Source organism: Chanodichthys erythropterus, chromosome 20 (assembly GCF_024489055.1).
Source record: "Chanodichthys erythropterus isolate Z2021 chromosome 20, ASM2448905v1, whole genome shotgun sequence".
Taxonomy (NCBI): Eukaryota; Metazoa; Chordata; class Actinopteri; order Cypriniformes; family Xenocyprididae; genus Chanodichthys; species Chanodichthys erythropterus.
The window spans coordinates 39,068,682-39,139,313 of record NC_090240.1 but is presented as its reverse complement, the minus strand read 5'-3'; the positions used below and the strand labels follow the sequence as shown (position 1 = coordinate 39,139,313).

General features: G+C 42.2%; 4 protein-coding genes across 4 annotated transcripts in view; all 4 read left to right on the top strand.

Moving 5' to 3' along the window:
* Window positions 1-21,604: 21,604 nt before the first annotated feature.
* si:ch211-149b19.4 (uncharacterized protein LOC100149596 homolog) lies at window positions 21,605-23,361 on the top strand. The gene is made up of 7 exons (XM_067370557.1): window positions 21,605-21,967; window positions 22,044-22,187; window positions 22,273-22,428; window positions 22,521-22,556; window positions 22,725-22,754; window positions 22,844-22,882; window positions 23,137-23,361. The coding sequence occupies exons 1-7, from the start codon at window positions 21,824-21,826 to the stop codon at window positions 23,359-23,361; spliced, it is 774 nt and encodes a 257-aa protein (XP_067226658.1). The 5' UTR covers window positions 21,605-21,823.
* Window positions 23,362-31,525: 8,164 nt separating this feature from the next.
* On the top strand, window positions 31,526-42,527 carry LOC137008840 (cyclic nucleotide-gated channel alpha-1-like). The gene is made up of 7 exons (XM_067370556.1): window positions 31,526-31,611; window positions 32,728-32,790; window positions 33,117-33,254; window positions 34,494-34,598; window positions 35,096-35,202; window positions 35,278-36,428; window positions 42,300-42,527. Exons 1-7 carry the CDS (start codon window positions 31,526-31,528, stop codon window positions 42,525-42,527), a joined length of 1,878 nt encoding a protein of 625 aa, XP_067226657.1.
* A 2,424-nt stretch (window positions 42,528-44,951) lies between these two features.
* cnga1b (cyclic nucleotide gated channel subunit alpha 1b) lies at window positions 44,952-54,763 on the top strand. Its single transcript, XM_067370555.1, has 8 exons — window positions 44,952-45,037; window positions 45,155-45,217; window positions 45,595-45,639; window positions 45,723-45,845; window positions 49,322-49,426; window positions 50,120-50,226; window positions 50,302-51,452; window positions 54,536-54,763. The coding sequence occupies exons 1-8, from the start codon at window positions 44,952-44,954 to the stop codon at window positions 54,761-54,763; spliced, it is 1,908 nt and encodes a 635-aa protein (XP_067226656.1).
* A 974-nt stretch (window positions 54,764-55,737) lies between these two features.
* The window catches only part of nfxl1 (nuclear transcription factor, X-box binding-like 1), a 20,842-nt gene continuing 5,947 nt past the window's right edge, over window positions 55,738-70,632 (top strand). The window contains exons 1-14 of the mRNA XM_067370935.1: window positions 55,738-55,799; window positions 56,102-56,227; window positions 56,301-56,474; window positions 56,566-56,678; window positions 56,822-56,952; window positions 57,035-57,213; window positions 57,352-57,513; window positions 57,582-57,682; window positions 57,759-57,873; window positions 59,026-59,150; window positions 59,984-60,106; window positions 60,251-60,341; window positions 70,150-70,270; window positions 70,364-70,523. Coding sequence (XP_067227036.1) covers window positions 56,110-56,227; window positions 56,301-56,474; window positions 56,566-56,678; window positions 56,822-56,952; window positions 57,035-57,213; window positions 57,352-57,513; window positions 57,582-57,682; window positions 57,759-57,873; window positions 59,026-59,150; window positions 59,984-60,106; window positions 60,251-60,341; window positions 70,150-70,270; window positions 70,364-70,523 — 1,713 coding nt within the window. The 5' untranslated portion in view covers window positions 55,738-55,799; window positions 56,102-56,109. The remainder of the gene's footprint in view (window positions 55,800-56,101; window positions 56,228-56,300; window positions 56,475-56,565; window positions 56,679-56,821; window positions 56,953-57,034; window positions 57,214-57,351; window positions 57,514-57,581; window positions 57,683-57,758; window positions 57,874-59,025; window positions 59,151-59,983; window positions 60,107-60,250; window positions 60,342-70,149; window positions 70,271-70,363; window positions 70,524-70,632) is intronic.

The window sequence follows — 70,632 nt, the reverse complement described above, 5'->3', positions numbered from 1 at the left end:
AGATTTACAGCTGTTAGACAGGTTGCTGACGTCATCAAGCTTAGTGTGAGTCTGCGCGTCAGAAAAGGAAGTGCTAAAAATCGCTAAAAATGGGCTTCACTTGACTCAATTGAGTTCCAATGGGGTCGCTGTGTCCATTTCTTTTACTGTCTATGGTCCTCTCCAGCTGAGGTGAAATTAGTCTGTGGAAACTAGGATTTTATTTTTTATGAATTTCTGAAAATTTGAGCAAAACAGCAGAAACATGAGTTTTGGGGGGCTCTTATTTTGGAATGCAACATCAGAATGTCCTGAAACGGTGCAGTTGACACTGTGAGAATGTGTCCTCTCCACCTGAGGTGAAATTGGTCTGTGGAAACTAGGATTTTATTTTTTATGAATTTCTGAAAATATGAGCAAAACTGCAGAAACATGAGTTTTGGGGGGCTATTATTTTGGAATTCCACATCAGAATGTCCTGAAACGGTGCAGTTGACACTATGAGAATGTGTCCTCTCCAGCTGAGGTGAAATTAGTCTGTGGAAACTAGGATTTTATTTTTTATGAATTTCTGAAAATATGAGCAAAACTGTAGAAACATGAGTTTTGGGGGGCTCTTATTTTGGAATTACACATCAGAATGTCCTGAAACGGTGCAGTTGACACTGTGAGAATGTGTCCTCTCCAGCTGAAGTGAAATTGGTCTGTGGAAACTAGGATTTTATTTTTTATGAATTTCTGAAAATTTGAGCAAAACTGCAGAAACATGAGTTTTGGGGGGCTCTTATTTTGGAATGCAACATCAGAATGTCCTGAAACGGTGCAGTTGACACTGTGAGAATGTGTCCTCTCCACCTGACGTGAAATTGGTCTGTGGAAACTAGGATTTTATTTTTTATGAATTTCTGAAAATATGAGCAAAACTGCAGAAACATGAGTTTTGGGGGGCTCTTATTTTGGAATTCCACATCAGAATGTCCTGAAACGGTGCAGTTGACACTGTGAGAATGTGTCCTCTCCAGCTGAGGTGAAATTAGTCTGTGGAAACTATGTTTTTATATTTTATGAATTTCTGAAACTTTGAGCAATACATCAGAAACATGAGATTTGGGTGGCTCTTATTTTGGAATGCAACATCAGAATGTCTTGAAACGGTGCAGTTGACACTGTGAGAATGTGTCCTCTCCACCTGAGGTGAAATTAGTCTGTGGAAACTAGGATTTTATTTTTTATGAATTTCTGAAAATATGAGCAAAACTGCAGAAACAAGAGTTTTGGGGTCTCTTATTTTGGAATTACACATCAGAATGTCCTGAAACGGTGCAGTTGACACTGTGAGAATGTGTCCTCTCCAGCTGAGGTGAAATTAGTCTGTGGAAACTAGGATTTTATTTTTTATGAATTTCTGAAAATTTGAGCAAAACAGCAGAAACATGAGTTTTGGGGGGCTCTTATTTTGGAATGCAACATCAGAATGTCCTGAAACGGTGCAGTTGACACTGTGAGAATGTGTCCTCTCCACCTGAGGTGAAATTGGTCTGTGGAAACTAGGATTTTATTTTTTATGAATTTCTGAAAATATTTGCAAAACTGCAGAAACATGAGTTTTGGGGGGCTCTTATTTTGGAATGCAACATCAGAATGTCTTGAAACGGTGCAGTTGACACTGTGAGAAGGTTTCCTCTCCAGCTGAGTTGAAATTGGTCTGTGGAAACTAGGATTTTATTTTTTATGAATTTCTGAAAATATGAAAATATAAGCAAAACAGCAGAAACATGAGTTTTGAGGGGCTCTTATTTTGGAATGCAAAATCAGAATGTCTTGAAACGGTGCAGTTGACACTGTGACAAGGTGAACTGTCCATCTGAGGTGAAATTAGTCTGTGGAAACTAGGATTTTATTTTTTATGAATTTCTGAAAATATGAGCAAAACAGCAGAAACATGAGTTTTGGGGGGCTCTTATTTTAGAATGCCACATCAGAATGTCCTGAAACGGTGCAGTTGACACTGTGAGGATGTGTCCTCTCCAGCTGAGGTGAAATTAGTCTGTGGAAACTAGGATTTTATTTTTTATGAATTTCTGAAAATATGAGCAAAACAGCAGAAACATGAGTTTTGAGGGGCTCTTACTTTGGAATGCAAAATCAGAATGTCTTGAAACGGTGCAGTTGACACTATGACAAGGTGAACTGTCCATCTGAGGTGAAATTAGTCTGTGGAATCTAGGATTTTATTTTTTATGAATTTCTGAAAATATGAGCAAAACAGCAGAAACATGAGTTTTGGGGGGCTCTTATTTTGGAATGCAACATCAGAATGTCTTGAAACGGTGCAGTTGATACTGTGAGAAGGTGTCCTCTCCAGCTGAGGTGAAATTGGTCTGTGGAAACTAGGATTTTATTTTTTATGAACTTCTGAAAATATTAGCAAAACAGCAGAAACATGAGTTTTGGGGGCTCTTATTTTGGAATGCCACATCAGAATTTCCTGAAACGGTGCAGTTGACACTGTGAGAATGTGTCCTCTCCAGCTGAGGTGAAATTAGTCTGTGGAAACTAGGATTTTATTTTTTATGAATTTCTGAAAATATGAACAAAACTGCAGAAACATGAGTTTTGGGGGCTCTTATTTTGGAATTCCACATCAGAATGTCCTGAATCGGTGCAGTTGACACTGTGAGAAGGTGTCCTCTCCAGCTGAGGTGAAATTAGTCTGTGGAAACTAGGATTTTATTTTTTATGAATTTCTGAAAATTTGAGCAAAACTGCAGAAACATGAGTTTTGGGGGGCTCTTATTTTGGAATGCAACATCAGAATGTCTTGGAACGGTGCAGTTGACACTGTGAGAATGTTTCCTCTCCAGCTGAGTTGAAATTGGTCTGTGGAAACTAGGATTTTATTTTTTTATGAATTTCTGAAAATATGAAAATATGAGCAAACCAGCAGAAACATGAGTTTTGAGGGGCTCTTATTTTGGAATGCAACATCAGAATGTCTTGAAACGGTGCAGGTGACACTGTGACAAGGTGAACTGTCCATCTGAGGTGAAATTAGTCTGTGGAATCTAGGATTTTATTTTTTATGAATTTCTGAAAATATGAGCAAAACAGCAGAAACATGAGTTTTGGGGGCTCTTATTTTGGAATGCAACATCAGAATGTCTTGAAACGGTGCAGTTGATACTGTGAGAAGGTGTCCTCTCCAGCTGAGGTGAAATTGGTCTGTGGAAACTAGGATTTTATTTTTTATGAATTTCTGAAAATATGAGCAAAACTGCAGAAACATGAGTTTTGGGAGGCTCTTATTTTGGAATGCAACATCAGAATGTCCTGAAACGGTGCAGTTGACACTGTGAGAATGTGTCCTCTCCACCTAAGGTGAAATTGGTCTGTGGAAACTAGGATTTTATTTTTTATGAATTTCTGAAAATATGAGCAAAACTGCAGAAACATGAGTTTTGGGGGCTCTTATTTTGGAATTCCACATCAGAATGTCCTGAAACGGTGCAGTTGACACTGTGAGAATGTGTCCTCTCCAGTGCCCAAGGAAGTCGACCGGAAGTTGAAGTCGGCCGGGTGCCGCCATCTTGTAGCAGAACTTCACTTGCGTTAGCATCCCCATTGACTCCCATTCATTTTGGCGTCACTTTGACAGTGAATAACTTTACATCTGAGGCATTTAAAGACTCCATTTGTCCATTATTTATTTCCAAAGATACACGACAATGTATAAAGGGCTCCATTACCTTCTATGTTACATTATGGCCCCGTAGAAACAGTTTTTGTAAAAATAAGCTAACGATTGCGTCATAACCACTCGACTCTCTGTCGCACATTAGAGAAATTACCGTACAGACAGGAGGAGAAGCTCGCAGGCAATCGGGGAGATTATCTTAATATGGCGTACTGGCGTTACATTTTAAAATACTATACAAAATAATTAATCAGAATACTTACTCCTGCTCACTCACGCCAAAGAACTCCCCGCTCAAGCTCGCCGTCTCTGCAAGATTAACGATGGCAGTTTGCACGCACAGCTACTAGAAGATTTACAGCTGTTAGACAGGTTGCTGACGTCATCAAGCTTAGTGTGAGTCTGCGCGTCAGAAAAGGAAGTGCTAAAAATCGCTAAAAATGGGCTTCACTTGACTCAATTGAGTTCCAATGGGGTCGCTGTGTCCATTTCTTTTACTGTCTATGGTCCTCTCCAGCTGAGGTGAAATTAGTCTGTGGAAACTAGGATTTTATTTTTTATGAATTTCTGAAAATTTGAGCAAAACAGCAGAAACATGAGTTTTGGGGGGCTCTTATTTTGGAATGCAACATCAGAATGTCCTGAAACGGTGCAGTTGACACTGTGAGAATGTGTCCTCTCCACCTGAGGTGAAATTGGTCTGTGGAAACTAGGATTTTATTTTTTATGAATTTCTGAAAATATGAGCAAAACTGCAGAAACATGAGTTTTGGGGGGCTATTATTTTGGAATTCCACATCAGAATGTCCTGAAACGGTGCAGTTGACACTATGAGAATGTGTCCTCTCCAGCTGAGGTGAAATTAGTCTGTGGAAACTAGGATTTTATTTTTTATGAATTTCTGAAAATATGAGCAAAACTGTAGAAACATGAGTTTTGGGGGGCTCTTATTTTGGAATTACACATCAGAATGTCCTGAAACGGTGCAGTTGACACTGTGAGAATGTGTCCTCTCCAGCTGAAGTGAAATTGGTCTGTGGAAACTAGGATTTTATTTTTTATGAATTTCTGAAAATTTGAGCAAAACTGCAGAAACATGAGTTTTGGGGGCTCTTATTTTGGAATGCAACATCAGAATGTCCTGAAACGGTGCAGTTGACACTGTGAGAATGTGTCCTCTCCACCTGACGTGAAATTGGTCTGTGGAAACTAGGATTTTATTTTTTATGAATTTCTGAAAATATGAGCAAAACTGCAGAAACATGAGTTTTGGGGGGCTCTTATTTTGGAATTCCACATCAGAATGTCCTGAAACGGTGCAGTTGACACTGTGAGAATGTGTCCTCTCCAGCTGAGGTGAAATTAGTCTGTGGAAACTATGTTTTTATATTTTATGAATTTCTGAAACTTTGAGCAAAACAGCAGAAACATGAGATTTGGGGGGCTCTTATTTTGGAATGCAACATCAGAATGTCTTGAAACGGTGCAGTTGACACTGTGAGAATGTGTCCTCTCCACCTGAGGTGAAATTAGTCTGTGGAAACTAGGATTTTATTTTTTATGAATTTCTGAAAATATGAGCAAAACTGCAGAAACAAGAGTTTTGGGGGGCTCTTATTTTGGAATTACACATCAGAATGTCCTGAAACGGTGCAGTTGACACTGTGAGAATGTGTCCTCTCCAGCTGAGGTGAAATTAGTCTGTGGAAACTAGGATTTTATTTTTTATGAATTTCTGAAAATTTGAGCAAAACAGCAGAAACATGAGTTTTGGGGGGCTCTTATTTTGGAATGCAACATCAGAATGTCCTGAAACGGTGCAGTTGACACTGTGAGAATGTGTCCTCTCCACCTGAGGTGAAATTGGTCTGTGGAAACTAGGATTTTATTTTTTATGAATTTCTGAAAATATTTGCAAAACTGCAGAAACATGAGTTTTGGGGGGCTCTTATTTTGGAATGCAACATCAGAATGTCTTGAAACGGTGCAGTTGACACTGTGAGAAGGTTTCCTCTCCAGCTGAGTTGAAATTGGTCTGTGGAAACTAGGATTTTATTTTTTATGAATTTCTGAAAATATGAAAATATAAGCAAAACAGCAGAAACATGAGTTTTGAGGGGCTCTTATTTTGGAATGCAAAATCAGAATGTCTTGAAACGGTGCAGTTGACACTGTGACAAGGTGAACTGTCCATCTGAGGTGAAATTAGTCTGTGGAAACTAGGATTTTATTTTTTATGAATTTCTGAAAATATGAGCAAAACAGCAGAAACATGAGTTTTGGGGGGCTCTTATTTTAGAATGCCACATCAGAATGTCCTGAAACGGTGCAGTTGACACTGTGAGGATGTGTCCTCTCCAGCTGAGGTGAAATTAGTCTGTGGAAACTAGGATTTTATTTTTTATGAATTTCTGAAAATATGAGCAAAACAGCAGAAACATGAGTTTTGAGGGGCTCTTACTTTGGAATGCAAAATCAGAATGTCTTGAAACGGTGCAGTTGACACTATGACAAGGTGAACTGTCCATCTGAGGTGAAATTAGTCTGTGGAATCTAGGATTTTATTTTTTATGAATTTCTGAAAATATGAGCAAAACAGCAGAAACATGAGTTTTGGGGGGCTCTTATTTTGGAATGCAACATCAGAATGTCTTGAAACGGTGCAGTTGATACTGTGAGAAGGTGTCCTCTCCAGCTGAGGTGAAATTGGTCTGTGGAAACTAGGATTTTATTTTTTATGAACTTCTGAAAATATTAGCAAAACAGCAGAAACATGAGTTTTGGGGGGCTCTTATTTTGGAATGCCACATCAGAATTTCCTGAAACGGTGCAGTTGACACTGTGAGAATGTGTCCTCTCCAGCTGAGGTGAAATTAGTCTGTGGAAACTAGGATTTTATTTTTTATGAATTTCTGAAAATTTGAGCAAAACTGCAGAAACATGAGTTTTGGGGGGCTCTTATTTTGGAATTCCACATCAGAATGTCCGGAAACGGTGCAGTTGACACTGTGAGAATGTTTCTTCTCCAGCTGAGGTGAAATTAGTCTGTGGAAACTAGGATTTTATTTTTTATGAATTTCTGAAAATATGAACAAAACTGCAGAAACATGAGTTTTGGGGGGCTCTTATTTTGGAATTCCACATCAGAATGTCCTGAATCGGTGCAGTTGACACTGTGAGAAGGTGTCCTCTCCAGCTGAGGTGAAATTAGTCTGTGGAAACTAGGATTTTATTTTTTATGAATTTCTGAAAATTTGAGCAAAACTGCAGAAACATGAGTTTTGGGGGGCTCTTATTTTGGAATGCAACATCAGAATGTCTTGGAACGGTGCAGTTGACACTGTGAGAATGTTTCCTCTCCAGCTGAGTTGAAATTGGTCTGTGGAAACTAGGATTTTATTTTTTTATGAATTTCTGAAAATATGAAAATATGAGCAAACCAGCAGAAACATGAGTTTTGAGGGGCTCTTATTTTGGAATGCAACATCAGAATGTCTTGAAACGGTGCAGGTGACACTGTGACAAGGTGAACTGTCCATCTGAGGTGAAATTAGTCTGTGGAATCTAGGATTTTATTTTTTATGAATTTCTGAAAATATGAGCAAAACAGCAGAAACATGAGTTTTGGGGGGCTCTTATTTTGGAATGCAACATCAGAATGTCTTGAAACGGTGCAGTTGATACTGTGAGAAGGTGTCCTCTCCAGCTGAGGTGAAATTGGTCTGTGGAAACTAGGATTTTATTTTTTATGAATTTCTGAAAATATGAGCAAAACTGCAGAAACATGAGTTTTGGGAGGCTCTTATTTTGGAATGCAACATCAGAATGTCCTGAAACGGTGCAATTGACACTGTGAGAATGTGTCCTCTCCACCTAAGGTGAAATTGGTCTGTGGAAACTAGGATTTTATTTTTTATGAATTTCTGAAAATATGAGCAAAACTGCAGAAACATGAGTTTTGGGGGGCTCTTATTTTGGAATTCCACATCAGAATGTCCTGAAACGGTGCAGTTGACACTGTGAGAATGTGTCCTCTCCAGTGCCCAAGGAAGTCGACCGGAAGTTGAAGTCGGCCGGGTGCCGCCATCTTGTAGCAGAACTTCACTTGCGTTAGCATCCCCATTGACTCCCATTCATTTTGGCGTCACTTTGACAGTGAATAACTTTACATCTGAGGCATTTAAAGACTCCATTTGTCCATTATTTATTTCCAAAGATACACGACAATGTATAAAGGGCTCCATTACCTTCTATGTTACATTATGGCCCCGTAGAAACAGTTTTTGTAAAAATAAGCTAACGATTGCGTCATAACCACTCGACTCTCTGTCGCACATTAGAGAAATTACCGTACAGACAGGAGGAGAAGCTCGCAGGCAATCGGGGAGATTATCTTAATATGGCGTACTGGCGTTACATTTTAAAATACTATACAAAATAATTAATCAGAATACTTACTCCTGCTCACTCACGCCAAAGAACTCCCCGCTCAAGCTCGCCGTCTCTGCAAGATTAACGATGGCAGTTTGCACGCACAGCTACTAGAAGATTTACAGCTGTTAGACAGGTTGCTGACGTCATCAAGCTTAGTGTGAGTCTGCGCGTCAGAAAAGGAAGTGCTAAAAATCGCTAAAAATGGGCTTCACTTGACTCAATTGAGTTCCAATGGGGTCGCTGTGTCCATTTCTTTTACTGTCTATGGTCCTCTCCAGCTGAGGTGAAATTAGTCTGTGGAAACTAGGATTTTATTTTTTATGAATTTCTGAAAATTTGAGCAAAACAGCAGAAACATGAGTTTTGGGGGGCTCTTATTTTGGAATGCAACATCAGAATGTCCTGAAACGGTGCAGTTGACACTGTGAGAATGTGTCCTCTCCACCTGAGGTGAAATTGGTCTGTGGAAACTAGGATTTTATTTTTTATGAATTTCTGAAAATATGAGCAAAACTGCAGAAACATGAGTTTTGGGGGGCTATTATTTTGGAATTCCACATCAGAATGTCCTGAAACGGTGCAGTTGACACTATGAGAATGTGTCCTCTCCAGCTGAGGTGAAATTAGTCTGTGGAAACTAGGATTTTATTTTTTATGAATTTCTGAAAATATGAGCAAAACTGTAGAAACATGAGTTTTGGGGGGCTCTTATTTTGGAATTACACATCAGAATGTCCTGAAACGGTGCAGTTGACACTGTGAGAATGTGTCCTCTCCAGCTGAAGTGAAATTGGTCTGTGGAAACTAGGATTTTATTTTTTATGAATTTCTGAAAATTTGAGCAAAACTGCAGAAACATGAGTTTTGGGGGGCTCTTATTTTGGAATGCAACATCAGAATGTCCTGAAACGGTGCAGTTGACACTGTGAGAATGTGTCCTCTCCACCTGACGTGAAATTGGTCTGTGGAAACTAGGATTTTATTTTTTATGAATTTCTGAAAATATGAGCAAAACTGCAGAAACATGAGTTTTGGGGGGCTCTTATTTTGGAATTCCACATCAGAATGTCCTGAAACGGTGCAGTTGACACTGTGAGAATGTGTCCTCTCCAGCTGAGGTGAAATTAGTCTGTGGAAACTATGTTTTTATATTTTATGAATTTCTGAAACTTTGAGCAAAACAGCAGAAACATGAGATTTGGGGGGCTCTTATTTTGGAATGCAACATCAGAATGTCTTGAAACGGTGCAGTTGACACTGTGAGAATGTGTCCTCTCCACCTGAGGTGAAACTAGTCTGTGGAAACTAGGATTTTATTTTTTATGAATTTCTGAAAATATGAGCAAAACTGCAGAAACAAGAGTTTTGGGGGGCTCTTATTTTGGAATTACACATCAGAATGTCCTGAAACGGTGCAGTTGACACTGTGAGAATGTGTCCTCTCCAGCTGAGGTGAAATTAGTCTGTGGAAACTAGGATTTTATTTTTTATGAATTTCTGAAAATTTGAGCAAAACAGCAGAAACATGAGTTTTGGGGGGCTCTTATTTTGGAATGCAACATCAGAATGTCTTGAAACGGTGCAGTTGACACTGTGAGAATGTGTCCTCTCCACCTGAGGTGAAATTGGTCTGTGGAAACTAGGATTTTATTTTTTATGAATTTCTGAAAATATGAGCAAAACAGCAGAAACATGAGTTTTGGGGGGCTCTTATTTTGGAATGCAACATCAGAATGTCTTGAAACGGTGCAGTTGATACTGTGAGAAGGTGTCCTCTCCAGCTGAGGTGAAATTGGTCTGTGGAAACTAGGATTTTATTTTTTATGAATTTCTGAAAATATGAGCAAAACTGCAGAAACATGAGTTTTGGGAGGCTCTTATTTTGGAATGCAACATCAGAATGTCCTGAAACGGTGCAATTGACACTGTGAGAATGTGTCCTCTCCACCTAAGGTGAAATTGGTCTGTGGAAACTAGGATTTTATTTTTTATGAATTTCTGAAAATATGAGCAAAACTGCAGAAACATGAGTTTTGGGGGGCTCTTATTTTGGAATTCCACATCAGAATGTCCTGAAACGGTGCAGTTGACACTGTGAGAATGTGTCCTCTCCAGTGCCCAAGGAAGTCGACCGGAAGTTGAAGTCGGCCGGGTGCCGCCATCTTGTAGCAGAACTTCACTTGCGTTAGCATCCCCATTGACTCCCATTCATTTTGGCGTCACTTTGACAGTGAATAACTTTACATCTGAGGCATTTAAAGACTCCATTTGTCCATTATTTATTTCCAAAGATACACGACAATGTATAAAGGGCTCCATTACCTTCTATGTTACATTATGGCCCCGTAGAAACAGTTTTTGTAAAAATAAGCTAACGATTGCGTCATAACCACTCGACTCTCTGTCGCACATTAGAGAAATTACCGTACAGACAGGAGGAGAAGCTCGCAGGCAATCGGGGAGATTATCTTAATATGGCGTACTGGCGTTACATTTTAAAATACTATACAAAATAATTAATCAGAATACTTACTCCTGCTCACTCACGCCAAAGAACTCCCCGCTCAAGCTCGCCGTCTCTGCAAGATTAACGATGGCAGTTTGCACGCACAGCTACTAGAAGATTTACAGCTGTTAGACAGGTTGCTGACGTCATCAAGCTTAGTGTGAGTCTGCGCGTCAGAAAAGGAAGTGCTAAAAATCGCTAAAAATGGGCTTCACTTGACTCAATTGAGTTCCAATGGGGTCGCTGTGTCCATTTCTTTTACTGTCTATGGTCCTCTCCAGCTGAGGTGAAATTAGTCTGTGGAAACTAGGATTTTATTTTTTATGAATTTCTGAAAATTTGAGCAAAACAGCAGAAACATGAGTTTTGGGGGCGCTTATTTTGTAATGCAACATCAGAATGTCCTGAAACGGTGCAGTTGACACTGTGAGAATGTGTCCTCTCCACCTGAGGTGAAATTGGTCTGTGGAAACTAGGATTTTATTTTTTATGAATTTCTGAAAATATGAGCAAAACTGCAGAAACATGAGTTTTGGGGGGCTATTATTTTGGAATTCCACATCAGAATGTCCTGAAACGGTGCAGTTGACACTATGAGAATGTGTCCTCTCCAGCTGAGGTGAAATTAGTCTGTGGAAACTAGGATTTTATTTTTTATGAATTTCTGAAAATATGAGCAAAACTGTAGAAACATGAGTTTTGGGGGGCTCTTATTTTGGAATTACACATCAGAATGTCCTGAAACGGTGCAGTTGACACTGTGAGAATGTGTCCTCTCCAGCTGAAGTGAAATTGGTCTGTGGAAACTAGGATTTTATTTTTTATGAATTTCTGAAAATTTGAGCAAAACTGCAGAAACATGAGTTTTGGGGGGCTCTTATTTTGGAATGCAACATCAGAATGTCCTGAAACGGTGCAGTTGACACTGTGAGAATGTGTCCTCTCCACCTGACGTGAAATTGGTCTGTGGAAACTAGGATTTTATTTTTTATGAATTTCTGAAAATATGAGCAAAACTGCAGAAACATGAGTTTTGGGGGGCTCTTATTTTGGAATTCCACATCAGAATGTCCTGAAACGGTGCAGTTGACACTGTGAGAATGTGTCCTCTCCAGCTGAGGTGAAATTAGTCTGTGGAAACTATGTTTTTATATTTTATGAATTTCTGAAACTTTGAGCAAAACAGCAGAAACATGAGATTTGGGGGGCTCTTATTTTGGAATGCAACATCAGAATGTCTTGAAACGGTGCAGTTGACACTGTGAGAATGTGTCCTCTCCACCTGAGGTGAAACTAGTCTGTGGAAACTAGGATTTTATTTTTTATGAATTTCTGAAAATATGAGCAAAACTGCAGAAACAAGAGTTTTGGGGGGCTCTTATTTTGGAATTACACATCAGAATGTCCTGAAACGGTGCAGTTGACACTGTGAGAATGTGTCCTCTCCAGCTGAGGTGAAATTAGTCTGTGGAAACTAGGATTTTATTTTTTATGAATTTCTGAAAATTTGAGCAAAACAGCAGAAACATGAGTTTTGGGGGGCTCTTATTTTGGAATGCAACATCAGAATGTCTTGAAACGGTGCAGTTGACACTGTGAGAATGTGTCCTCTCCACCTGAGGTGAAATTAGTCTGTGGAAACTAGGATTTTATTTTTTATGAATTTCTGAAAATATGAGCAAAACTGCAGAAACATGAGTTTTGGGGGGCTCTTATTTTGGAATGCAACATCAGAATGTCTTGAAACGGTGCAGTTGACACTGTGAGAAGGTGTCCTCTCCAGCTGAGTTGAAATTGGTCTGTGGAAACTAGGATTTTATTTTTTATGAATTTCTGAAAATATGAACAAAACAGAACAAACATGAGTTTTGGGGGGGCTCTTATTTTGGAATCCAACATCAGAATATCCTGCTGAAACGGTGCCATTAACACTGTGATAAGGTGTCCTCTCCACACGAGGTAAAATAGTTCTGTGAAATGTATTCAGTTTCACAATGTATGGACAAAACAGCGTATGAGTGTTGGAGGGTTTTAATTTTGGAATTCAGCAGCATACAATGTCAGGCTTTGAGGTTTACTATCATTTTCAGGTGAACTTGAGCTGTGAAATATTTTTTTTTAGTTATTTTTATTGACTGACTGACTGAATAAATGAATGAATGTGAAATCATGTTCAGATTGGTTCACAGACAGTCTTACCGTAATACCAAGTGTATGCGCGGACCGCGAAATATAGGGGTGGCTAGATTGACCGCTCATTTCTGGGTGGCGGCTGGCTTGACCGCAGTAAAATATTCTGGTGGCTTTATAATATTAATATTGAACCACTGTACTCACATGAACTGATTTAAATATGTTTTTAATACATTAATGGATCTTGAGAGCGGAAGTGTACATTGCTCCTTATGGAGGCGTCACGGAGCTATCAGATTTCAACTAAAATATCTTAATTTGTGTTCTGAAGATGAACGAAGGTCTTACAAGTGTGAGGGTGAGTAATTACAGAATTTTCATTTTTGGGTGAACTAACCCTTTAACGTTTAAAGGCCTGAAGGCGGCGCTGTTGTGCGTAAGACATGCTCGATCAATGACGCACATATATGCCGAGCAATTGCTTATGAACTAATGCTGATCAATTATGATCACGCCACAGTGTTTATATTGTAATATGTTGTATACGGTAGTAAGAAACTAAAAATGCATATTATCTCCCTCTGAATTTGATTGAGCAGCCTGTAGTAATAAAGCATAAATATTTCAAAATAAGAGTCCCGATGTATTTCGTGCTTGTTTATAAATAAAAGTAAGGCAGTTTGTCCAGTTTCCACGCGGTTATTATGTGGAACAAAATGAGGGTGAGTAATTAATGACATAATTTTCATTTTTGTGTGAAAAATAACGATGTACCAAATGTAACCTGATATAACCTGAGTTCTCACCATAAAACATGGTGCAGGTTTGTATTTATTACGTTACTTGCTAGAAATTTTCAGTGGTGATTATTTTTTAGTATTGTGAAGATTTTTTCCCACCCTGAACTAGACATGGAATCTGCCTCTCCTTCATCTGTTGACTCCACTGGTTCACAGGACACAGTGATTATTGAAGAAAGATTGAGAAGGAGGCTAGATCAAGCTAAAAAGGTGAGTATCAAATTATTTTTTATTCAGGAATAAAAGACTTAAATTATCAATCTTAATTTTTTTTTTTTTAAAGGTAATGCTTTGTTCTTAAAATTAACGCATTCATGCTTTGTTTTGTTTATTTATTTATTTTTAAATTATGAATTTGATGTCCAGAAACCTGGTGTCGAGCGTGTAATAAATGAATACAACCGAACTAAAAGTTTAGGGGATGAAACGAGAAGGAAAATGGTGAACATCCTGGCAGCTGGCATGACAGAAAAGAATGGGTAATCTGCATATCATTAACTGGTGTATATATGATCTCTCACTGTCATCTTTTGTTTTTTGAACCTGGGCTAAAGATGGGTGGATTATTATTTAATTTTTAATTATACAGTACATCACCACCACGGCAGGTTAAAGAAAAATACACCAAAGCAATTGTGGCTTTCTTCCCTTACCTCAGTGACCCCTTCTCCAAAAATGGCTATGTACGCATCACACTGTTTTTGAATTTTATTTCTGTGTTGACATGTCTGAAATGCTCATCACACACCCTTAATACAGGTGATGAATTTTATTGATTTGACCTTTTTTTTTGTCTTTCTAAGGAGCATTACTATGATGGTGAGAGTGGCACTGGGTACTTGGCATGGAGAATCAAAACTGATTTAGGCTTGGCTAAAGAACGACCAGTAAATAAATGCTTCATCTGAAAGCCAGAGGGCGCTCTTGTGCAGAAACTCAAAATATGCCCTGCAGCAGCAGAAGATAACATGCATCATATTGCTGTACCTGAATAAACAGGAGATTGAAACGCTTTGATTAGTTAAACATGACTAATAAACACACGACTGCCTTATTCTGTGTAAGAAGCCACACCATCCCACAGAAGGACGCTCAACTGTCGTTACGAAGTGAGTTTGGAGTAAAAACATGTTATTAAATCTTGTCTTTTGTTGGACAAGATGTTAATAAATGCTTCTCGTGTCTGAAAAGAAGTTTGACGCGTGATGCTTTTTCAAATGTACATTATAAGCGACTCAAACTCGCAGTGCTTTCAGGTGGATTAGCATTTTGGAGCCATACTGCATTGACAAGCCGTGCATAAAAAAAAAAAAATAAATAATAATAATCGCAGCCTTTGCGATTTCATAATCGCACTAAGCATCACTTTTAAGATATAATCGCGTTTCAGTGTTTTTCGTATCGTGCGATATATCGCGCAGCTCTACCGCATATGGCATTTTGAAGCTAGTAAGATGCTTTATTCATCAGGTCAAGCATCATCTTCTGAGGGGATGTCTGGTGGACCAGCGGTAAGACAGGGGTCAGAGTTTACTCCAGAGGTTGTCTTGAGTGAGGATGAATGCAAGGAAGCAATTGCATTCATGAAACATTCTGCTGAGGAGAACACAGTCAAGAAGAAGATGAAACTGACATTTGACTATCGCCCTAAATTGGTTCTGGACCCTATGCAGTCAAGCGACATATTGACAGACTTTCCACGTTTCAAAGACGTTAAACGCTTGGTAAAGTGTTTATGATCTTATGATTTTTTTAAAAAATGCATTGCTGTTGTCTAAAATAAGTTTGTTCAATGCTTGCATTGCTAATTCCTTTTCTTCGATTGAGCGAGACTTTGTTCTGATGTGTCAGGCAAGCTACTGGAGAAGTGGACGACTGCATTCAAGAAAAAAGTGATTCAGCAGTCCAGAAAGCTTCCAACCACCAGTGATGTAGAAGAACTCCTGCCAGCAGCTCAATTTCACGAGGACTCAGAAGAGTTAATTTAGGTAAAAAGTTTCAGATTAATTTAATATTACTAATTTTAATAATGTTTGTGTAATATAAGGGGAAATATTTAGTTCCCATTAATTTTTTCATATTAGTTTCAGTTTTCATTATTGATGTTTTCCTAACACATACTGTCTAAACAGTTTGACCTCTCTTCTGTACTATTGCTGTTGCATCTGATCCCACCTTCTGCCCAAGGCCGAAGGAGTCCAGGAAAGTGCCCAAGAAAGTATTCAGCAGCTCTGAAAGTCACTTCATCAGCATTTCGTTTGAGAAAACTACCATCATGAACACAGAGAAACTCAAACCATCAAAATAAAAGTTTGATTTAACTTGACAAAAACATTACTGTTGTACAGTAGAATTTAGATAAATTAATTTAACAATAAATGATTAAAATATATTTTTAAACAATAATCTGCGTTTCTTCCATGTTTTAATTTTAACAGTAAAGCTCCGTTGTGCAGCACATTGTTTGACAAAAAACTTTAATTTCATGATTAAAAGATCAATTAAATGGTATGCGTTCATTTGATTGCTAGAAAAATTTAAATACACAACAGAACTTCTGGGGAAAATAAATAAATAAATAAATGTATATATATATATATATATATATATATATATATATATATATATATATATATATATATATATATAATTATATATATATATATATAATTATATATAATTATATATAATTATTATTATTATTTTATTATTTTTTTTTTATTATTAATACATATTGTTGTTTTTAAGAATTCAATTAATTAGACATGCTTTTTGATTATTTAAATGGAATTAAACCATTAAAATGGAATCCAGAAAACAGGATTTGGTAAAAATAAAATTTGAGGGGAAAGAATAAAACATTTATCATAGGGAAAGGTGAATAAATAAAAATGTTAAACTTTTATTAAATTGTTGGTAAATTGGACAAGATTCATTATTTCAATTAATTATACATGCTTTTTGATTACTAAAGTTTAATTTAACCATTAAAATGGAGTCAAAAAATAAATAAAACGGAATCCAGAAAAATGAAAACGGAAAAAAACGGAAAAATAAAATGGATTTCATAGGGCCCTACTTAATAGAAAATCTTGTAGTATAAAGCAAGCATAAAACACATAACATTGTTAAAATAAAATAATAATATTAGCAATCACTAACATACTTACCTCTCTTTGATTGTCCGTCTTGATAAATCTTTCTGCTTCAGCTCTTGATCACTAATCACAGGCGTCAAATCACAACAGACTTCCGGAAAAACTGAATTGACCAATGAGACCTGAAAAGGGTACAATGAAATAAGTAACGTCCCGCCCCACGACTGCCAAAATTAAGAAGTTTTCACGTGAGCAAAACAGAAGATGGAGCGCGAGTGTGGGAAGTGATGACGCGCGTGCTGCGAGTTGTGTCCGCTCGGAGCGTGAGGGCTTGATTTGCGCGCAGAGGTGTCATGCGCGTCCGAGTTTAATGAGCTTGCGTCTCCCGCACGTAGATCTGCTATTCTCTCGTGGAAGTGATTTACTGCGTGCGCAAGCATCAGTTATGCGCTCAATCATTATTGCCATTATTGCCATCGCAGTACAAAATTGGTGCTTTTTAGCTAGTGTTTTGGTGATGTTTTTGAAACTTTTTAATTGTGTTATAAAAAAAATTATGTTTAGCTTCATAATGCATACACCACATGTGCAGAATTGGTCCAATTTTTCTTATACACTGTGGGTAATGGATCATTATATGACGCTTTGACATTCAGCATAATTTTCTGAGCACTGATGATCTTGCTGGTACATACTTTTGACTATGGTTACAATCAGCAGAGGAACCGTCCTCCAATGGTCAAATTGTTTGATGGAAGCAACGATTTGGGTTTAAACGCCATCCAATCTTGGTGCTTGTTGCGCAACGTGCCTCTATTATTTGATGATTTAGTGCAAAGAGATGATAAACACTGGCAGCTTTTGATTTTACTTTTGCACATAGTCAGGCATGTACCCTACGAGCAAGATCATCAGTGCTCAAAATGATGTTGAATGTGCTGCAGAACAAGTTTTACCTCTAGCTGAGCAACTCCTTCTAGAATGTCGTGCATTATATCCACAGCGAAATTATTGGCTGTGTTGAAATACAAACACGTCATAAACATGAAGTAGTGTAGAATCAGATTTTTGGGGCCCTGGAGAAGTTTTGACATGCCCTGACATTTGTGTTTTTTTTTAAGTTGTTCATAAACATATAAATGGAAAAAAAAAAAGTGTCATTACACTGTATTCAGCACAAACTAGGCTACAATAATATGTGAGGAACATGTTGTTACAACAGAGACACAGGAAGCAGAGATATAAGCAGTTTTGGTGTTTATTGAAGTGATCAGCAGAGCAACAGGTAAGTAGATGGTAATGATGAAGGGATTTGCGAAGAATGCAAGTTAATACTGTCCTTTATCTTGTGCTGCAGGTAATGGTGGAAGGAGACGCTGGAGATGGCAGACAGGAACACTCACACACACAGGCAGGTAGGAACACGAGGAGAACTGGAGACGATGGAGGCAGGTAAGTATCGCTTTGGGAGTCCTTGAGGTAAGCATACAACAAGTTGTACAACAAACAAGACCAGACAATGTGTGTGTGTGAGTGTGGGGCTTTTGTAGTTAGGTAGATGACTGTGATGATGAGTTTCAGGTGGCGGTGATTAGTATTCCGGTGATTGGGTGCGTGGGTTAGGGAGTGAGGTGGAACCTGATGTGTCTGTGACACATGTAAGTACATGTTTGTATTTTTGAAGGAATAACGTTTATGCGTGGTTATTGAACAAACAAAAAACTTACGTCACTGAAATAAAGCCAAAAAATATATATTAAATCTAATATAAGACTTTTGGGTATTGGAGGTTGTAGACTAGAGTTTTTGCTTCAAAATGAGGTAAAAATTATGCTGCCTGCTTGTTCATATAAAACAACAGAGAGATATAAATTTTCTAAAACATCATTGGTCAAGAAACACAGTATGTGTGGAGGTGTGAATCATCATGAATAATGTGTCATTTACATCTGAGAATACAAAAGAATCGCATAAAGAGCTCTAATGACCTGCATAAATAATGAGTTCTTTCAGTCAGATAGGCTGTGAAAAAACCCTCTGTGATCATGTCTCAAGCTCATCATGGTGTATATCAAACATACAGAAAAAACAGCAATACTGTAAAATTGTTACGTGTTGGTTGCGGTAGAGATGACGCATATACGGAGATCCACAATAAAGGGTATTTATTCAACGAAGGAGCTGAGACACAACACATACATGGTAGACCAACAATAAGAACAGACAAGGAGTGAAGGGAGTGAGTCCATATATATAGGGAGTGCTGATGAGGAAGTCCAGGTGTAGATGATCGGTGATGATGGGGAGAAGACGAGGGAAGTGAGTGCAGGTGTGGAGAACAGGAGGATCATGGGTAATGGAGTCCGGGAGACACGGGAACTGTGACAGAAATATTATTACAATTTAAAATAATGGTATTCTATTATATTCTTTAAAATATAATGCATTTCTGTGATGCAAAGTGTCTGAACAGTTATGTTACCTCTATGGCATTTCATATAGGCCTTTAGCTTAAAAGCATGCACATTTGGAGAAATATTGATGGATTCTCTGTTTATGTCAATTTTCTATACAGAGGAGTAATATTTATTCAATATTTATTGTCGTCATTATGAACGTTGGATACCGTTTTCAATTCATACTTGCAGCCGGAGGGTGCTCTGTGCACCTTTATTCCACAAATTCATATAAAGAAGAAGAACCGGGAACTAACGACATGTCTTCTAGAGATCGCTAACCATGGCTTTAACATCTAGATAAACAGTTTTCAAGACAATAAATACACGATTGAGACGATGAATGCATGTATTGCCTCTGAATTTGTGTCTGAATATTAGCGGGTAATGAGCTGAATCACAGACTTCTGACATGGCTCTCTTTTCATACAGATTACATAAACACAGAATGTTTGTTTTCAATTTGACTTACACGATTTAAAACCTGACATTTCAACGTTCTATTTTAGACATAAGTCTATTTTTTTTGTGATTAGTATTCACTAAGTTACAGTTCATTTTCTGAGAAATATCAGATTGGACTTCATTCAGAGGGAGAGGAGAGATCACGCATCATGTTAGTTTTCTTTATTTTACAAAAAGCACAACATTTTGATTTTACTCTGAGTGTACACAAATAAAAGAAGATATTCCACAGATTAAAATGGTGTATAGCTCTTAATTGTATGTGCAACATTGACAGAGTATTTTGAGTCTCTTTCACACTGGTTAGAAAAAACCGCGGTGATCGCCGGTGTGACCGCCGACCCGAGGGAGTTAATGTTTCACAGTGCAGAGCATGCATCTCTTAGTACAAGCTCAGGGTTGTCTTCACAGAACACCGACTGAAAGAGATGTTTCTCAAGAAGACAAAAACGACCGCAATATTGAGCCCCAAATGACTCAAGAATCCCAAGCAAGCTGTGCAAGCCCAGATTATCCCCAGTGACTTGAATAACAGTACTCCTAATACAACTTCCAGACACTGGATCCTTAACCCCTTCAATCTCAAGCACTTTTAAATCATTTACTAAAGACTCAAGTATAGAATTAAAACCATAGCGCCTAACATCCTGTGAAGAAAGAGAGCGCATAAATGAATATTCACCAATGAGGAGTTAAATATTGGGGGGAAATTCCTTAAAGTAAAATAGATTGCACCTAATGTGCGTATACCTTTTTTGGATCCCAAAGGATTAGCGGTCTCAAAATCATCGTAAAAAAATGGAATTTGTAAGGCATCATTTTCTATAATAAAATAAGAGATTGCTTTTAAAATATGCCGCATCACTTAACTAGCAATTTCTAGAGTGTATTTTCAAGTCATAGCCACTAAGAAACTGCCATTTTGTCTATGAAATTTTATCTCAAATCCAGTCTCTAACTAGTTTCTCATAGAACATTCTGCTGTTTTCCTTTTTTATAAATATTTTCTAAAATTATATTTTATATATTAATTTAAAATCATTTGTGTAACTCTCTTCAGTGGAGTGTGTGAAGGTTAGCAATGTAAGCATGTGAAGTGTTTCAGCTGTGTGTTATTTAAGTTTCAATGTGTGTTTCTTAGCTTGATCCCTTAAATCTGACGATCCAGCTGTACTAAGTCATCTTTGCGGCATGTGTCCGTGTTTTTAGTGTGTCTGTGAATGGTGTGGATTCTGCTGTAATTACAGTTCAGTCTGGAACACAGGCCTCGCCCGGCCCCACAACCTACCGCTGTTTTCCCCTATTTTTGACGTTTTAATGAAAAGCATGTTTCTGATCTGTTAATGCTGGTCATGGATGTGTTTTTTGACATGGAAATCCACACCAGTGACGTTTGTGATCATGTTAAACTGGAACACAAACACATTTTAAAAGTTAAAAAGAATCAGCGTTTCAGGGCAGTAACATTGAGCTGAAGAAGAACAAGGGATGGGAGAGTGTTGTAAATCTGCTTTCCAGTTTTCCACGATCCGATGTCCGTTTCTGATGTTTTGCATTGATCTAGTGTGTTTGAGGAGCACCTCGGTCTGTGCCAGTGTTTCTGTAGCATCTCTTCATATCTCAGACTCTCGTTTCTTCTGCTGTGTGCTTGAATGAATGACTTGTAAAACCAGGTTTCTATGTCCTAATCTCAAACACAGATATAAATAATATCATGTTGTATGTGTGTGTGAAGACTGTGGCCTTTAATGTGTGTTTTTGTGTTTGTCTTTCTGCGTTCTTTGCTGTGTGTCTCTGGTGTGGTCAGCAGTCATCGGTCAGCGGCGCTGATGGACCACAGGAGGACGCTAAAGACACACTGAACATAATGCAGTACTGTGTGTGTGTGTGTGTGTCTTACTTATTCAGACACATGACACATGCTACAGACAGACAAAGAAACAAGCTGTTATTTCAAAGATTATCTGCAGTCTGTGTGTGTGTGTGTGTGTGTTCAGTTTCAACCTCTATAATGTAACTGTAAACATTCATCACTCAAATCATAAAAACATGAAACTGTATTTATTTTTGAAAAAGTGCACGTGATCTGTTAATGTGAGCTTAAAAACATTTTCAAGAGCTGTAATTGATTTAATTGATGTAAAGTCCTCCTGAAACGATGCCTGTGTTTGTGTGTGTGTGTGTGTGTGTGTGTGTGTGTGTGTGAGAGTGGTGACAGAGCGTCTCGGGCATGATGCGCGTCTGCGTCTGCTCTTTAAATGCAGCTGCTCCTGAACACCTGCTCACACCTGCGAGATCAGAGCGCTTCAGACGGGATCATGATGTTCTACAGATCTGAACAAACGCAGAAGATTTTACTGATGGTGTGTGTGTGGGGAATCTTTCCTCTGACTACAGAGCAGGTGTGTGAGAGACTCTCAGATACTGCAGTGTCTGCTAAAGAAACGCGTGAAAATGATTGTGTGTGTGTGTGTTTAGTTCCCAGTTCTCGGAGGCTTCAATCTCCTGCTGTATCCGGTATCGGGGACGGGAGCGTACGGACCTCAGATGCTTCTGATACCAGTGACCACGACTGAGAGAAACACACAACACAACCAAACTCCACAGGCGGACAGCAGTAAGGTGAGCGTCGAGAGGAACCGAAAGGACACAAATGTAGATTTTAACCCTTTCTGCTGCTTTCCTTCACTGGTGATTCTCTGTGCAGATCAGTTCTCAAAGTTTGTCCAAGCCTTTGAATGCAAACAGCGCATTTCTCCAGTCGGAGCCGGAGCCAGGCCGTGGCCCCAAACCCGGCCCCGCCCCCAGCCCCGCCCCTATTCTTCACCAGTTCCCGTCTGAGGCTCCAGTTCTGCAGGGGCAGGTACAGAACAACTCGACTTTAAATGCCCTTTCGCAGTATTGGACCCTGTTCTGTCCTGATGTGTTTCTTGATTCCTCGCTCTTTCCCTGCAGATGTCGAATTTCATCCCCTCAAATGTCCCTCTGCAGGTCAATGAATGACTCCTTTATTCCTTTAATCATTTTGCAGTCTTCTTTCATTAGACATTTTGTAAATCAAGTCAAAACTCACAAAATTTATTTTAGCAGAACACACAAAGCCATTTAATGTGCTAATGTGTCTTTGTAGAGGTTCATTATGTTTCTTGTGTGTTTTAGGTGTTTTCATTTGTCCAGCAGGCTATAATAGTAAGCATGTTCGCAAAATTTCATCACAGATTCAAGGAAAAAAATCTGCTTACAAACTGATTTAAGATATTACTTTATTTGTATTTCAGTCAGACTCAGGCAGCTCAGAGGAAGGAGATGCTGCTCAGGTAAAACACACACACACACACACACACACACACACTTTAAACCCAGGAAGACTTTCTTTCTTCTGTGGAGCACAAGAGCAGATAATTAGCAGAAAATCTTTTAGTGTACATCATCTCTGTTTATCACACGAAGCAATCATTGTGATTTTATTTTTGAGAGCTTCAGTTTTGACCTGACGCACGTGATTTCTGATGGTTTATGGAAACTGCTCCAGATGTGACTGCAGCTCATGATCCGCATCTGGTTTTCTCAGGTGGTTTATATGGTTCCCGTCCGTGTGGAATCGCCCAACATGGGTGTGATGGAGGGTAGCGCTCCCGCTCCCGTTCCCGCTCCCGACCCAGGACACCTCCACGTTCCGGTCACCACCTCCGCCCTGGAGACTGCTGCTCCGCCGGACCCTCAAGGGCAGCTGGGGAAAACTCTGGCCACAGAAACAGCGACACGGACAGACATTCTGAGAAAGAAGGGACTCTGAGGAGACACCAGAGGAGTGATGTCCATTTAACACGGATCTCTCTCTCTTTTATTTGATATCAGAAAATTTGAACGTTATTCAGTTAATTGTGGAAACTGTTTTGTACTGATTTATACAATACAGGTGCTTTAAAAAAGTTGGAATCAATTTCAGTTATAATTACAACTTTAATTTCAACTATAAATCAGCTCTACAGAAGACGAACTCTCATTATTCAGCTCAGATTATCTTATTCAATCATTTCAACACAACTGACTGAATGATAGTTTTCTTCTAAGCTCCAGATTATTGTAATGAAATTCTTTCCTGTGACAACAGTCATCGTGTTTCCTAAATCTAATCTGCGTATAAACCTTATATATATATATATATATATATATATTCACTGCTGGACGAAAAGAAATAATTATGTGCCAAGTCCAAAATGGCTAAACACTAAGCTTTTAATTCTCCACAAATTATTGGTCAGGAAATCATCAAAATTTAAGCACTACTTAAAAAGTCGTTGCTGTCTCAGAAAAGCATCAAAGACAGAATATGGGTCACATTATATACGAGTCTGTGAAAATCTGCTGAGAAATGCAATAATAAATGCATCTCTTTCCAGCCGCTGGTGTTGGTGAACTGCTTCATTTAATGCTTCACAGTACAGGAGAATATTGCAGAATAACTTGCTTCCCACAAATGAAAAGTTATCTAAAGATTAATGATCGGATGATATTTTTGCTCCTGTCCAAACAAGCAAGAACTCGTGTTTTGTCCTGATCAGAGTCCAGATCTGAACCCTACAGTGAATATTTGTTCTCAGATTAAACTGGGAGACATTTTTCAGCTGCTCATGAACTGTTTGAAGCCACTAACGTTGAGTGGAAAACACTGACTCTTCTCCTGTAAAGAGCTGTCTGCAGTTTACCCACATGGCTTAAAATGATTAAAATGATTGACTATTAAATATTTTGCCATTTTTGGCTTGGAGTGTGAGTGTGTGTGTAAGTGTACATATATATATATAACCCTAACCCTAATACCGTTCAAAAGTTTGGGATAACTAAGATTTTTAATGTTTTTAAAAGAAGTTTCGTCTGCTCACCAAGGCTGCATTTATTTAATTAAAAATACAGTAAAAACAGTAATATTGTGAAATATTATTACAATTTAAAATAACTGTTTTCTATTTGAATATATTTGACAAAGTAATTTATTCCTGTGATCAAAGCTGAATTTTCAGCATCATTACTCCAGTCTTCAGTGTCACATGATCCTTCAGAAATCATTCTGATATGCTGATCTGCTGCTCAGGAAACATTTAATGTGTACAACTGTACAAAATATTTGTGTACAATATATTTTTTTAGGATTATTTGATGAATAGAAAGTTCAAAAGAACAGTGTTTATCTGAAATCTAATCTTTTGTAACATTATAAATGTCTTTACTGTCACTTTTGATTGATTTAATGCATCCTTGCTGAATAAAAGTATTCATTTCTTAAAAAAAAAAAAAAATTCTTACTGACCCTAAACTTTTAAAAGTTAGTGTAAAAATTACAAAAGCTTTGTATTTTAGATAAATGCTGTTCTTTTGAACTTTCTATTCATCAAGGAATCCTGAAAAAAAAGTACACAACTGTTTTCAACATTGAAAATAATCATAAATGTTTATTGAGCAGCAAATCAGCATATTAGAATGATTTCTGAAGGATCATGTGACACTGAAGACTGGAGTAATGATGCTGAAAATTCAGCTTTGATCACAGGAATAAATTACTTTGTCAAATATATTTAAATAGTACACAGTTATTTTAAATTGTAATAATATTTCACTATATTACTGTTTTTACTGTATTTTTAATTAAATAAATGTAGCCTTGGTGAGCAGACGAAACTTCTTTTAAAAACATTAAAAATCTTACCGATCCCAAACTTTTGAGCGGTAGTGTGTATATGTGTATATATATTAAAATACCATAGACTTACATTGACGGAATGTTCAAATGTTCATACTCCATCTAGCAAAAATGATAATCAAAATCATATACACTATAGTCTGCCTTTAAGGCTATCTATGATGATGTGAATTATTGAACACAAACACACACTAGCAGATAAACAAGACCAATGAGAAATTAATTCTGCTTATCACGTTTCTATTATTTTCCTTTTAATAACACTGAAGTTAGATGGAAATGCTGATTTGTCGTTGTCGGGATGTGAGGTTCTGTGAGAACTCTATATTTCCGCTCGGAGTCGGTGACCTCTGACCTTCAATGGCTTCATTTATTTACATTAACGTTTGGTGCCACCCGGATTCCTGTCGTCCTCAACTAATTTTAAGTTTATTTATTGATGACAGTTTGTTCCTGCAGTAAATGTCCTAGTTTTAATCTCTCAGAATCAATCATAATGAGAAATGAGTGTATTTTCTTCAGGGTTCAGACTCTAGAGGTTCATATTTGTATCTGTGTAACTCGAGTGTTTGTTCTATAATAATACAGCAATATACATGTTCTTTTAAAATATAGATTCCTTTAGTGTTTGATCACATGTGCTTTAAAAGCAGATCCACAGTATTAAATTAATAACTATTAACAATAGCTATAATAATACTTTCACATGTGCATTTACATGCGTTAATAACATTTATTTTTAATGTGATGATGGTGTAATGTGAAGTGACTGTATCTGTTTCTGCCGGTCGAGTCTTTAATGTGATGAAGTGTTGAGTTAACCTGAGCGCTGCAGGATTAACGGCTTTATGGGTAATTAGTCAAGAGAGCTGACCAGGCATATTATCAGACGGATAATCTGTCAACCTGCTGCACTCAAGGTGAACATCACACACACACACACACACACACTCACACACAGATCCATTCACTGTTTCCTCATGAAGTCAATAATGCCTCAGAATTCTGTGTCCATTTACAGTTTTTCTGAATTGCTAAAATACTTTTCCATCATCCACTTTTCTTAAAGCACAAAACCAAATCTTCAAACTACATTCAGAGAACATCTGTTCTCAAATGTTGGTCCGGCCTGAGGACTGTCCACATCACAGGGAATGATGGGAAAAACCCTCTGGTGTGCTGATCCAGCTTGACAACACTCCACACCTCGCTCTTCCTCATCCTCATCCTCTTCCTCTCAGATTGTTGGCATCAACTTTCAGTGCAACATTTTGAGTCAATTTTGGCTCTCAAGTGCGTCACAGTGCAAAATGTGTTTTAGGTATTAAGATGCCTTTTGGTCGACCAGATCACAGGTGGACGACACTAAACACAGGTGTAAAATGTTTTGAGCTTGTCTAGTTTTGTAGTCAAAAACGCATTTGACCGGATTATTTTCGTAGTGTAAACGCTCATGTGGTCAAATGTGATGAAACTGCCACTGAAAGACCCACCACTCTCCACCGACTGACCTAACGCGTAAGGTAAATGCATGCTAGCTAGATGAAATTTAAACTTTGTCAGCTGAAGACCCGTTTGGTTTGAAGACAAAAAATGTACCAAGCACAATGTTCTCTCACCATTCCTGATTTCTAACACACACTCACGGCGTTCGGCCAGTCTTGCGGCTGTCAGAGCAGAAACAAAAGCTGCTGCTCTCCGTATGTTTTTCCATTATCTCCGGACACGTTCATATGCAAACTGTGCAATCTTATTTTTGTTCATTAAATGAAAAGATCTAAAAAAAGCCTGTACAATTACCCACCGATAGACCCTCTCCTCGAGAAAATCAGGACAGAAGTGGTCGAAAGTGGACAAAAGAGACGGATTAAAACAGCAGGTGGAAACAGGAATGTGTCTCCCTCGTCTACTTGTGACCAAAACGCATCTTTATACCAGCTGTAAACAGGGCCTTAGTGAGTGAGAATGTGTTGTTTTTGTTCAGAGAATGGAATGGAAAAACTGTAATTGAGACACTTTTGTACAGCCTCTTTTGAACAACGGCAATTTACCAAAGTCTTGTTTATATGCAGAATCAGAATAAAAGTTTGCATTTGTGTAAGTACTAGACCTGAAATCATCAGTTTTGTCTCTGCGATCTTGTGTTTTGAGTTCTGGTCTCATGTGTTTAACACGTATGTGTGTGTGAGTTTGTGTGTGTGTGAGAGAGAGAGAGAGAGAGTGACCCAGTGACTATCCTGTGTAATCCCAAATCCTACTGTGCCTGTTTGAAATCCTTTCGTGGTCTGAGATCGTTTGGGAATATTGAACAAAATTAACACCATTCAGGATTTTTTTTTTTTTTACAAATGTTCTGCCTTTCAACAGAGAAAGTGTGTGAGAGAGAATGAGTTCATGTGTTTGTTGGCGTACCTGTGATGATGACATCAGTGCCGTGCTCAGGTGTGTGAAGGCAGTCAGGTGAGTCGTTACACTTTTACTGACTCAGTTACACTTTATTTTTGTCCTTTCAATTAAAAAGTAAAGGAAAGTAACGGCTTCACTATCACTGAGTTGTTTGTATTTATGACACACTGGTATTTTTTACTGTCACAGTTTCAGCATAACAGAAATCCAGTGTTTCATATTGTCTTTCTTCTTTTTAACACAATTTTAGCATTATTAAAATCAAAAAACATTCCTCAGTTGAGTTTATTTGGCTTTTTACAATCCATCCATCCATCCATCCATCCATTTTCTTCCGCTTATCCGGGGCCGGGTCATGGGGGCAGCAGTCTAAGCAGAGATGCCCAGACTTCCCTCTCCCCTGACACTTCCTCTAGCTCTTCCGGGGGAATTCCGAGGTGTTCCCAGACCAGCTGAGAAACATAGTCCCTCCAGCGTGTCCTAGATCTTCCCCGGGGCCTCCTCCCGGTGGGACATGCCCGGAACACCTCCCCAGGGAGTCGTCCAGATGGCATCCGGAACAGATGCCAGAGCCACCTCAGCTGGCTCCTCTCGATGTGGAGGAGCAGCGGCTCTGCTCTGAACTCCTCACCCTATCTCTAATAGAGCGGCCAGTCACCCTGCGGAGGAAACTCATTTTGACCGCCTGTATCCGGGATCTCGTTCTTTTGGTCATGACCCAAAGCTCATGACCATAGGTCAAGTCAAGTCACCTTTATTTATATAGCGCTTTTTACAATGCAGATTGTGTCAAAGCAGCTTTACATTGATAACTGGTACATAATTTGGCTGCACAGCAGCTCTTAAATAATAGTGTCAATGCAGGCAGATCAAAGCACTGTTGAATAAATGTCAAGAAGGTGAGAGTAGGAACGTAGATTGTAGGTGAGAGTAGGAACGTAGATTGACCGATAAATTTAGAGCTTCACCTCACAGCTCAGCTCCTTCTTCACCACAACAGACTGGTGCAATGACTGCATTACTGCAGAAGCCACACCGATCCGCCTGTCAATCTCCCGCTCCATCCTTCCCTCACTCGTGAACAAGACCCCAAAATACTTAAACTCCTCCACTTGGGGCAGGACTACTCCACCAACCTGAAGGGGGCAAACCACCCTTTTCCAGCTGAGAACCATGACCTCGGACTTGGAGGTGCTGATTCTCATCCCAGCCGCTTCACAATCGGCTGCAAACCATCCCAGTGCATGCTGAAGGTCCTGGTTTGATGGAGCCAACAGGACAACATCATCTGCAATGAGCGACGAGATCTTATGGTCCCCAAACCGCACTCCCTTCGGCCCCTGGCTGCGCCTAGAAATCCTGTCCATAAAGAAAATGAACAGGACAGGTGACAAAGGGCAGCCCTGCCGGAGTCCAACACGCACTGGGAACAGGTCTGACTTACTGCCGGCAATGCGAACCAAGCTCCTGCTCTGGTCGTACAGGGACCGGACAGCCCTTAGCGGAGGGCCCCGGACCCCATGCTCCCAGAGCACCCCCCACAGGGTACCGCGAGGGACACAGTCGAATGCCTTCTCCAAGTCCACAAAGCACATGTGGACTGGTTGGGCAAACTCCCATGAACCCTTCAGCACCCTGAAGAGGGTATAGAGCTGGTCCAGTGTTCCACGACCAGGATGAAAACCGCATTGTTCCTCCTGGAACTGAGCATCGACTATCGGCCGAATTCTCCTCTCCAGTACCCTGGCATAGACTTTCCTAGGGAGGCTGAGGAGTGTGATCCCCCTGTAGTTGGAACACACCTTCCGATCCCCATTCTTGAAAAGAGAGATCACCACCCCGGTCTGCCAGTCCAGGGGCACTGTCCCCAACCGCCACGCGATGCTGCAGAGGCGTGTCAACCAAGACAGCCCCACAGCATCCAGAGACTTAAGGAACTCAGGGCGGATCTCATCCACCCCAGGTGCCTTGCCACCAGGTAGCTTCTGAACTACCTCGGTGACTTCAGCTTGGGTGATGGATGAGTCCACCTCTGAGCCCTCGGCCTCCACTTCCTCAGAGGAAGACGTGTCGGTGGGGTTGAGGAGACCCTCGAAGTATTCCTTCCACCATCCGACGATATCCCCAGTTGAGGACAACAGTTGCCCACCTCCACTGTAAAAAGTTTTGGCAGTGCACTGCTTCCCCCTCCTGAGGCGCCGGACGGTTTGCCACAATTTCTCGAGGCTGACCGATAGTCACCCTCCATGGCCTCACCAAACTCCTCCCAGACCCGAGTTTTTGCCTCCACAACTATCCGGGCTGCAGTCTGCTTGGCCTGCCGGTACCCATCAGCTGCCTCAGAAGTCCCACAAGCCAGCCAGGCTCGATAGGACTCCTTCTTCAGCTTGACAGCATCCCTTACTTCCAGTGTCCACCACCGGGTTCGAGGATTGCTGCCACAACAGGCACAGGAGACCTTACAGCCACAGCTCCGAACGGCCGCGTCGACAATGGTGGAGGAGAACATGGTCCACTCGGACTCCATGTCTCCGACTTCCCTCGGGATCTGGTCAAAGCTCTGCTGGAGGTGGGAGTTGAAGGTCCCTCTGACCGGGGATTTGGCCAAACGTTCCCAACAGACCCTCACAGTACGTTTGGGTCTGCCAAGTCTGTCCAGCTTCCTCCCCAACCATCGGATCCAACTCACCACCAGGTGGTGATCTGTTGACAGCTCCGCCCCTCTCTTCACCTGAGTGTCCAAGACATATGGCCGGAGGCCCAATGAAACAACCACAAAATCGACCTCCGACCTAGGGTGTCCTGGTGCCACGTGCACTGATGGTCACACTTATGCTTGAACATGATTTTCTTTATGGACAAACCGTGACTAGCACAGAAGTCCAACAACAGAACACCACTCGAGTTAAGATCAGGGGGGGCCGTTCCTCCCAATCACGCCCCTCCAGGTGTCACTGTCGCTGCCCACGTGAGCGTTGAAGTCCCCTAGTAGAACGATGGAGTCCCCAGTCGGAGCACTTTCCAGCACCCCTCCCAGAGACTCCAAGAAGGGCGGGTACTCTGCACTGCCATTCGGCCCGTAGGCACAAACGATAGTGAGAGACCTATCCCTGACCCGAAGGTGCAGGGAAGCGACCCTCTCATTCACTGGGGTAAACTCCAAAACATGGCGGCTAAGCTGGGGGGCTATAAGCAAACCCACACCAGCCCACTGCCTCTCACCACGGGCAACTCCAGAGTAGTGGAAAGTCCAGCCAGGGTTCCAGAGCCCAAACTGTGTGTGGAGGTGAGCCCAACTATCTCTAGTCGGTACCTCTCAACCTCCCGCACAAACTCAGGCTCCTTGCCCCCCAGCGAAGTGACATTCCATGTCCCTAGAACCAGATTCCATGTCTGGGGATTGGGTCGCTGAGAAGCCCCATGAGAAAAAAAACAAGGTCCGTTACGTCACCCAGTATGGCGCAACCGGGGCCCCACCCTGGAGCCAGGCCCTGGGTTGGGGCTCGAATGTGAGCGCCTGGTGGCCGGGTCTAACCCCATGGGCCCTGGCTGGGCTTAAAAGCAACGTGGGGCCGATCTCCCTTGTGCCCACCACCTGCAGGAGGGACCGTAAGGGGCCAGTGCAGTGTGGATTTGGCAGCAGCCGAAGGCGGGGGCCTTGGCGACCCAATCCCCAGACATGGAATCTGGTTCTAGGGACATGGCTATTTACAAGATGCATGGAATTAAAATGACACATTTAATGCAACTACTTTATGATAGTGTATCATATGGAAATTAATCTAAATCTCAGTTGTTTTAAACTATCTCTGCAAAGTGTGTGACGGGCAGGTGGCCTGACCAATCAGCTGCCATGTCTGCACGAGTGAGGCCTCTGGTCCCGCCCAGATTTCTCGTAGAGGGGGTGGAGCAGGTTACCGTGGACACAGAGGACATTATGTGAGTGATGCATTATGAGTGATAGATAATTGGATTATCTCAGTTAGAAATCAGTGGTTGGTTAATAGGGGTGTGACAAGATCTCGTGGCATGAGATCTTGCGAGACTAATATGTGACGAGATTTCTCGTTGAGGCGAAAAGTAGTCTCGTGATGTTGTTGAAGCGTTTCGCTTTGTATTCAAATAAAAAACATTTAATTCAGTTGGATAACGGTTGCCACCGCTCCATATTTACAGAGTTACGTGCAATCGCTAAAAGTGAAAGTAAACGCAAATGCGCATTCAAACGCGATGTCAATACCCCGCATTTTGAAAGCGGCTCCCTGATGAATGCAAATATCTCTCAATATGAAAGCTATTTTAAGTTGGGCAGCGTAGATGGTCTTATTTGCACTTTGGTTGCACTTATTGTAAACTGTTACCATAAAAATGAATAACTGTACAGTTTTCTCTTAATCCTATTAAGCACAAACAGTAAGGTTTCATTTGTTAACATTAGTTAATGCACTGTGAACTATCATGAACTAACAATGAATGACTATTAACTAACATAAACAAAGATTAATAAATACTGTAGCACATATATTGTTCGTTGTTAGTTGATGTTGGTTAATACATTAATGTTAATAAATGAGACCTTATTATAAAGTGTTACTATTTTTATTTATACTGTTTTTATGATCAGTTTGGGGAAAGGAGTTAGGAGGTCAAAAGTTGTAGAAGCTCATAAATCATGTACAGTAAGGCCTGAAGGGACTGAAATAATACAGAAGAGAAGTCAGTCAGTTGAGTTTGTGGCAAAACCTTTTACAGTACTTGAGTATTGTTGTCTTTTACTGCATATGATAATTCATACTAAGAAAGTAGAACTGAAATGACATTCATTACGATGATTAGTTAAAACATTTTAAAGACACCTGCAGAATATTTGTTCTAGTCATGTATTTCGCCATTGAGGATTTCTTAAAAATAGTGTGTAAAAATCTTGTCTTGTCTCGTCTCGTGAACTCATTCTAGAGTCTCGTCTCGTGAGATACCTGTCTCATCACACTCCTATTGGTAAATGATTGACAAGTTATTGGTTATTGATTTTACTTGATTTTTTTTTCTCCAAAGAGAAAAAAAGCAAACAGATGCTGGAACTCACTTCAACACCAACACCAACAATAACAATGAAGAGTGAGTTCACACACACACACACACACACACACACACACACACACATGCACACACACACACACACACACACACACACACACACACACACTCTCACACACACTCACACACACACTACATATTTCATTTATATTTGTCATTGTAACACGTGCACAAGGTGCTTTCAACCCCTTTAATTTGTATTTGTCTTTATATTCACAGAGAGGAAAAAAAGAAGAAAAAGAAAGAAAAAAAGGAGAAGAAAGAGTAAGATGGTGTTTTTTAAATATTTGTTTCATTCTCAGTCCCATATGATGATCTAATATGTGTGTATGTGTGTGTTATTCCAGGAAAAAAGAGAAGAAAGAAAAAAAGGAAAAGAAGGAAAAGAAAAAAGAAAAAGATGAGAAAGAGAAAGAAAAAGAGAAAGAAAAAGAAAAAGAGAAAGAAAAGGAGAAAGAAAAAGAGAAAGAAAAGGAGAAAGAGAAGTAGGTTCATCTACAGTCAGTCATTCCTGCATCTTTGTGTCTTTGTTACTGTTAAAGGTGCGGTAAGCAATTTCTGAGAAACACTATTAAAAAGTGGATCGGACAGAGCACCAAAACACAATTGAACCAATCAGAAGTAAGGGGCGTGTATACAATCATTAGGGGGGAGGTGCATAGGATGTGTTGCATAGGGTGTTTGTGAATTTGGAGGTGGGGCTATCAAGATAGAGGTGTGATCATTTTGGGTAGGGGCGTGTTTGTTTTCGTTTGGTTTCTCAGAAATCGCTAACTGCACCTTTAATTGAAGCATGTAATTTCTGTGCAACTAGAGCAGCACCGAACAGAATGACGTTTGTTTCAACAACAGAGTAAAACAGTAGGGTTCCTGAAGCAAAAAACTCCATTCATTTTCTCCATAGAGAAATTGATTTTCAATGATAGCTTAAAAACCTATATAGACAGACTTTACTGTGAGCTATGAGGTTGTTAATTGATACTATTTGCTTCTGCTGAAGTTGTCAGCCTCCTATATTTCAACTTATTTTTCTAAATAATCATGTTTAACAGTGGAATACATGATGAAAAACTACATTACCCATGATGCTGTACAGAAAATCCCACCAATCAGAGTCGGAAAAAAGCTAAGTGAAGTTCCTAAACGTAATTTAGGGAAGAGCGAGCCCATCTAATCTTCCAATCAACAGCCAGAGTTTATAAGCAGCTGCCTACCTCTCTTCAGTCTCAGCTGTTTCAGCATCCCTCCACCTCCCCAAACTCCACCTTCATTTCAGGTACCTTGCCCTATGTAATCACATCCTATTTATTCACTGGGGGGTGTATCAGAGCTCGAGTTGAAGATGCTTCATCAAGCCCCTCCTCAGTGGACAGCAAGCCAAATTAGCTAACCTAATACCCTAAAGATTATATGGGCAAACGAACTCGTTAAATGTGCCAAAAGAGCTCTTTAGCTCCGCCCACTCTCATGTAGCATTGCAAATTACGTAATCCAGTTGATCTCCCCAAACTCTCAACATACTTTTTCTCATGGCTTATAATGCTTTAACAAAGAATTTTTGCAAACCCAATCGGAGAAATGAATGGAAAAAATACTTTCGGAACCGGCGCCGCTGATAAAGTGGACGATCACTAATGTGCTCTATAGAAGATGGGATGTGTGTCTGGTGATACAGATACTGTGTGCTGTTCTGCATCTAAATATTCCACAATGTTTTGTTCCAGACCAAAGGAGATTGAAGTCGTGGATCCAGCAGGAAACACGTACTACCACTGGCTGTTTGTGATCACATGTCCTGTGATGTATAATTGGATCCTCATCATAGCAAGGTATCTGATCTTTCTGTCATATCACAGATAAGGAGCAATACGTCTCAAAACAACACTCTGGTCTTAGCAATTGTATTGAGTTTTGGTCATACAAGGTCATACAAAAAATTTAAGCAAGATTGTGGTGAACTTGAATGTCCAAAACTCAACACATAAGTGGTTCCCCGTGTGATGCAAAACTTATACTGAAAAACAGACCCTTAAAAAAAGGATGGGCAGCTTCAGTCCTGCAGAGTTCAGCTCCAACCCTGATCAAAACTCACCTGCCGGTAGCTTTCTAGTATTCCTGAAGACATTGATTAGCTTGTCCAGGTGTGTTCGATGAGGGTTAGAGCTAAACTCTTCAGGACAGCGGCCCTCCAGGACTGAAATTGCTCATCCCTGCCCTACAATATAGACTTTGAGTCTGTTTAATTCTGTAGCAGGATCTTGAACTACTTTTTCAGGAAGATGTGGATCTCAGCTTGACTCTCTCTCTCTGTCTGTCTCTCTCTCAGAGCTTGTTTTGAGGAATTGCAGGAGGACTTCTTGATTTACTGGTTCATTTTGGATTTCTTATCTGATGTGGTGTATCTGTGTGACATGGTGTTCAGGACCAGGACAGGTGAGTTCCAGCTCCATTATGAGACATGTCCTTAATGAATGCTGAGCGTGTTGAAATCTTTGTTTGTTTTTTCAGGTTATCTGGAGCAGGGTCTCTTGGTGAAAGATGAGAAGAAGCTTCGCGATCGCTACATGAAGAGCCTCCAGTTCAAACTGGACCTGGCCTCCATGGTTCCCACTGACGTCTTCTACTTTTACTTTGGGCTGAACTACCCAGAGATTCGCATGAACAAGCTACTGAGGATCAATCGCTTGTTCGAGTTTTTCCAGCGCACTGAAACACGGACTAACTTTCCAAATCTGTTCCGAATCTCCAACCTCGTCATGTACATCGTGATCATCATCCACTGGAACGCCTGCATGTATTACTCGTTCTCCAAGGCCATTGGTTTTGGAGCGGATAGGTTCGTGTACCCGGATATTACAGATCCAGAGTATGGCCGGTTGGTGAGAAAATACGCGTACAGCATGTACTGGTCCACCCTGACCCTCACCACCATTGGTGAAACTCCACCACCCGTCAAGAACTCTGAGTACTTCTTTGTGGTAACAGACTTCCTGGTGGGCGTGTTGATTTTTGCCACCATTGTCGGTAATGTCGGTTCAATGATCACGAACGCAAACGCGGCACGAGCAGATTTCCAGGCTCGCATCGATGCTATTAAGCAGTACATGAGCTTTCGAAAGGTCACCAAAGACCTAGAGAAACGGGTCATTAAATGGTTTGATTACTTGTGGACCAACAAGAAAGCAGTAGATGAGAGAGAAGTTCTGAATTACCTGCCAGGCAAGCTGAGGGCAGAGATCGCTATAAGCGTCCACCTGGACACTCTGAAGAAGGTGCGGATCTTCGCAGACTGCGAGGCCGGGCTGCTGGTGGAGCTGGTGCTGAAGCTTCAGCCGCAGGTCTACAGCCCTGGAGACTACATCTGCAAGAAGGGTGATATCGGCCGTGAGATGTACATCATTAAAGAAGGGAAACTGGCGGTGGTGGCCGATGATGGCATCACACAGTTTGTGGTGCTAAGTGACGGCAGTTACTTCGGAGAGATCAGCATCCTCAACATCAAGGGCAGTAGGGCAGGGAATCGCAGAACCGCCAACATCCGCAGCATTGGCTATTCGGACCTCTTCTGCCTTTCCAAAGATGACCTGATGGAGGCACTGACCGAGTATCCAGATGCCAAGGCCATGCTAGAGGAGAAGGGAAGACAAATCCTGATGAAGGTATGAGGCCCTTTCAGAGTAATGCATTGATCTCTGTGTAGAGCAGCAGTTCTCAACCCTTTTGAATCCAAGGCCAAGTAATTCAAATTCCCTCCTGTCTAAGATGATATATACCTCTGGTACTACAAATGTAATAAAAAATAAATTAACTCAACGTTGGTTTCTTTTTTAAGAATCATATTATTGCAGAAGTGAAAGCACTTTTTAAAAAAAATGAAAGTGTAAAAAAGTTACTGCAAATGTAGTGAACTAAACACTTTCCATTTTATACAAAACATATATTTTATGAAATAATTTGGAGTCTAAATTTGCTAGAAAATAGGGCTGCACGATATATCGCATGAGATTGTCACATGCATTTCGTCAGTAAAGCCGGTTCCCTGAGTACCGCTAAATCACCATCACCTGCTTTCAAATGGAGCGGCATTTAATAGACAGAGCCGTAGATCACTGAGAAGCCACGCAATATCGCATTCGTTATCGAAGGAGATTCATCTGCGATATGAACGCAATATTGCATGGTTTGTCAGTGAACTACAGCTCTGTCTATTAAATGCCGCTCCATTTGAAAGCAGGTGATGGTGATTTAGCGGTAATCAGGGAACCGGCTTTACTGACGAAATGCATGTGACAATATCATGCGATGTATCGTGCAGCCCTACTAGAAAATCTAAGCTGGGTGGAGGGACAGGGTGGTGGAGTAACTATAGGCGAGTCGGCTCTCATTTGTGTATTGAGCTGATTAGAAAGACCGTTTGAATGTTTTCCTCCCAAAAACATAATTTGTCACTTGAAATCTTTATTCTCTTGAGATGCAGATTTTGAAGAGGCGGTCCACAATTAACTGTATATACTAGTTTAATTAGTGACACTTAGCCTTAGTGATGACCGTCTGACACCGATGCTCCGACAGAAGCTTCGAACTCGGAGCAGCATTTTTTTTGAACTACTGCTTCGGAGCTTGTTTTGGTGCGGAAAAACACACGTGACCGATGACGTCCGAAGCAGCAACTGCTTCAGTTCTCTAAGTGAATCACGCGAGTGGTTCAGACCAGTCGATACTGCTTCGCATCGCGAGAGGCTTCATGACGCGAGACTTTGCTGCGCGCACGCTTCAGCAGCTTTTTAGGTGCGTAATAGGACTATATAGACACCCAAAATGATGCACAAGATGTGGGTTTGTTGTATTAGGAGTTTGCATAGTTGTTATTATCACTGCATTGTTTGATCATCATCATGGAGCCAGCTAGGAAGAGAACCTGTTCTCCAATGTGGGAACATTTTTATCTGATCAGTCCTCCTAATAAGGTGCTTTATTATACCTTGGTTATCCTACTGCACCTGGCTTATTTATTTTGTGGCTGGTTTATTTACATCATTCACACAAACCCTAGTTATACTTATACAGACATTATATTGCTATCTACAATTTCGCCACTAGATGTCACTGAAACGAAGCTTTGAATGAATGAACCCATTTTCAAAACAATTGATGAAGTGGTTCAATACTGATTCGTTGCTTCATTTGGACATCACTACTTAGCCTACTGTTACAATCAGTGTGTATCAAAAGGCACAATGACGACAGAGTATATAATGAGTAGAGTTTAATCACGAAAACAAAATATAGACATCTGACAACAAGAAGGACGGACAAGGAATGGGTGGAAGACACAGGGTATATATACACAACTCAAACAAAGGAACTAATGAGGGTGATAATGAACACAGGTGGAAACTAATTACATAATTAACTGACAGGCAGAAACTAGGTCACAGGGCAAACAGAAACACCAGACATGTGACACCTACATTTTAAAACCTTTATTTTAATATGGCAACATGATACCTCATTCTACAATATTTCTATGATTAAATCGCTGACTCCTCCCCCATCAGCCAATCACTGTGTGCATAATCCATAGCAACGAGCTCAACCCCCCCCTTACTCTTAGCTTAAAGGCTTGTTCGACTTGATGCAGTGCCGCAAAGACCGATCGGCGGCTGACTTGAAGCAGTGCATGCCGGTAAGAAATGAGACAGCGCTGACGTCATGTGACTGTCACGGATCCCTTGTTCCCCTGGACTCCATTTCCCATCATCCTCCTGTTCTCCACACCTGCACTCACTTCCCTCGTCTGCTCCTCATCAGCACTCATCACCTGCACCTGGACTCTATTGTTAGCACTCCCTTTATATGGCACTCACTCCTTTCACTCCTGGTCCGTTCTCTGTTGTGTTAACGTTGTATGTTGGTGTTCCTGCCTTGTTTAAGTAAAGATCTATATGTATTGTGGAAATCCGTATCTGCCTCGTCTCTCTGCACCAGCATCCGTAACAGAAGAACGGACCATTAAACTACCGGATTTTCCACAGAGAAAAAAAAAAAAGAAAAAAGATGGAAGCTTCCTTCTTCCCCCGGGCTCCAACTTCTCCCATGCCTCTCTCATCCTGGACAGCTGGTGAGCGGCTCATTGGACTCTTACAGGTGGGTCGTTCGCTGGAGAGGTATGTGGAGGAGTTCGCTGAGCTTGCTTTTTTGTCTGACTGGCCTGAAGCACGTTTGATTGCCCTGTTTCTGGATGGTCTGGACGACAACACTGTCCGTTTAAACGAACCTGATTTTCGTCTCTCCTTAAGCGAAACTATCAATTTAATTTTGTTTTTGAATAAGTCCAAATTTTTCGTGGAACAGGTTCAGGATGTGTGTTTGTCTCCAGGCCATCCAGAAACACGGTTGGCCGTGCCAGTCAGTCAGCCTCCGTCCTCCTCCGCATACCCCTCCAGCGAAGGTTCCCCCTGTGTCCTGCCGGGCCCACAAATCTCCGCTGGGTCCGGTAAACCTAAGAGGAGGAAGAGGAAGAAGGGCGAGCGCTCTCCAGTCTCCTTCGAGCCAGTCTCTCCAGTCTCCTGCGAGCCAGTCTCTCCAGTCTCCTGCGAGCCAGTCTCTCCAGTCTCCTGCGAGCCAGTCTCTCCAGTCTCCTGCGAGCCAGTCTCTCCAGTCTCCTGCGAGCCAGTCTCTCCAGTCTCCTGCGAGCCAGTCTCTCCAGTCTCCTGCGGGCCAGTCTCTCCAGTCTCCTGCGGGCCAGTCTCTCCAGTCTCCTGCGGGCCAGTCTCTCCAGTCTCCTGCGGGCCAGTGTCTCCAGAGCCCGCTCCAGTCTCTCCAGAGCCCGCTCCAGTCTCTCCAGAGCCCGCTCCAGTCTCTCCAGAGCCCGCTCCAGTCTCTCCAGAGCCCGCTCCAGTCTCTCCAGAGCCCGCTCCAGTCCCCACAGAGCCAGCTCCAGTGCCTGTGGGGATTTTAATTATATTTGAGGGGATGAACGAGCCCTCTGCTCCAGCCGCCGCCTACGAGCCCTCTGCTCCAGCCGCCGCCGCCGAGCCTGCCGCTCCAGCCGCCGCCGCCGAGCCTGCCGCTCCAGCCGCCGCCGCCGAGCCAGCTGCTCATATTATGAACTTTATTATAAAAGTCTCCAGCTCAAAGACTGTTTTCCCTCCCTGCCTCCCTCTCCCACCTCCTCTCATTTGTCTCGACATGTCACCTCCACCTCTAGCCCCTTCATCCAGTACTCCACCTCGGCCCTCGGTCCCATTACCTCCACCTTGGCTCCAACCTCCCTCGTCTCCACCATGGCCCATCAGTCCACCAGCTTCACCAGTCTCCATCCTTCCTCCGGTCAAACATTGGTCGTCCATCAGCCTGCCCTCACCTCAGGACTTCACTCCTCCGTATTCACTCCGTCCCTCTGTCCCTCAGTTCTGTTGGCTTCTTCACTCCCTCCTGTTCTCCCTTTGTTGAGTGTTCTCCCTGCCTCCGCTGCGGCCTTCTGGAGCCCTGCCTACACCTCGGTCGGCGGAACCGCCGGTGTCGCCATGGTCCGACGGACCTTCAGCGTTGCCTGGACTCCATGGCTTCTCGGCAGCCCAGGACCCCTGACCCGCCATGGCTGCCCACGGCTCCTGACCCGCCATGGCTGCCCACGGCTCCTGACCCGCCATGGCTGCCCACGGCTCCTGACCCGCCATGGTTTTTGAGCCTGCCCTGGAGACCTCCACTCCAGTCTACTCCTCCCCCTGCTCCGGTTTGAGGTCTCCAGGGCGCCGGCCCCCCTCCCGGTTGTTACATCTACGGCGCGAGGACGCGCCTACCGGGAGGGGGAGGTACTGTCACGGATCCCTTGTTCCCCTGGACTCCATTTCCCATCATCCTCCTGTTCTCCACACCTGCACTCACTTCCCTCGTCTGCTCCTCATCAGCACTCATCACCTGCACCTGGACTCTATTGTTAGCACTCCCTTTATATGGCACTCACTCCTTTCACTCCTGGTCCGTTCTCTGTTGTGTTAACGTTGTATGTTGGTGTTCCTGCCTTGTTTAAGTAAAGATCTATATGTATTGTGGAAATCCGTATCTGCCTCGTCTCTCTGCACCAGCATCCGTAACAGTGACTGTGACGTATGGCTTTAAAGTACCGCGAGAGCGATTCAAAATCAGCTGCCTGAGTTAGCCAGCGCAGTTTCTCAAGAGGAGCTGCACGAGCGCTGATGACGACACAGCTGTTTCACGATTGGCCGGATTCATCGCATGACAACGATCACGTGTGTTTTGTGTTTATTGTCATGCCTTCAGCTCCACTAAAGCTCAAAAATCTGTGTTTTTATAACAGTTAAAGCTCTTTTCATGTAGTCGCAATGTTGTATTGTGTCATGTTTATCAAAATAAACCACTACATTATTTAAATAACATATGCTTATGTTGAACTTTATTCTTGTAAAAAGCTGTTAGCAGTACATAAAGTTTTGAATGAAAAGGTCTCTGAAACATCAGTGTATTAGTCAAATATTGCATTTATTTCACTTCAGCTGTGATAAAGTATGCAAACCGATGCAAACGCAGTGCAAGCGTCACTACGGGAAGCAGAAAGTGTCCGACTTCACGTCTCCGTTTTCAGCTCTTCCCCGCCTGCACGCGGCTAATCTCGCTGATCGGATACATCCAGCCGCAGCCGATGTCGAACACACCTTAAGACTTAAGTCTCTTCCTTAGTACAAGCTGGTCTCAGCAGCTTTGTGAATAGGTTTTAAGAGAAAACTCTTAACTAAGAACTTTTACTGCTATTTAGGAGAACTCTTAGTGGTGATGAGATAAAATGTTTTGTGAATACGGCCCCAGGTGTCCAGCTACTGTTTCCATCCAAAGCTGTGAATTGAACTTGTGCAAAATTGGATTATGGCATAAAACATTTGCAAATGAAGTAGCATTTCTATTCAGTGAGTCAAAGAGAACAATATTGTAACTTCCTGATAATTTGGTGCCAAATATCACTAAGAAAAATGAAAGATGCTGCAGTAGGAGAAGCCACTGTGGGTCTTTGGCAGATGAAACACGGGCATGTTATTTTGCGTTCAGAAGCGGGTGTTTGGGAAAGCAGGCATGTAAGTCAGTCATTTTACCGAACCACTTTAGCTCAGGCATTTCAGAGCGACCAAAACAACATTTCAGATGCTGTGATGTGATTGGTCCAGCTATGCTGTCCCATCCCATAAAGTCACATGACATTTTTGATGCACTGTGTGGAATTTATTCGGTGTCCATTATAGTTTATGCGCATGGCTTCTTATCAGATAAAAAATCTATTCGCCTCAGTTTAACGCATACGTTTTTTTGTGCATTTTTAGAATTTATGCGCATCTTGGCAAAATCCCAAAATTTCAATAAAAATAGGTGGATGGAAACAAGGCTGGGACTGGTTTTATTGTTTATTTAGCATGAAGATTGTTAATATAACTCAATTTAAATCATTTGATGATTTACTAGGGATCACTGATGTAGAGTGTCAGCATAACTGTATGTTTTATGATTTTTATCCATAGGACAATCTTCTGGATTTGGAGGTGGCCAAGCAAGGTCCCGATCCCAAAGACATGGAGGAAAAGGTGGTGAAGATCATCAGCGTTCTGGATGAATTCCAGACTCGCTATGCCCACCTGTTAGCCGAACACGAGACCACACAAGGGAAACTGAAGAGGCGCATCACTAAACTAGAAAAGAAGATCACAGACTCCAGCGGAGTGGAGATCTCTGAGATGGCGAAAGAATAAGATGAAAGCTGCAGATAAACCTGACAAATAAACAAATTAGTTTTAGAATTTTGAAAAGAAGCCTTGTATATTTTGTGGTCCACCGTGGGTTTGGACTGGATTTGTGGGGTTGGATTAAACCGTAGATTCATATCAGGTTTATCCTGGACTGTCTTTGTTTGAACCAACATGGAATGAATAAATCTGCTAAATGCAAATGTAAGATATTGTACAGATGATTTGATTTCACAGCTTTTATCTGTGGTTAGTACTGATCATATCATGTTACAAATATGTCATGTATTCTGTCATGTCCTTCATGAATGAAATAAATTATTTTTGTTAGCATAGTCTACCCAGGTGAAAAAAAGTACACTTCTGTAATATACTTAAAGTGCTCTATTTTCATGCACTAATTTTGTACGTAATATACAAAAAATTCTTCTTTAATACTACTTAAGATCATCTTAAGAATATCTAAGTGTACTCAACTGTGCTATTTTGAGACACCATGAAATATGAACTGAAAAGTGCTTTTAATATACTATCTCTGTGTTTAAAAATGTATTTAGATACTACTTATATTACATTTGAACCCATAGTGTACTACAAGGGGTAGCTAAATACATTTTTTAAACACAGTTGAGTACACTTAGATGTTCTTAAGATGATCTTAACAAGTACTAAAGAAGAATTTTTACAAAATTAGTGCACGAAAATAGAGCACTTTAAGTACATTATAGCAATGTACTTTTTTTCATCTGGGTAGTTTCACTCAAAACATTTGTATTTAGAGAGAAACACTAATAAACATCCTGCTCTAGCGATATCAGCTAAAAGTTTAATCAGACAACCAAATGGGCTGTAAAATAAAAATAAAAATACTTCCTCAATAAAGAATTTCTGACCAGACCCTTTTATATGACGTTTGTGTTTTGTCACTTTTATTTTGTTTTTTATTTCTCTTACTAATGACGTACAGTTAATGTGAAAGGCCGACGTGTCTTTGAATGACTGATGGGAGTTGTAGTTTGTTATGAGCATTTCCCGCCTCACCATGAACAGTTATGTACCGTGAGGCCCATCTCATAGGCTGTGAGACACACACACACACACACACACACACACACACACACACACACACACACACACACACACTCAAGGCAATTTTATTTGTATAGCACATTGGTAATTCAAAGTGCTTTACATAAAGAGGAATAAAAAAATAGAACATAAGGAATAGAAATAACAGTAAAACCAGAGAAATTTGCTGTCTGGATGGAAGAGCTAGGAAGTTTCAGGGAGTTTTTTATTGTTTTTGTTGTTGTTGTTGTTGTCTATCCAATCCAATTTTTAATTTCATCAATGCATTGGCACAGGGAGTCAATGGGGCTGTAGTCGTTAGGTGATAGCGCTAGGTAAATCTCATATGGTAAATCTGTGTGTCATCTGCATAGCTGTGATATGCAATTTGGTTCATTCTCATTATTTGGCTCAGTGGCAGCATATATAGGTTGAAAGTTGCAAGTATTGAACCTTGAGGGACTATGCATGTCATGGATGTCCACTCAGACTGTTGGGTTAACTCACACAAACACTCACACACATCACTCACACACACTCACTCACACACACACACACACACACACACACACACACACTGATGTTTTGTACATTTAGATCACAATTGTGTTCATAAATCATTGTTGGTATATGTAGCGTGTTCATATCTGTGTGTGTGTGTGTATGTGTGTGTGTGTGAGAGAGAGAGAGAGAGAGAGAGAGAGAGAGTGACCCAGTGACTATCCTGTGTAATCCTAAATCCTACTGTGCCTGTTTGAAATCCTTTCGTGGTCTGAGATCGTTTGGGAATACTGAACAAAATTAACACCATTCAGGATTTTTTTTTTTACAAATGTTCTGCCTTTCAACAGAGAAAGTGTGTGAGAGAGAATGAGTTCATGTGTTTGTTGGCGTACCTGTGATGATGACATCAGTGCCGTGCTCAGGTGTGTGAAGGCAGTCAGGTGAGTCGTTACACTTTACCGACTCAGTTACACTTTATTTTTGTCCTTTCAATTAAAAAGTAAAGGAAAGTAACGGCTTCACTATCACTGAGTTGTTTGTATTTATGACACACTTATTTTTTATTGTAACAGTTTCAGCATAACAGAAATCCAGTGTTTCATATTGTCTAAATTCTTTTTAACACTTAAAGCATTATTAAAGTGAAATAACATTCCTCAGTCGAGTTTATTTGGCTTTTTGCAAGATTTATGAAATTACACGACACATTTAATGCAACTACTTTATGATAGTGAATAATATGGAAATTAATCTAAATCTCAGTTGTTTTAAACTATCTCTGCACAGTTTATAAATGTGAAATGTTGTTCTTTGCTGCAAAAGTGTGTGACGGGCAGGTGGCTTGACCAATCAGCTGCCATGTCTGCACGAGTGAGGCCTCTGGTCCCGCCCAGATTTCTCGTAGAGGGGGTGGAGCAGGTTACCATGGACACAGAGGACATTATGTGAGTGATGCATTATGGGTGACAGATAATTGGATTATCTCAGATAGAAATCAGTGGTTGGTTAATGATTGACAAGTTCATGGTTATTGATTTGATTTAATTTTTTTTTTTCCAAAGAGAAAAAAAGCAAACAGATGCTGGAACTCACTTCAACACCAACACCAACAATAACAATGAAGAGTGAGTTCACACACTCTCTCTCTCAAACACACACACACACACACACATTTGTATTTATGAATTGTGGGGACTTTCCATAGGCCACAATGCATTTTATACTGTACAAACCGTACTTTCTATCCCCCTACCCTACCCCTAACCCTAAACCTAACCATCAAAGGAAACTGTGCACACCTTTATTTTCTCACAAAAACATCATTTAGTATTTTTATTAATTAATTTACATTGTGGGGACCGGTGGCTGGCATTTGGTCCCCATAATGTAATATAAACAAACTCACACACACACACATATTTCATATCACTACATATTTCAGTTGTAACACGTGCAAGGTGCTTTCAACCCCTTTAATCTGTATTTGTCTTTATATTCACAGAGAGGAAAAAAAGAAGAAAAAGAAAGAAAAACAGGAGAAGAAAGAGTAAGATGATGCTTTTTAAATATTTGTTTCATTCTCAGTCCCATATGATGATCTAATATGTGTGTATGTGTGTGTTATTCCAGGAAAAAAGAGAAGAAAGAAAAAAAGGAAAAGAAAAAAGAAAAAGATGAGAAAGAGAAAGACAAAGAGAAAGAGAAAGAAAAAGAAAAGGAGAAAGAAAAAGAGAAAGAAAAGGAGAAAGAGAAGTAGGTTCATCTACAGTCAGTCATTCCTGCATCTTTGTGTCTTTGTTACTGTTAAAGGTGCGGTAAGCAATTTCTGAGAAACACTATTAAAAAGTGGATCGGACAGAGCACCAAAACACAATTGAACCAATCAGCAGTAAGGGGCGTGTATACAATCATTAGGGGGGAGGTGCATAGGATGTGTTGCATAGGGTGTTTGTGAATTTGGAGGTGGGGCTATCAAGATAGAGGTGTGATCATTTTGGGTAGGGGCGTGTTTGTTTTCGTTTGGTTTCTCAGAAATCGCTAACTGCACCTTTAATTGAAGCATGTAATTTCTGTGCAACTAGAGCAGCACCGAACAGAATGACGTTTGTTTCAACAACAGAGTAAAACAGTAGGGTTCCTGAAGCAAAAAACTCCATTCATTTTCTCCATAGAGAAATTGATTTTCAATGATAGCTTAAAAACCTATATAGACAGACTTTACTGTGAGCTATGAGGTTGTTAATTGATACTATTTGCTTCTGCTGAAGTTGTCAGCCTGCTATATTTCAACTTATTTTTCTAAATAATCATGTTTAACAGTGGAATACATGATGAAAAACTACATTACCCATGATGCTGTACATAAGATCCCATTAATCAGAGTCGGCAAAAAGCTAAATGTATATATATATATATATATATATATATATATATATATATATATATATATATATATATATATATATATACAGTACATTCCAAAAGTTTGGAACCACTAAGATTTTTAACGTTTTTAAAAGAAGTTTCGTCTGCTCACCAAGGCTACATTTATTTAATTAAAAATACAGTAAAAAACAGTAATATTGTGAAATATTATTACAATTTAAAATAACTGTGTACTATTTAAATATATTTGACAAAGTAATTTATTCCTGTGATCAAAGCTGAATTTTCAGCATCATTACTCCAGTCTTCAGTGTCACATGATCCTTCAGAAATCATTCTAATATGCTGATTTGCTGCTCAATAAACATTTATGATTATTTTCAATGTTGAAAACAGTTGTGTACTTTTTTTCAGGATTTCTTGATGAATAGAAAGTTCAAAAGAACAGCATTTATCTGAAATACAAAGCTTCTGTAGCATTATACACTACCGTTTAAAAGTTTGGGGTCAGTAAGAATTTTTATTTTTATTTTTTTGAAAAAAAATTAAAGAAATTAATACTTTTATTCAGCAAGGATGCATTAAATCAATCAAAAGTGGCAGTAAAGACATTTATAATGTTACAAAAGATTAGATTTCAGATAAACACTGTTCTTTTGAACTTTCTATTCATCAAATAATCCTGAAAAAAAATATTGTACACAAATATTTTGTACAGTTGTACACATTAAATGTTTCTTGAGCAGCAGATCAGCATATTAGAATGATTTCTGAAGGATCATGTGACACTGAAGTAATTCAGCTTTGATCACAGGAATAAATTACTTTGTCAAATATATTCAAATAGAAAGCAGTTATTTTAAATTGTAATAATATTTCACAATATTACTGTTTTTACTGTATTTTTAATTAAATAAATGTAGACTTGGTGAGCAGACGAAACTTTTAAAAACATTAAAAATCTTAGTGGTTCCAAACTTTTGGACTGTACTGTATATATATATATATATATATATATATATATATATATATATATATATATATATATATATATATATATATATATATATGCATATTTTGCAAAAAATAATTACAGTTTTTTACAGACGCTAGGACACATTTCTCAATACTAAGGTCACTTTAGCAAAACTCTTCACACAGTTCTCCTAACCAACTTTCATCTTGGCAAAGCAGTTCATTTCACATTCAAAATGCACTACAACTACCAAAACACTTCATTCAGGTCTCAAATCAACTCCAGAACACTAGCAAAGGTTGACAGCCGACAAACACACTTTGTCACCCACAAAACAATGACCTAAAAAACACTAACAACATGTAGCATTATACAATGTTTTCTTGTGTAAAACAAGGACATATCTCTGTTTATAATTCACTGCAATATATGTTACTGGAATGAATCAGACGTGATGCAGAATTCACCAATATTTTATGTTGTTTATTTATTTTTATTTTTTTGCACTGAGTAATTCCAAAATACACGAATTTGTATACACCATCCACTGATACAGATACAATTCAATTGTTTTCATAGCATTTAATTTTAAGATTTAAAATATATTTCATTAAAATATTACTGTAGGAATGTAGCAAATTGCTCTTATTCAGTTTTGTATGGTGTTATTGTTTTGAACATAATTTTAACAGTTTTGAAAACAGTATGTAAGCATGTGCAAATTGGCCTGTACGGACAAAGAGTTTTGGCAGTTGTTGTGTCTGAGTGAGAAAAGAATTCATGAAATTTGAGAGATGAAGTCATTGAATGCATTTTGTGCCAAAGCAATGATAAATGATCCTCAGTTTAGCCCACATAGACTTCTGTTTTGCTCACTGTGTAAAGAGTTTTGCAAAAATGACCTAAGAATTGAGAAATGTGTCCTAGCGTCTGTAAAAAACTGTAATAAAGCCATTAAAGGATAAGTCCACTTTTAAATAAACTTTTCCTGATAATTTACTCAACCCCATATAGTGGACTTCAATGGACACCAAACTGTTGAAGGTCAAAATTTACTGCAGCTTCAAATTGTTCAGCACAATCCCAGATGAGAAATAAGGGTCTTATCTAGAGAAACCATCACTCATTTTCTAAAAAAAAAATTGAAAATTTATAGTTTTTACCAGAAATGCTCATGTTCTCTTCTTCTTCTCCTCAATTCCAGCAGTGTAGATACTGCTAGTGTATTACTGCCCTCCACAGGTCAAAGTTTGAACTAATTGTTATATACTATTGAACTAGCATATTGCATATAAAAATGGCATTTCTGGTTAAAATGTATAAAATTTTAATTTTTTTTAGAAAATGAGCAATGGTTTCACTGGATAAGACCCTTATTCCTCATCTGGGATCATGTAGAACAATTTGAAGCTGCACTGAAACTAATTTTGACCTTCAACCATTTGGTGCCCATTGAAGTCCACTATATGGAGAAAAATGTTTTCATCAAAAACTTTAATTTCTTTTCGACTGAAGAAAGAAAGACATCTTGGATGACATGGGGGTGAGTAAATTATCAGGAAAAGTTTATTTAAAAGTGGACTAATCCTTTAAGTTCACAGTCTTGTACCTTTTTTGCTTCGTTTTTGCTTTAGTGTTGTGATTCTCCTCGTAGCTGGTTGGTTTTTTCTCATGGCTTATAATGCTTTAACAAAGACTTTTTTGAAAACCCAATGGGAGAAATGAATGGAAAAAATACTTCCGGAACCGGCGCCGCTGATAAAGTGGATGATCACTAATGTGCTCTATAGAAGATGGGATGTGTGTCTGGTGATACAGATACTGTGTGCTGTTCTGCATCTAAATATTCCACAATGTTTTGTTCCAGACCAAAGGAGGTTGAAGTCGTGGATCCAGCGGGAAACACGTACTACCACTGGCTGTTTGTGATCACATGTCCTGTGATGTATAATTGGGTCCTCATCATAGCAAGGTGCCTGATCTTTCTGTCATATCACAGATAAGGAGCAATACGTCTCAAAACAACACTCTGGTCTTAGCGATTGTAGTGAGTTTTGGTCATACAAGGTAGTCAAGTCAAGTCAAGTCACCTTTATTTATATAGTGCTATAGTGTCAAAGCAGCTTTACATTGATAACTGGTACATACATTTTTTCCAAATGATAATAGAGCTCTTATCGTGAGTGTGCGTATCAGATGGAGCCTCCCTTCGTTTCCTTCAGGGCACCAGCTAAGGGATTGATTACTTAGTGATCCAAGAGGATTATACACTGAATTTGGAGGGAGTAGGTCATCTGAGAAATCTGAATGATTTTAGCAAGATTGTGGTGAACTTGAATGACCAAAACTCAACACATAAGTGGTTCCTCATGTGATGCAAAACTTACACTGAAACAGACCATTACAAAAGGGATTGGCAGCTTCGGTCCTGCAGAGTTCAGCTTTCTAGTATTCCTGAAGACATTGATTAGCTTGTCCAGGTGTGTTTGATGAGGGTTAGAGCTAAACTCTTCAGGACAGCGGCCCTCCAGGACTGAAATTGCCCATCCCTGCCCTACAATATAGAATTTGAGTCTGTTTAGTTCTGTAGCAGGATCTTGAACTACTTTTTCAGGAAGATGTGGATCTCAGCTTGACTCTCTCTCTCTGTCTGTCTCTCTCTCAGAGCTTGTTTTGAGGAATTGCAGGAGGACTTCTTGATTTACTGGTTCATTTTGGATTTCTTATCTGATGTGGTGTATCTGTGTGACATGGTGTTCAGGACCAGGACAGGTGAGTTCCAGCTCCATTATGAGACATGTCCTTAATGAATGCTGAGCGTGTTGAAATCTTTGTTTGTTTTTTCAGGTTATCTGGAGCAGGGTCTCTTGGTGAAAGATGAGAAGAAGCTTCGCGATCGCTACATGAAGAGCCTCCAGTTCAAACTGGACCTGGCCTCCATGGTTCCCACTGACATCTTCTACTTTTACTTTGGGCTGAACTACCCAGAGATTCGCATGAACAAGCTACTGAGGATCAATCGCTTGTTCGAGTTTTTCCAGCGCACTGAAACACGGACTAACTTTCCAAATCTGTTCCGAATCTCCAACCTCGTCATGTACATCGTGATCATCATCCACTGGAACGCCTGCATGTATTACTCGTTCTCCAAGGCCATTGGCTTCGGAACGGATGAGTTTGTGTACCCGGATCCCACAGACCCAGAGTTTGGCCAGTTGGTGAGAAAATACGCGTACAGCATGTACTGGTCCACCCTGACCCTCACCACCATTGGTGAAACTCCACCACCCGTACAGAACTCTGAGCACTTCTTTGCGGTAACAGACTTACTGGTGGGCGTGTTGATTTTTGCCACCATTGTCGGTAATGTCGGTTCAATGATCACGAACGCAAACGCGGCACGAGCAGATTTCCAGGCTCGCATCGATGCTATTAAGCAGTACATGACCTTCAGAAAGGTCACCAAAGACCTAGAGAAACGGGTCATTAAATGGTTTGATTACTTGTGGACCAACAAGAAAGCAGTAGATGAGAAAGAAGTTCTGAAATACCTGCCGGACAAGCTGAGGGCAGAGATCGCTATAAACGTCCACCTGGACACTCTGAAGAAGGTGCGGATCTTCGCAGACTGCGAGGCCGGGCTGCTGGTGGAGCTGGTGCTGAAGCTTCAGCCGCAGGTCTACAGCCCTGGAGACTACATCTGCAAGAAGGGTGATATCGGCCGTGAGATGTACATCATTAAAGAAGGGAAACTGGCGGTGGTGGCCGATGATGGCATCACACAGTTTGTGGTGCTAAGTGACGGCAGTTACTTCGGAGAGATCAGCATCCTCAACATCAAGGGCAGTAGGGCAGGGAATCGCAGAACCGCCAACATCCGCAGCATTGGCTATTCGGACCTCTTCTGCCTTTCCAAAGATGACCTGATGGAGGCACTGACCGAATATCCAGATGCCAAGGCCATGCTAGAGGAGAAGGGAAGACAAATCCTGATGAAGGTATGAGGCCCTTTCAGAGTAATGCATTGATCTCTGTGTAGAGCAGCAGTTCTCAACCCTTTTGAATCCAAGGCCAAGTAATTCAAATGCCCTCCTGTCTAAGATGATATATACCTCTGGTACTACAAATGTAATAAAAAATAAATTAACTCAACGTTGGTTTCTTTTTTAAGAATCATATTATTGCAGAAGTGAAAGCACTTTTTAAAAAAATGAAAATGTAAAAAAGTTACTGCAAATGTACTGAACTAAACACTTTCCATTTTATACAAAACATATATTTTATGAAATAATTTGGAGTCTAAATTTGCTAGGCAATCAAAGCTGTATGTCTAATCGAGTTGTGTTCCAAATTTTAAGTTGATGTCACAAAAATTGAGCCGCTGAAAGGATTCAAAGTACTGTTTCAATGTGGTGACCAGGGGCTGTATTCACAAAACATCTTAAGGCTAAAAGTAGCTCCTAAATTGCAGATTTAGGAGAAACTCTTAAAAATAATGGGCGTGTCAGTCCTAATTTTAGGAGACCTACATTTTGCTCTAAGAGTATTTCACAAAGCATTTTAGCGCTAAAAGTAGCTCCTAAGTCTGTGAAACGTTAGGGTTAGTCAAGAAAACTCCTGAGTCACTAAAACCAAATCACAAACAGTCCTAATCCACCCAAAGACACTGAACACCATTGAGGCAATAGCGATTGAGCCTTGGGTGCTGAACCTTTTCTTCATAAATGCAATACATTTTGATTTTTAGATTTAAATCTATGATGAGACGCCAAAAATAAATCTTTAACAAATAAATAAATATTGTCAGATTACCTGTGGCAGTGGTTTTCATGAGTTCACACTTACAAATGATTGAATAGAGTAATATAATATATATATATAATAAGCGTATTTGGTGTGCTGTCCAAGGGGATCGAGGGCTCCGAGCTTGACATTTATCCCAAACCCAAAGTTCTCGAGTCGGCTCTCGTCTGTGTATTTATTCCTCTTCTCGTGCGGATTAGAAAGACAGTTTGAATGTTTTCCTCCCAAAAACATAATTTGTTGCTTGAATTCTTTATTCTCTTGAGATGCAGATTTCAAAGAGGTGGTCCACAATTAACTGTATATACTAGTTTAATTAGTGACACTTAGCCTACATTTTAAAACCTTTATGGCATTTGCATGGCAACATGACACCTCATTCTACAATATTTCTATGATTAAGCCAATCACTGTGTGCATAATCCATAGCAACGAGGTCAACCCCGCCCTTACTCTTAGCTTAAAGGTGCCATTGAAATGAAAAAAATTAATTTATCTCGGCATAGTTGAATAACAATAGTTCAGTACATGGAAATGTCTCATACTCCATTGTTTCCTCCTTCTTATGTAAATCTCATTTGTTTAAACGACCTCTGAAGAACAGGCGAATCTCAACATAACACTAACTGTTACGTAACAGTCAGGATCATTAATATGCATTCCCCCAATATTTGCATATGCCAGCACATGTTTAAGGCATTACACAAGGGCAGCCAGTATTAACGTCTGGATCTGTGCACAGCTGAATCATCAGACTAGGTAAGCAAGCAAGAACAACAGTGAAAAATGGCAGATGGCGCAATAATAACTGACATGATCCATGATATCATGATATTTTTAGTGAATTTGACTTTGTAAATTGTATTTCTAAATGTTTCGTTAGCATGTTGCTAATGTACTGTTAAATGTGGTTAAAGTTACCATCATTTATTACTGTATTCACGGAGACAAGAGCCGTCGCTATTTTCATTGTTAAACACTTGCAGTCTGTATAATTCATAAACACAACTTCATTCTTTATAAATCTCTCTAACAGTGTGTAATGTTAGCTTTAGCCACGGAGCACTATCAAACTCATTCAGAATCAAATGTAAACATCCAAATAAATACTATACTCACATGATCCGATGCATGCATGCAGTATGCATGACGAACACTTGGTAAAGATCCATTTGAGGGTTATATTAGCTGTGAGAACTTTGTTTATGCACTGTTTATAGTCAAGAGCTTGGGGGGGTGGGGAGCGTGAGGATTTAAAGGGGCAGCACACGCTTAATCGGTGCATAGTTAATGATGCTTCAAAATAGGCAGTTAAAAAAAATAAGTAAAAAAAATCTGTGGGGTATTTTGAGCTGAAACTTCACAGACACATTCAGGGGACACCTTAGACTTATATTACATCTTTTAAAAACTGGATCTAGGGCACCTTGAGACTTCAGTCTCTTCCTTAGTACAAGCTGGTCTCAGCAGCTTTGTGAATAGGTTTTAAGAGAAAACTCTTAACTAAGAACTTTTACTGCTATTTAGGAGAACTCTTAGTGGTGATGAGATAAAATGTTTTGTGAATACGGCCCCAGGTGTCCAGCTACTGTTTTCATCCAAAGCTGTGAATTGAACTTGTGCAAAATTGGATTATGGCATAAAACATTTGCAAATGAAGTAGCATTTCTATCCAGTGAGTCAAAGAGAACAATATTGTAACTTCCTGATAATTTGGTGCCAAATATCACTAAGAAAAATGAAAGATGCTGCAGTAGGAGAAGCCACTGTGGGTCTTTGGTAGATGAAACACGGGCATGTTATTTTGCGTTCAGAAGCGGGTGTTTGGGAAAGCAGGCATGTAAGTCAGTCATTTTACCGAACCACTTTAGCTCAGGCATTTCAGAGCGACCAAAACAACATTTCAGATGCTGTGATGTGATTGGTCCAGCTATGCTGTCCCATCCCACAAAGTCACATGACATTTTTGATGCACTGTGTGGAATTTATTCGGTGTCCATTATAGTTTATGCGCATGGCTTCTTATCAGATAAAAAATCTATTCGCCTCAGTTTAGCTCATACGTTTTTTTGTGCATTTTTAGAATTTATGCGCATCTTGGCAAAATCCCAAAATTTCAATAAAAATAGGTGGATGGAAACAAGGCTGGGACTGGTTTTATTGTTTATTTAGCATGAGGATTGTTAATATAACTCAATTTAAATCATTTGATGATTTACTAGGGATCACTGATGTAGAGTGTCAGCATAACTGTATGTTTTATGATTTTTATCCATAGGACAATCTTCTGGATTTGGAGGTGGCCAAGCAAGTTCCCGATCCCAAAGACATGGAGGAAAAGGTAGTGAAGATCAGCAGCGTTCTGGATGAAGTCCAGACTTGCTACGCCCGCCTGTTAGCCGAACACGAGGCCGCACAATGGAAACTGAAGAGGCGCATCACTAAACTAGAAAAGAAGATCACAGACTCCAGCGGAGTGGAGATCTCTGAGATGGCGAAAGAATAAGATGAAAGCTGCAGATAAACCTGACAAATAAACAAATTAGTTTTAGAATTTTGAAAAGAAGCCTTGTATATTTTGTGGTCCACCGTGGGTTTGGACTGGATTTGTGGGGTTGGATTAAACCGTAGATTCATATCAGGTTTATCCTGGACTGTCTTTGTTTGAACCAACATGGAATGAATAAAACTGCTAAATGCAAATGTAAGATATTGTACAGATGATTTGATTTCACAGCTTTTATCTGTGGTTAGTACTGATCATATCATGTTACAAATATGTCATGTATTCTGTCATGTCCTTCATGAATGAAATAAATTATTTTTGTTAGCATAGTCTACCCAGGTGAAAAAAAGTACACTTCTGTAATATAGGCTACTTAAAGTGCACTATTTTCATGCACTAATTTTGTACGTAATATACTAAAAATTCTTCTTTAATACTACTTAAGATCATCTTAAGAACATCTAGGTGTACTCAACTGTGCTATTTTGAGACACCATGAAATATGAACTAAAATGTGCTTTTAATATACTATCTCTGTGTTTAAAAATGTATTTCTCTACCCCTTGTAGTACACTATGGGTTCAAATGTAATACATTAATTTATAAAAAAAAACTATAATTTAAGTACATTATAGCAATGTACTTTTTTTCATCTGGGTAGTTTCACTCAAAACATTTGTATTAGAGAGAGAAACACTAATAATGATGCTGCTCTAGCGATATCAGCTAAAAGTTTAATCAGAGAACCAAATGGGCTGTAAAATAAAAATAAAAATACTTCCTCAATAAAGAATTTCTGACCAGACCCTTTTATATGACGTTTGTGTTTTGTCACTTTTATTTTGTTTTTTATTTATGGACTGTTAATGTGAAAGGCCGACGTGTCTTTGAAAGACTGATGGGAGTTGTCGTTTTTATGAGCGTTTCCCGCCTCACCGTGAACAGTTATGGACTACATCTCCCGTCATGCTCTGCTGCGCTGACGTCTTCCGCATCCGTGCCGATTCCTGAGCCGCTCTCAGAGTGACTCGTGTCGGTGAGACTCTTTACTTCAATCAAATTATTTTTCTATACATTTCGCGCATATTTTCACATAATTATACAATGATTTATTAAATGATTCGGAGAAAGAACAGTCGCTTTTTATTGAAAGCTGACATCAAACAGTGCTTTCACCTTGTTTACCGTGATTTTACCATGTCATTAGAGTTATTTCAGTGATTTCATCAGTAATTTCACTTCAGTGATTTTAACCCCATGTTTCATTGGTGGTTTATCGTGTGCTCGTGCACGTCTTTGATGATCTGGACCAGTACCAGTTTCTGTTCTCTGTTGTAGGAGTCGTCATGGATCCAGTCTGGAGGCAGCAGGGTCGAGGTCGGGGTCAGGGCAGAGGTCAGGTCACAGGTCACCCTCCTCCTGGAGCGGTGAGGTCGGAGGTCAGAGGGACGAGCGAGGTGAAAGGTAGCATCACCTCCTGAGGAGCAGGACTCGAGGTTCACACATCAGTTTCTCTGACCCGTCTCTCTCTGTCCAGTCTCGTCTCAGTCCAGGTTCGATGAGATCAGGAAGTCCGACCGAGCAGCCGCTCAGCGATTGGCCACGGAGCCGTACAGCTCTTCCTCTGAGGATGAGGATGACGTCAGTGAAGATGGAGGAAAGAAGGGGAAGATCCTGCAGTCGGCTCTGTCTCCGTACACGTCTCACACAGGTGCTGACCTGTGACCCATGATGATGATGATGATGATGATGATTAGATGAGGAAGAGTGAGTATCACTTCAGTGTATGTGTGTGTGTTCAGGTGACGCTGACGTCCGTCTTCTGGAGCAGACGCGCCATTATTTACATGAAGTGTGTCAGTCTGGAGCAGTCACATGTCTCATCTGCATCGCATCTGTCAGGAGGACACAGGCCGTGAGACGCACACGCACACACACGCACACACACACACACACACACACACACACACACACACACACACGCACGCACGCACACACACACACACACGCACACTCACACACACACACACTCTCACAGGTTTTTTCACCGTCTCTCAGGTGTGGAGTTGCGTCGGCTGTTACTGTATTTTCCACATCAACTGCATTCAGAAATGGGCCAAAGACTCCATCTTCCTGGTGTCCTCAGTGACCGACGAGGATTTTGGCAAAAAAGATCATCCGTGGCCATGGTGAGTATCTGACCAATCACCTTGCAGCATTCTGACCAATCAAGTATCATCAGCAAACGCTCTGTCTCTGTGTCTCGGTCAGTCCGAAGTGCAGGTATGAGTACAGTCCTCAACAGACGCCCACACGATATTACTGCTACTGTGGGAAGGAGGCGGAGCCTGCACCTGACCCCTGGCTCCTCCCACATTCCTGCGGACAGGTGTGTGGTCGTGAGTTTAAACCATCATGTGGGCATCACTGCCTGCTGCTGTGCCATCCAGGTACACACACACACACACACACACACACTGATGTTTTGTACATTTAGCTCACAATTGTGTTCTTAAAGCATTGTTGGTATATGTAGCGTGTTCATGTCTGTGTGTGTGTGTGTGTGTGTGTGTGTGTGTGTGTGTCAGGTCCGTGCCCCCCCTGCCCACAGATGGTGAGTGTTTCGTGTCTGTGTGGGAAGTCGTCCCGTGTCCCGCGCCGCTGCAGCGCTAAAGCCTGGAGCTGCACACAGATCTGCGGACGAACACTTCCGTGCCGAACGCACACCTGTGCAAACCCCTGTCACGCAGGTACCACACGCTTACACTCCCACTCATTCCAGGTTTTATTCAGACACATAACAAGATGTCTCCGGCAGGCGAGTGCGCGGCGTGTCCGAGGGTCAGTCTGCAGGCGTGTGCGTGCGGTCGGCAGCGGGCGGAGCGGCCGTGTGCCAGTCCGGAGTGGCACTGTGAACAGGTGTGTTCAGCTCTCTTCCCCTGGAGTGTGTGTGACGCGTGCAGGTGCGTGTCTGACCGCTGTCCCGTGTGTGCAGGTGTGCGGCCGCCCGCTGTCCTGTGGGAATCACACGTGTGAGCGCGTGTGTCACGCCGGTGCGTGTGGAGGATGTCCTCGCGCAGGAAATCGCTCCTGTTCTTGCGGCAAGACAAGTAAGTTCACACACACGGAGAAGCTGCCGCTGGGAGATACTTACATTTAATTCTTACAATACTGCCGATTTCAAAACACTGCTTCAGGAAGCTTCGGAGCCTTATGAATCAGTGTGTCGAATTAGCGGTTCGGAGCGCCAAAGTCACGTGATTTCAGCAGTTTGACACGTGATCCGAATCATGATTCGACACAAAAGATTCATAACGCTCCGAAGCTTCCTGAAGCAGTGTTTTGAAATCGGCCATCACTATATAAGTCGTTATTTTGGTTTTTTTGGCGCACCAAAAATATTCTCGTGGCTTTATAATATTAATATTGAACCACTGTACTCACATGACCTGATTTAAATATGTTTTTAGTACATTAATGGATCTTGAGAGAGGAAATGTCATTGCTGGCTATGCAGGCCTCACTGAGCCATCGGATTTCATCAAAAATATCTTAATTTGTGTTCTGAAGATGAACAAAGGTCTTACGGGTGTGGAACAACATGAGGGAGAGTAATAAATGACACAATTTTCGTTTTTGGGTGAACTAACCCTTTAACAAATGATTTTGAAATCTTTTTCAACAAAATTTTTTGCAAAAATTCAATTGTCTGCTGTGGAAAAAATAAGTACAGAAGAACACAGCGGTGTGATCATACTTGTGTTTTAGACTCGTCATGTAGTGATAAATATGGTGCTGTTCGCTAATAATAACATTACATACATCAAATATAATAATGCTTCATACATCAACATTTCTGTTTAAGCTGTACATATCATGACAAAATGTACATTACAAGTGTCATTTGTTAAATTATATCTTCATACTGTGCCTGTTTCTGTTTTTAGGGACAAAACAAAAAACACTTTGCATGAGATATCATAATTTTTCACAGCACTGCAGTACATTGTGGGGAAAGTTGTTTAAATAATTAATTATTGCACATTTTGTTCTGTTTTGATGCCGTGTGAGAAATATTAACACTGAGTGTCATCCACAACAGAAGAATTACACAAAGGCCTTGTTATTTAGTTTCTTTACTTACAAATGGAACTGAATGTGTTAACGCATTAACACAAGTTAGTGATGTTATTAAATGTTCATTAAGCATGCAGGGTTCAGTGTGTATTAAGGAGGACTCATGAAGTGCTGTGTGTGTTCAGAGAGTGTGTTGCCATGTACGGTCGACGTGCCCACCTGTGGAGACACCTGCGGGAAGAAACTGGACTGTGGTTTACACACCTGCTCAATGCGCTGCCACAGAGGAGCCTGTGAGACCTGCCGACAGGTACAACACACACACACACACACACACACACACACACACACACACACACACACACACACACACACACACACACACACACACACACACACAGAGCTGTATCACTCACTAGATTCTTTTACACAGTGATGTCGTTCCAGTCACTGTTCTGGCATTACATGATTTTAGGGGTGTAACAATACATTCGTGCCATATTTTGGAAACAAACCACTGAAAACACATCATTCTGCCATATTATTTAGATATATATTGCTATGCCTGAGTGTTTTCATTCACCCTGTGTTTTTGGTGCTTTCATTCAAACAAATCCTGAACGGTCCCTTAAAGACGAGCATTTAGTCATTTAGCAGATGAGTTTATCCAGAGTGACCTAAAAACAAGGTACATCAAGTCAACAATCTTAACGAGGTGTCTTTAACCCTTTCTTGAAGGTTGTGATCAAAGTGTTTTTTCCCACAGAGTAACAGAGAGAGCGAAGGTGGAAAGACCCGAGAGCCGAGCAGTGACATCACGATGCGACATTTAATATACACTTTAGGAAGATCCGCTCTTTCCTTTTTGTTTTATTGTCTTGTAAATGAAAGTGGCGGTTCATCGCACGTCTGTCTCAGCATCACTCCAGTTCTCAGCCATTGTCTTCTGCATTTGTTTCTGTGTAATAATCCTTCTCCTTTCCTCTGTCAGGATTGATCCCGGTAACATTGGTAGGCTCTTATACTGGAATGGAATTTTCTGGCATTCCAGCCCTGGTTTTTCATTCACACAGAAAGACTGATGGGAATTTAACAAGAGTTTCTCAGAATCAAAGCCCTGTGGGTGTGTGTGTGTGTGCGCAGGAGGTTGAGAAGACGTGTCGCTGTGGTCGGTACAGCAAACTCTTGCCCTGTCATAAAGAATATCTCTGTGAGTCCAAGTGCAACAAGACACGGACCTGCAACCGACACCAGTGCAAGAGAAAGGTTTGTGTAGCACACACACACACACACACACATTCCACTGAGATCTTTTTGACACACATGAGTGCGTCTCATTCGCACTCCATGGCCACTTGTATCACACGCATCTGTGTCTCTGTGCCACTGATAGTGTGTGTTTGTTTTCAGTGTTGTCCAGGTAACTGCCCGCCGTGTGACATGAGCTGCGGTCGAATGCTGGGCTGCAGGAACCACAAATGCCCATCCGTGTGCCACCAAGGTGAGAGTGTACGCGTTTATCATGACCACACAGACCGTTTACACACACTTGGCATCAGACGGCATCATTGACACTGCCGACCCTGTTCCTTACATTGCTGGCTCTGTCAAGAGGCTAACATGGTGTGTTAATTTCTCAGAATTTGTCCTCTGCATTTAACCCATCCAAATTAGTGCACACACATTAGGAGTAGTGAACACACAGCAGTGGGCAGCCATTTTTGCTGTTGCGCCTGTGGAGCAATTGGGGGTTAGGTGCCTTGCTCAAGGGTACCTCAGTCATTTCCTGCTGGTATTGAGAACTGAACCTGCAACCTGGAGCGTTTTTTGTGTCCGCCATTAGAGGGAGTGTTTCCTGTGTATGTCGTAAGGGAGATCGTTACCTGTATCTGTGGCGAGCGGGAGCATTTCCTGTGTCCGTGGTAAGCAGGAGCGTTTCCTGTGTCTGTGGTGACCGTGAGTGTTTCCTGTGTCTGTGGTGACCAGGAGTGTTTCCTGTGTCTGTGGTGAGTGGGAGTGTTCCCTGTATCTGTGGAGCATTTCCTGTTTCTGTGAAGCGTTTCCTGTATCTGTGGTGAGCGGGAGCGTTTCCTGTATCTGTGGTGCGTTTCCTGTATCTGTGAAGCGTTTCCTGTATCTGTGGTGAGCGGGAGCATTTCCTGTATCTGTGAAACGTTTCCTGTATCTGTGGTGAGCGGGAGCATTTCCTGTATCTGTGGAGCGTTTCCTGTATCTGTGGTGAGCGTGAGCGTTTCCTGTATCTGTGGAGCGTTTCCTGTATCTGTGGAGAGCGGGAGCGTTTCCTGTATCTGTGGAGAGCGGGAGCGTTTCCTGTATCTGTGGAGAGCGGGAGCGTTTCCTGTATCTGTGGAGAGCGGGAGCGTTTCCTGTATCTGTGGTGAGCGGGAGCGTTTCCTGTATCTGTGGTGAGCGGGAGCGTTTCCTGTATCTGTGGTGAGCGGGAGCTTTTCCTGTATCTGTGGTGAGCGGGAGCGTTTCCTGTATCTGTGGTGAGCGGGAGCGTTTCCTGTATCTGTGAAACGTTTCCTGTATCTGTGGTGAGCGGGAGCATTTCCTGTATCTGTGGAGCGTTTCCTGTATCTGTGGTGAGCGTGAGCGTTTCCTGTATCTGTGGAGCGTTTCCTGTATCTGTGGAGCGTTTCCTGTATCTGTGGAGAGCGGGAGCGTTTCCTGTATCTGTGGAGAGCGGGAGCGTTTCCTGTATCTGTGGTGAGCGGGAGCGTTTCCTGTATCTGTGGTGAGCGGGAGCGTTTCCTGTATCTGTGGCGAGCGGGAGCATTTCCTGTGTCCGTGGTAAGCAGGAGCGTTTCCTGTGTCTGTGGTGACCGTGAGTGTTTCCTGTGTCTGTGGTGACCAGGAGTGTTTCCTGTGTCTGTGGTGAGCGGGAGTGTTCCCTGTATCTGTGGAGCATTTCCTGTTTCTGTGAAGCGTTTCCTGTGTCTGTGGTGAGCGGGAGCGTTTCCTGTATCTGTGGTGAGCGGGAGCGTTTCCTGTATCTGTGGTGAGCGGGAGCGTTTCCTGTATCTGTGGTGAGCGGGAGCGTTTCCTGTATCTGTGGAGCGTTTCCTGTATCTGTGGAGTGTTTCCTGTGTCTGTGGTGAGCGGGAGTGTTTCCTGTATCTGTGGAGCGTTTCCTGTATCTGTGGTGAGCAGGAGTGTTTCCTGTATCTGTGGAGCGTTTCCTGTATCTGTGGAGCGTTTCCTGTATCTGTGGTGAGCGGGAGTGTTTCCTGTATCTGTGGAGCGTTTCCTGTATCTGTGGAGTGTTTCCTGTATCTGTGGAGCGTTTCCTGTATCTGTGGTGAGCGGGAGCGTTTCCTGTATCTGTGGTGAGCGGGAGCGTTTCCTGTATCTGTGGTGAGCGGGAGCGTTTCCTGTGTCTGTAGTGAGCGGGAGTGTTTCCTGTATCTGTGGAGCGTTTCCTGTATCTGTGGTGAGCAGGAGTGTTTCCTGTATCTGTGGAGCGTTTCCTGTATCTGTGGAGCGTTTCCTGTATCTGTGGTGAGCGGGAGTGTTTCCTGTATCTGTGGAGCGTTTCCTGTATCTGTGGAGTGTTTCCTGTATCTGTGGAGCGTTTCCTGTATCTGTGGAGCGTTTCCTGTATCTGTGGAGCGTTTCCTGTATCTGTGGAGCGTTTCCTGTATCTGTGGTGAGCGGGAGCGTTTCCTGTATCTGTGGAGTGTTTCCTGTATCTGTGGTGAGCGGGAGCGTTTCCTGTATCTGTGGAGTGTTTCCTGTATCTGTGGTGAGCGGGAGCGTTTCCTGTATCTGTGGTGAGCGGGAGCGTTTCCTGTATCTGTGGTGAGCGGGAGCGTTTCCTGTATCTGTGGTGAGCGGGAGCGTTTCCTGTATCTGTGGAGCGTTTCCTGTATCTGTGGAGTGTTTCCTGTGTCTGTGGTGAGCGGGAGTGTTTCCTGTATCTGTGGAGCGTTTCCTGTATCTGTGGTGAGCAGGAGTGTTTCCTGTATCTGTGGAGCGTTTCCTGTATCTGTGGTGAGCGGGAGTGTTTCCTGTATCTGTGGAGCGTTTCTTGTATCTGTGGAGTGTTTCCTGTATCTGTGGAGCGTTTCCTGTATCTGTGGAGCGTTTCCTGTATCTGTGGAGCGTTTCCTGTGTCTGTGGAGCGTTTCCTGTGTCTGTGGTGAGCGGGAGTGTTTCCTGTATCTGTGGAGCGTTTCCTGTATCTGTGGTGAGCAGGAGTGTTTCCTGTATCTGTGGAGCGTTTCCTGTATCTGTGGAGAGCGGGAGCGTTTCCTGTATCTGTGGTGAGCGGGAGCGTTTCCTGTATCTGTGGTGAGCGGGAGCGTTTCCTGTATCTGTGGTGAGCGGGAGCGTTTCCTGTATCTGTGGTGAGCGGGAGCGTTTCCTGTATCTGTGGAGCGTTTCCTGTATCTGTGGTGAGCGGGAGTGTTTCCTGTATCTGTGGAGCGTTTCCTGTATCTGTGGAGCGCGGGAGCGTTTCCTGTATCTGTGGAGCGCGGGAGCGTTTCCTGTATCTGTGGTGAGCGGGAGCGTTTCCTGTATCTGTGGTGAGCGGGAGCGTTTCCTGTATCTGTGAAACGTTTCCTGTATCTGCGGTGAGCGGGAGCGTTTCCTGTATCTGTGGTGAGCGGGAGCGTTTCCTGTATCTGTGGTGAGCGGGAGCGTTTCCTGTATCTGTGGTGAGCGGGAGCGTTTCCTGTATCTGTGGTGAGCGGGAGCGTTTCCTGTATCTGTGGTGAGCGGGAGCGTTTCCTGTATCTGTGGTGAGCGGGAGCGTTTCCTGTATCTGTGGTGAGCGGGAGCGTTTCCTGTATCTGTGGTGAGCGGGAGCGTTTCCTGTATCTGTGGTTTCCTGTATCTGTGGTGAGCGGGAGCGTTTCCTGTATCTGTGGTGAGCGTTTCCTGTATCTGTGGTGAGCGGGAGCGTTTCCTGGGAGCGTTTACTTTATCTGTGGTGAGCTGGAGCGTTTCCTGTATCTGTGGTGAGCGGGAGCGTTTCCTGTATCTGTGGTGAGCGGGAGCGTTTCCTGTATCTGTGGTGAGCGTTTCCTGTATCTGTGGAGCGTTTCCTGTATCTGTGGTGAGCGGGAGTATCTGTGGAGCGTTTCCTGTATCTGTGGTGAGCGGGAGCGTTTCCTGTATCTGTGGAGCGTTTCCTGTATCTGTGGTGAGCGGGAGCGTTTCCTGTATCTGTGGTGAGCGGGAGCGTTTCCTGTATCTGTGGTGAGCGGGAGCGTTTCCTGTATCTGTGGTGAGCGGGAGCGTTTCCTGTATCTGTGGAGCGTTTCCTGTATCTGTGGTGAGCGGGAGCGTTTCCTGTATCTGTGGAGCGTTTCCTGTATCTGTGGTGAGCGGGAGCGTTTCCTGTATCTGTGGAGCGTTTCCTGTATCTGTGGTGAGCGGGAGCGTTTCCTGTATCTGTGGTGAGCGGGAGTGTTTCCTGTATCTGTGGAGCGTTTCCTGTATCTGTATCTGTGGTGAGCGGGAGCATTTCCTGTATCTGTGGAGCGTTTCCTGTATCTGGGGAGCGTTTCCTGTATCTGTGGAGCGTTTCCTGTATCTGGGGAGCGTTTCCTGTATCTGTGGAGCGTTTCCTGTATCTGTGGTGAGCGGGAGCGTTTCCTGTATCTGTGGTGAGCAGGAGCGTTTCCTGTATCTGTGGAGCGTTTCCTGTATCTGGGGAGCATTTCATGTATCTGTGGAGCGTTTCCTGTATCTGTGGTGAGCGGGAGCGTTTCCTGTATCTGTGGAGCGTTTCCTGTATCTGTGGTGAGCGGGAGCGTTTCCTGTATCTGTGGAGTGTTTCCTGTATCTGTGGTGAGCGGGAGCGTTTCCTGTATCTGGGGAGCATTTCCTGTATCTGTGGAGCGTTTCCTGTATCTGTGGTGAGCGGGAGCGTTTCCTGTATCTGTGGAGCGTTTCCTGTATCTGTGGTGAGCGGGAGCGTTTCCTGTATCTGTGGTGAGCGGGAGCGTTTCCTGTATCTGTGGAGCGTTTCCTGTATCTGTGGAGCGTTTCCTGTATCTGTGGTGAGCGGGAGCGTTTCCTGTATCTGTGGTGAGTGGGAGCGTTTCCTGTATCTGTGGAGCGTTTCCTGTATCTGTGGTGAGCGGGAGCGTTTCCTGTATCTGTGGTGAGCGGGAGCGTTTCCTGTATCTGTGGAGCGTTTCCTGTATCTGTGGAGAGTTTCCTGTATATGTGGTGAGCGGGAGCATTTCCTGTATCTGTGGAGCGTTTCCTGTATCTGGGGAGCGTTTCCTGTATCTGTGGAGCGTTTCCTGTATCTGGGGAGCGTTTCCTGTATCTGGGGAGCGTTTCCTGTATCTGTGGAGCGTTTCCTGTATCTGTGGTGAGCGGGAGCGTTTCCTGTATCTGTGGAGCGTTTCCTGTATCTGGGGAGCATTTCCTGTATCTGTGGTGAGCGGGAGCGTTTCCTGTATCTGTGGAGCGTTTCCTGTATCTGTGGTGAGCGGGAGCGTTTCCTGTATCTGTGGTGAGCGGGAGCGTTTCCTGTATCTGTGGAGCGTTTCCTGTATCTGGGGAGCATTTCCTGTATCTGTGGTGAGCGGGAGCGTTTCCTGTATCTGTGGAGCGTTTCCTGTATCTGTGGAGCGTTTCCTGTATCTGTGGAGAGTTTCCTGTATCTGTGGAGCGTTTCCTGTATCTGTGGAGTGTTTCCTGTATCTGTGGAGAGTTTCCTGTATCTGTGGTGAGCGGGAGCGTTTCCTGTATCTGTGGAGCGTTTCCTGTATCTGTGGAGCGTTTCCTGTATCTGTGGAGAGTTTCCTGTATCTGTGGTGAGCGGGAGCGTTTCCTGTATCTGTGGAGCGTTTCCTGTATCTGTGGAGCGTTTCCTGTATCTGTGGAGCGTTTCCTGTATCTGTGGAGCGTTTCCTGTATCTGTGGAGCGTTTCCTGTATCTGTGGAGAGTTTCCTGTATCTGTGGTGAGCGGGAGCGTTTCCTGTATCTGTGGAGCGTTTCCTGTATCTGTGGAGCGTTTCCTGTATCTGGGGAGCGTTTCCTGTATCTGTGGTGAGCGGGAGCGCTTCCTGTATCTGTGGAGCGTTTCCTGTATCTGTGGTGAGCGGGAGCATTTCCTGTATCTGTGGAGCGTTTCCTGTATCTGTGGAGCGTTTCCTGTATCTGGGGAGCGTTTCCTGTATCTGTGGAGCGTTTCCTGTATCTGGGGAGCGTTTCCTGTATCTGGGGAGCGTTTCCTGTATCTGTGGTGAGCGGGAGCGTTTCCTGTATCTGTGGTGAGCGGGAGCGTTTCCTGTATCTGTGGAGCGTTTCCTGTATCTGGGGAGCATTTCCTGTATCTGTGGTGAGCGGGAGCGTTTCCTGTATCTGTGGAGCGTTTCCTGTATCTGTGGTGAGCGGGAGCGTTTCCTGTATCTGTGGTGAGCGGGAGCGTTTCCTGTATCTGTGGTGAGCGGGAGCGTTTCCTGTATCTGGGGAGCGTTTCCTGTATCTGTGGTGAGCGGGAGCGTTTCCTGTATCTGTGGAGCGTTTCCTGTATCTGTGGTGAGCGGGAGCGTTTCCTGTATCTGTGGTGAGCGGGAGCGTTTCCTGTATCTGTGGTGAGCGGGAGCGTTTCCTGTATCTGTGGTGAGCGGGAGCGTTTCCTGTATCTGTGGTGAGCGGGAGCGTTTCCTGTATCTGTGGAGCGTTTCTTGTATCTGTGGAGCGTTTCCTGTATCTGTGGAGCGTTTCCTGTATCTGTGGTGAGCGGGAGCGTTTCCTGTATCTGTGGAGCGTTTCCTGTATCTGTGGTGAGCGGGAGCGTTTCCTGTATCTGTGGAGCGTTTCCTGTATCTGTGGAGCGTTTCCTGTATCTGTGGTGAGCGGGAGCGTTTCCTGTATCTGTGCAGCGTTTCCTGTATCTGTGGAGTGTTTCCTGTATCTGTGGAGCGTTTCCTGTATCTGTGGAGCGTTTCCTGTATCTGTGGTGAGCGGGAGCGTTTCCTGTATCTGTGGTGAGTGGGAGCGTTTCCTGTATCTGTGGAGCGTTTCCTGTATCTGTGGTGAGCGGGAGCGTTTCCTGTATCTGTGGAACATTTCCTGTATCTGGTGAGCGGGAGCGTTTCCTGTATCTGTGGAGCGTTTCCTGTATCTGTGGAGCGTTTCCTGTATCTGTGGAGCGTTTCCTGTATCTGTGGAGCGTTTCCTGTATCTGTGGTGAGCGGGAGAGTTTCCTGTGTCTGTGGAGCGTTTCCTGTATCTGGGGAGCATTTCCTGTGTCTGTGGAGCGTTTCCTGTATCTGTGGAGCGTTTCCTGTATCTGTGGAGCGTTTCCTGTATCTGTGGTGAGCGGGAGCGTTTCCTGTATCTGTGGAGCGTTTCCTGTATCTGTGGTGAGTGGGAGCGTTTCCTGTATCTGTGGAGCGTTTCCTGTATCTGTGGTGAGCGGGAGCGTTTCCTGTATCTGTGGAACATTTCCTGTATCTGTGGTGAGCGGGAGCGTTTCCTGTATCTGTGGAGCGTTTCCTGTATCTGTGGAGCGTTTCCTGTATCTGTGGAGCGTTTCCTGTATCTGTGGTGAGCGGGAGAGTTTCCTGTGTCTGTGGAGCGTTTCCTGTATCTGGGGAGCATTTCCTTTTTCTGTGGAGCGTTTCCTGTATCTGTGGAGCGTTTCCTGTATCTGTGGAGCGTTTCCTGTATCTGTGGCGAGTGGGAGAGTTTCCTGTATCTGTGGAGCGTTTCCTTTATCTGGGGAGCGTTTCCTGTATCTGTGGAGCGTTTCCTGTATCTGTGGCGAGTGGGAGTGTTTCCTGTATCTGTGGAGCGTTTCCTTTATCTGGGGAGCGTTTCCTGTATCTGTGGCGAGTGGGAGTGTTTCCTGTATCTGTGGTGAGTGGGAGCGTTTCCTGTATCTGTGGAGCGTTTCCTGTATCTGTGGTGAGCGGGAGCGTTTCCTGTATCTGTGGAACATTTCCTGTATCTGGTGAGCGGGAGCGTTTCCTGTATCTGTGGAGCGTTTCCTGTATCTGTGGAGCGTTTCCTGTATCTGTGGAGCGTTTCCTGTATCTGTGGAGCGTTTCCTGTATCTGTGGTGAGCGGGAGAGTTTCCTGTGTCTGTGGAGCGTTTCCTGTATCTGGGGAGCATTTCCTGTGTCTGTGGAGCGTTTCCTGTATCTGTGGAGCGTTTCCTGTATCTGTGGAGCGTTTCCTGTATCTGTGGAGCGTTTCCTGTATCTGTGGTGAGCGGGAGCGTTTCCTGTATCTGTGGAGCGTTTCCTGTATCTGTGGTGAGTGGGAGCGTTTCCTGTATCTGTGGAGCGTTTCCTGTATCTGTGGTGAGCGGGAGCGTTTCCTGTATCTGTGGAACATTTCCTGTATCTGTGGTGAGCGGGAGCGTTTCCTGTATCTGTGGAGCGTTTCCTGTATCTGTGGAGCGTTTCCTGTATCTGTGGTGAGCGGGAGAGTTTCCTGTGTCTGTGGAGCGTTTCCTGTATCTGGGGAGCATTTCCTTTTTCTGTGGAGCGTTTCCTGTATCTGTGGAGCGTTTCCTGTATCTGTGGAGCGTTTCCTGTATCTGTGGCGAGTGGGAGAGTTTCCTGTATCTGTGGAGCGTTTCCTGTATCTGTGGAGCGTTTCCTGTATCTGTGGCGAGTGGGAGCGTTTCCTGTATCTGTGGAGCGTTTCCTGTATCTGTGGAGCATTTCCTGTATCTGTGGTGAGAGGGTGAGTTTCCTGTATCTGTGGAGCGTTTCCTTTATCTGGGGAGCGTTTCCTGTATCTGTGGAGCGTTTCCTGTATCTGTGGCGAGTGGGAGTGTTTCCTGTATCTGTGGAGCGTTTCCTTTATCTGGGGAGCGTTTCCTGTATCTGTGGCGAGTGGGAGTGTTTCCTGTATCTGTGGAGCGTTTCCTGTATCTGTGGAGCATTTCCTGTATCTGTGGAGCGTTTCCTGTATCTGTGGTGAGCGAGAGAGTTTCCTGTGTCTGTGGACTGTTTCCTGTATCTGGGGAGCATTTCCTGTGTCTGTTTAGCGTTTCCTGTATCTGGGGAGCATTTCCTGTATCTGTGGAGCGTTTCCTGTATCTGTGGAGCGTTTCCTGTCTCTGTGGAGCGTTTCCTGTCTCTGTGGAGCGTTTCCTGTATCTGTGGAGCGTTTCCTGTATCTGTGGTGACCGGGAGCGTTTCCTGTATCTGTGGTGAGCGTGAGCGTTTCCTGTATCTGTGGTGAGCGGGAGCGTTTCCTGTATCTGTGGAGCGTTTCCTGTATCTGTGGAACATTTCCTGTATCTGTGGAGCATTTCCTGTATCTGTGGAGCGTTTCCTGTATCTGTGGCGAGCGGGAGCGTTTCCTGTATCTGTGGAGCGTTTCCTGTATCTGTGGTGAGCGGGAACGTTTCCTGTATCTGTGGAGCGTTTCCTGTATCTGTGGTGAGCGGGAGTGTTTCCTGTATCTGTGGAGTGTTTCCTGTATCTGTGGAGTGTTTCCTGTATCTGTGTAGCGTTTCCTGTATCTGTGGTGAGCGGGAGCGTTTCCTGTGTCTGTGGAGCGTTTCCTGTATCTGTGGTGAGCGGGAGTGTTTCCTGTATCTGTGGAGAGTTTCCTGTATCTGTGGCGAGTGGGAGAGTTTCCTGTGTCTGTGGAGAGTTTCCTGTATCTGTGGCGAGTGGGAGAGTTTCCTGTGTCTGTGGAGAGTTTCCTGTGTTCGTGGCGAGCAGGAATGTTTCCTACATCCGCAGGCCAAATGGGAGTGTTTTCTGTCACTCTGGTGTGGGAGCGACGTAAACCTTGACCGATTGTTTGATTGGCTCTTGTTTTGGTCCAGAAGCTCTTCCTGTCTGCTGGTTATCAGCCCAGTTAGAGTCCAGTTCATCTACGTGAATGAACTGACCTTTTCTCAGAACAGAAGTGTGTGATTGTGGGAAAGGTAATGGAGTATAGAGGTTATCTCGCACCGATGAATTGTTCACTGATGCCTCGCTCTCGTTCACCTTCTATGTGCCAAATGCAAATGTGTGTCTGAAACAACAATGTTATCTGGCAAACGGCTGTTATCGCAGCTTGCGGGTTTATCCAAATGTCAGGCAGAGAGTGTGTATGACTGCAGGAATAGTCATTCGAAGCCAGCCTGAATTCATCAAGAATTTCTTAGTAAAGCCTGATTTCTCACAGCCGTGACCTGAGCCGATGTCAGTAAACGTTCACATCATGTCCATTACAAAACAAAAGTTGAGCCTCCACTGCATGAACACACAGATCCCGTCTGATCACTGCAAATAACAATGAGAAGATCTGGAAAGATTTGAGAAATGAAGTGGAATTGTGTGTGTGTGTGTGTGTGTGTCAGGCAGCTGTTATCCTTGTCCTGAGATGGTTGAAGTTCGGTGTGATTGCGGCTCTACCGTGATCTCTGTGCCCTGTGGAAGAGAGAGAAGCACTAAACCGCCGCGCTGTAAGGAGCTGTGCAGGTACTCGCATGTGTCCTACTGACTTATGTTTTGTTGGATAATGCCATATGAAGAATTTACTATTTGCATCTCATTATTTTCTTCTCTCTGAAGGAAGCCTTCGTCATGTCATCACTCGTCTCTGGAGAAGCACCGGTGTCACTCCGGCTCATGTCCTCCCTGTAAGCAGCCCTGCCAGCGGCCGTTACCCGGCTGTGCCCACCTCTGCCCGGCCCCGTGTCATGACCAGGTGCTGGTTAAAGCCGCTGACCGGGTACGAGCTTCACCTAATATCCACTCTCTATCACACACGACATTGACAAAAGTGCTTTGATACCAAAATTGGTTGAACAAGATACCTGTTTCTCTATTGTTACCTAATA

What these genes read in the sequence shown, in the direction of transcription:
- si:ch211-149b19.4 (XM_067370557.1), top strand. Translation starts at nt 21,824, where the DNA reads ATGCAGCTGCTCCTGAACACCTGCTCACACCTGCGAGATCAGAGCGCT. An exon ending in CCTCAAATGTCCCTCTGCAG is followed by an intron (nt 22,557 to 22,724) that starts GTCAATGAATGA and finishes TGTGTGTTTTAG; the next exon opens with GTGTTTTCATTTGTCCAGCA. An exon ending in TTGTCCAGCAGGCTATAATA is followed by an intron (nt 22,755 to 22,843) that starts GTAAGCATGTTC and finishes TTTGTATTTCAG; the next exon opens with TCAGACTCAGGCAGCTCAGA.
- LOC137008840 (XM_067370556.1), top strand. Translation starts at nt 31,526, where the DNA reads ATGTCTGCACGAGTGAGGCCTCTGGTCCCGCCCAGATTTCTCGTAGAG. An exon ending in GTGGACACAGAGGACATTAT is followed by an intron (nt 31,612 to 32,727) that starts GTGAGTGATGCA and finishes TTTTCTCCAAAG; the next exon opens with AGAAAAAAAGCAAACAGATG. An exon ending in TGGATCCTCATCATAGCAAG is followed by an intron (nt 34,599 to 35,095) that starts GTATCTGATCTT and finishes TCTCTCTCTCAG; the next exon opens with AGCTTGTTTTGAGGAATTGC.
- cnga1b (XM_067370555.1), top strand. Translation starts at nt 44,952, where the DNA reads ATGTCTGCACGAGTGAGGCCTCTGGTCCCGCCCAGATTTCTCGTAGAG. An exon ending in TGGGTCCTCATCATAGCAAG is followed by an intron (nt 49,427 to 50,119) that starts GTGCCTGATCTT and finishes TCTCTCTCTCAG; the next exon opens with AGCTTGTTTTGAGGAATTGC. An exon ending in GAAGACAAATCCTGATGAAG is followed by an intron (nt 51,453 to 54,535) that starts GTATGAGGCCCT and finishes TTTTATCCATAG; the next exon opens with GACAATCTTCTGGATTTGGA.